The sequence below is a fragment of the Microcaecilia unicolor genome, chromosome 1, assembly GCF_901765095.1.
Source record: "Microcaecilia unicolor chromosome 1, aMicUni1.1, whole genome shotgun sequence".
Lineage (NCBI taxonomy): Eukaryota > Metazoa > Chordata > Amphibia > Gymnophiona > Siphonopidae > Microcaecilia > Microcaecilia unicolor.
Genome location: NC_044031.1, coordinates 13176704 through 13229472, shown reverse-complemented (window position 1 = coordinate 13229472; position 52769 = coordinate 13176704). Strand labels below are relative to the sequence as shown.

Below are 52769 nucleotides of genomic sequence, written 5' to 3'. Positions count from 1 at the left end.
TGACGCGGGGGCGGGACAGACAGGGAAGTCTCTACTGCGCATTTGCGAGTGAGTACGGTCACTCGCCGTTTATATGTTTGATAGTAAGTGACTAGATAAAGACCTGAATGGTTTTATGTATAATTATGTTTTACATATTATTTATTTTTGTGCATTTTTACCCAACATTTTCCCACAAGAGCAGGCACAATGTGTCTTACAGTAATACAAGAGGACACTATACAATGCATGAAGGACATAGTTACAGAGTGAGACAGGCTGGGATTGAAATAGGGGACTACACGGGATGAGAGAAAGGGGCAAAGCAACCGGCAGATAATCATATATAGGCAGCAAGGGTGAGGGTTTAAACAGAGGAGTTGCCTGGGGAATATGCTTTGGTGAATAAGAATGTTTTTAATGACTTTTTGAACAGTTGATGGTCAGTCGGTTCTTTCAGTTGTCTTGGCAGAACGTTCCAGAATTTTGGGCAGATGTAGGGGAATGGCAAAGCAAATAGGGTCTTGTATCTAACATTCCTGCAGCTGGGAAAATGGAGATTGAGTGTTGTGTCTGACACTAGCTCCTGGATCGTGAGCCCTTGAGCCCAGGCCAAAAACAGGAAGGGAATCTAGGGAAGGCCTGGGGTGGACCGAACCACCACTAACACCGTAACAGACTATAGGGTAGTTACCCCGGACTCCAGGCTCCCGAGAAGAGGTGCAGAAGCCCTCAAAGAATAGGGAACTTCAGGGCAAATAGGACCTGCACTCAACGACCAGGCTGCACCCAGCTACCGGATGCGGAGCCACAGGAACGGCTGGCCCCCACAGGAACTACACAGTTGATGCAGGAACACAGATACTAGAACAGCTTCGCCAGTCTTCACCTGCACTTGGCCACTGTCCCCCAGAAGTTGAGCCCCTGGGTTCAAGCGGCCGGCAGGACTTGGGGTTAGCAGCAGCAGCAGAAGTATCCAGCAAAGCTGCACCAGACTGACAGGTGGGACAGGACCCAGCCCAGCCGGCAAAGAGTCTTGAGCAAAGAAAGAGTACAAGCCAGCACACAGACTACTAAGCACAGAAACTCACATACAGCAGTCACAGAGACCGAGGGGTTAACACAGCCCACTAACCCCAGAGCAAGAGGTGAAACCTCAACAAACAGAACTAAAACAAACAAATTAACTAAACAAACAAACAAGTTGACATAACACAGAAGGCACGCACTAACCTCAACCAGAGAACACCGCTCAGCTGCAGGAGAAAGACAATTAACACCACGCTGAGACAACCACAAACAATGAACACAGAAGAAATGCCGACAGCCAGCACTTCAAGACACAGACGGCAAATCCTCGTTAGAGCCATTCCATACCGAATTCCATAACGAATCGGTACGGAAAGGCTATGCACGAAGGAAAGGAAATGCAAATGAGCTAAGAGAATAAGAGAGCTAAATCCAAAAAAACTTTTTTTTTGTTTGTTTTTAAGCTAATGAAAAAAGAAAAAACTCACGCGCGATCCCCTGGGCCGAAGGCAACAGCGAAGCAGAAAAAAACTCTGTGTTACCAGCGTCACGGAAAAAAAGCAACTGAGGGACTCACGCTCGTGTTGTGGGTGGGAAGCCGTTCGCGCATGCACGGTGCGCTCAGCCCGCGCGACCGAGCATTCGAGAGACTTCTTCGTTTGCTCTCAAGTTTTTGCCGGTCTCCTGGGCCGTCGCGGATGACGACCCAATGGTGAGAATAATCAGCCTGCTTGTCCTCGGAGAATATAGAATACCTGGGGGACATGAATACCTCAGCTTCCTCATATAATAATCCAGTCTGGCCATAGAAAAAATCAGATGGTAATTGGGTTATGAAAGTAGATTAGAGAGAATTGAACAAGTACACTCCTCCTTTGACTGCTACTGTACCAGATGTGATTACACTGATAGAACAAGTTCAAACACATGGTGGGAAACAGTATACGGTAAATGATTTAGGTAATGTGTTTTATACTGTACCGATTAAAGACAGAAATCATGACCAATTCGCTTTTAACTGGGGGGGGGGGGGGGGGAGACAATATACCTTTGCCATATTGCTACAGGGATATCTGCATAGTCCTACAATCTGCTACTGAAGTATGGCAGAACATTTAGATGAAGTATGTTTGCCTACCCACATTTTTAGGATAAATTGGAATGCTGTGGGTGCAAGAAATCACTCCAAAAGCAAAAAAACAAAATATTAGATTTTTCAATTCCTACCACCAAAAAGGAAGCACATAAACGAATTGGTCTGTTTGGGTTTTGGGGATCTGATATACCTCATTTGAGCCAAATTTAATTGGACAGAAAAACACACTCATGCTTTTGAGGAGGCTAAGTGGGCTATACAGACAGCCATGGATTTGTGGCCTATGGAGTCTGGTCCTGTGGAATTATAAGTGTAATCTACAGTTCTACATGCTAATTGGAGTTTATGGCAAAAACAGAAACACAGCAGGCTACTTTATGTTTAAACAATTTTATTAAGAACTCAACACAGTATACAAGCTCTTTTATCTCAATCAAACATATAAATGGCAAGTGACCGACTCACCTGCAAATGCGCAGTAGAGACTTCCCTCTTTGTCCCACCCTCGCGTCAAGACGTGATTTTAAAAAAAAAATTTTGTTACATTTGTACCCCGCGCTTTCCCACTCATGGCAGGCTCAATGCGGCTTACATGGGGCAATGGAGGGTTAAGTGACTTGCCCAGAGTCACAAGGAGCTGCCTGTGCCTGAAGTGGGAATCAAACTCAGTTCCTCAGTTCCCCAGGACCAAATTCCACCACCCTAACCACTAGGCCACTCCTCCACTGACGTCAGAACAGAGAGGGAAACGGAGTCGGACTGTCGGACGCCGCCACCTGGAAACGAACATTGCGCGCACCAACCTCCACCCTCCCCCCCATCCCCGACACCGCTCCTGCCCCCCTCCGTATCGGGCCCCCTGCACTGACCTGACAGCGCCTCTCACCTCCGTGTGGAAGCGCTGCAGGCAGCAGCAGATCGCTCTGCTGCTGCCTGCAGCGCTTTCACACGGAGGTGAGGGGCGCTGTCAGGTCAGTGCAGGGGGCCCGGAACGGAGGGGGGAGGGAGCGGCGGCGAGGAGGGTAGCTGGAAATCTCGCCCGTTTTAACGGGCTTAACGGATAGTATAAACATAACAGATATGTACCATGTAAAGCCATTTATAAATGTACATCCATTCTCAAATTTTGCATTTTCCTTACCAATTTGTTAACCCTCCCTTTACCCCCCTCCATATGAAAATCAACCCTGTTGACCCAAATTGTGTGGGTTACCTTAACTCTTAGACCCCCCCAGACCTTCCAAGAAATACCTACCCCCCTCTTCCCCCTCCCCTCCTTCCCAACTGAATGCAATGTCCCGCTCCGAACTTCCCCTAAACTCTACCTGCTCCACGGGAGCCCATTAAGAACCTGGCTGCACGCCCAGGGTGATATATTCAAATAAGCTTCCCAGATTGCAAGAAACCTCCGCTGCCTCCCAGGAGACATTCGTGCGCCCACTTGCTTCCCGATTCCTTAACTCGTGCAATTTATTCCTCCAATGCCAGAAGGAGGGAGGGCGATCCTGAGCCCAACAAAAAAGAATCCATTTCCGCCCCAATATACAAGATTTCGCAAAAAACAACTTCTCTCCCCTTGTCCCCTCTCACCACAAGCTTGGCACACTGAATATAGCCTTCTCAAACGAAAGCCCAAATGTTTTTCCTACCACTCTCTGAAGGAAGCGAGCTATTGCCGACCAGAACAATGAGATTGGCCTACACTGCCACATACCATGAAAAAACGTTGCCTCTTCTCTCTTACATTTATTACAACAAGGCGTTTCCAATACACCAGCATGAAAAGCCTGCCTTTGAGAAAAGTATGCCCTATGTATTGTCCTAAAATGACATTCTTGTAATTCCGCACTCTGTACCAAAAGAACACCACTCTGAAGAGATGACTGTAACAATTTCCGCGAAATCACCATTCCCACCTCTCTGCTCCACCTATCTGCCACCACCTGTAGATCCACACAGCAGGCTACTTTAAAGACAGAGTAAATTCTATACATGGTGCCTAGACTTGAATAATGAACCAATCTGTGCTGAATATTGGGTGGTGACAACCAATTAGCATGAATTGGCCCTAATTAGGATTTACATACATATTGGCACACATAATGATCTGTGCGGACATCCCAATGCGCATAACACTTTGGGGGTGTGACGAGCATTCTGTTGGGAAGGCTGGGAGCAGGCATGGGTACTTTGAATTCTATTGATGTGGCAGTTTTAGCTAATCGATTAAAATTAACTGGCCAAGATATTGCACAAATAATTAGTAAGCCCACTGGTTCTCTACAATTTGGGATAGTTAAAAACTAAATGTACGATAATTAGATAACTTTAAATGTCAATTTAATGTTACTCAGTGGAAGACTATTCAGATTGCTGAGAATGTTTTACAACTTTTTAATTGGACTGCTTTCTCCATAGAAAGGTTGTATGGAGACATGTAAAAATAAAGACTATGATTGGAGTTAATGACTCATGTATGACTCCATTTGTATTGTTCTACAAATAGATACCCAGTTTGGCATGGATATCCATTCAGGAACTGAATACCAAGTGTACTGAGTATTATTGTAAATGTTCTTTTGCTGTATATACGGTAAGGCAAACATTTGTTGTAATACCTATGATTTTTGGTATCCAACTGTGGAAACCTGAAATCATAGGTGCTAATGTATCTTTGAACAATTATACCTATCTTTTGCGAGATTATATCCCTACTGACCAAGGGAAGTCATGCCCTACCCAATCTCCTCAGTATGAACTTTGGTTTTTTTCACAACACCGCATTAACATATGCATACGTGCCAGCTCTGTGGGTGCTCTGGGTGCTTGAGCACCCCAATATTGAACAAACTCCTTGACTGTGTCCAGGAAGGGATCATTTCCATTGAGTTTAGTACCTCCAATCATTTAGAAAAGTTGGCTCCTATGAACCTATGTCAATGGAACATTTTGCCAAATGTTAATTACTCTTCATTTATTAAGATAGATAATCATGTGGTATGTTGTGATGGAAAATATTAAGAATTGCTTTTCAGTCTTACTTTGATCGATAATAAATTTTAAACTCTTCTGTATTTTACTTGCCTGGTATATCTCAAAGAACAGGCTGGAAGGAATGAGATAAGGCACCTCTCAAGAACAATGTATGTCCCTGAAGCTAGCTTGTGCAGAAGGGAGGTGTAGGAGATAAGGCACCTCTCAAGAACAATGTATGTCCCTGAAGCTAGCTTGTGCAGAAGGGAGGTGTAGGAGATAAGGCACCTCTCAAGAACAATGTATGTCCCTGAAGCCAGCTTGTGCAGAAGGGGGGTGGGTACTCTTGAGGTTCGGTAAATAAGTCACCTGGCCAGTGGTTTGTTTTCTTGAACCGAGAGAGTGTGACGGCATCCCCATGCACATTTCTGGATAAGTTTGAGCTTAAAAAGGGGGCTTGTTGCGGCAGAACTCTGGGGCTCATTCTGTGGGTGGACGCATCGTGCAGAAAAGACTTGTTCCTGGTTTGGATGCTTCAGGCTTTCACTGCCACGGGCCCATCAGCTGATGAGATAAGGGCCTGAATGATGTAATTCCTGACCAGTGTATATATATATATATATAAATATCTTTCTTATTTTACTTTTCTATAGCCTTCCTTTAGTAATGTACTCGATTAGAGTGTGTATTTCTTAATCATTGTGATGCAGTAACAATAATGACTTATACACTCTCCAATTAAAGTACAAATAAAGAGTTTCATCTACCCAATACGAATCTAAAAGAATCTGTAGTATTTTATTCTGTGAGCAATCTGTGGTGATCAAGTGAGCAGTCTGCAATACCGAACAATACATTAGTGTTGTGTTATGATTCTGCTAAACAGGCAGGGGAATGGCTTGAACCCGCTTTGCTAACAGGCAAGGGAATAGCTGGAACTCACCTCTCATTAGCCTGTCAGGATTTGAGATGACTTCTGTAGCTGCAGACGTCAGAAGCCAAGATCTGCTTAACCTTACCTTTCCCTACAACCTTTGCTTTAGCGTTGATTATCCCACGCATGTTTGAATTCCGTTACCGTTTTCGTTTCCACCACCTCCCGCGGGAGGGCATTCCAAGCATCCACCACTCTCTCCATGAAAAAATACTTCCTGACATTTTTCTTGAGTCTGCCCCCCTTCAATCTCATTTCATGTCCTCTAGTTCTACTGCCTTCCCCTCTCTGGAAAAGGTTCGTTTGCAGATTAATACCTTTCAAATATTTGAATGTCTGGATGGGCTGAAGATAGGACCCGAAGTGGTGAACTGGATTAGGAACTGGTTGACGGACAGACGCCAGAGGGTGGTGGTGAATGGAATTCGCTCGAAGGAGAGAAAGGTGAGTAGTGGAGTGCCTCAGGGATCGGTGATGGGGCTGATTCTTTTCAATATATTTGTGAGTGACATTGCCGTAGGGTTAGAAGGTAAAGTTTGCCTATTTGCGGATGATACTAAGATTTGCAACAGAGTGGACACCCGGGAGGGAGTAGAAAGCATGAAAAAGGATCTGAGGAAGCTAGAAGAATGGTCTAAGGTTTGGCAATTAAAATTCAATGCGAAGAAATGCAAAGTGATGCACTTAGGGAGTAGAACCCCAAGAGAGACTTATGTGTTAGGCGGTGAGAGTCTGATAGGTACTGAGGGGGAGAGAGATCTTGGTGTGATAGTATCCGAGGATCTGAAGGCGACGAAACAGTGTGACAAGGCGGTGGCTGTAGCGAGAAGGTTGCTAGGCTGTATAGAGAGAGGTGTGATCAGCAGAAGAAAGGAAGTGTTGATGCCCCTGTACAAGTCGTTGGTGAGGCCCCACCTGGAGTATTGTGTTCAGTTTTGGAGGCCGTACCTTGCGAAGGATGTTAAAAAAATGGAAGCAGTGCAAAGAAAAGCTACGAGAATGGTACGGGATTTGCGTTCCAAGACGTATGAGGAGAGACTTGCTGACCTGAACATGTATACCCTGGAGGAAAGGAGGAACAGGGGTGATATGATACAGACGTTCAAATATTTGAAAGGTATTAATCCGCAAACAAATCTTTTCCGGAGATGGGAAGGCTGTAGAACGAGAGGACATGAAATGAGGTTGAAGGGGGGGCAGCCTCAGGAAAGATGTCAGGAAGTATTTTTTCATAGAGAGGGTGGTGGATGCATGGAATGCCCTCCCGCAGGAGGTGGTGGTGATGAAAACGGTAACGGAATTCAAACATGCGTGGGATATGCATGAAGGAATCCTGTGCAGAAGGAATGGATCCTCAAAAACTTAGCCGAAATTGGGTGGCGAAGCAGGTGGGGGGGTTGGTGGTTGGGAGGCGAGGATAGTGGAGGGCAGACTTATACGGTCTGTGCCAGAGCCGGTGATGGGAGGCGGGACTGGTGGTTGGGAGGCGGGAAGTACTGCTGCGCACACTTGTATGGTCTGTGCCCTGAATAAGGCAGGTACAAATCAAGGTAAGGTTTACACATATGTTTGTCTTGTTGGGCAGACTGGATGGACCATGCAAGTCTTTTTCTGCTGTCATCTACTATGTTACTATGTTAACATTCTTGAAGCAACGGGGCTGTTTGTTCTTTCCAGTGACAAGGGATTCCAACTTCTCACGCCCATCCATATTGCAGCAAAGGAGGATCGTCAGTTGGTCCTTCAACGTTTTACCTCCAGTAGTTTCGGCATGTTTGAATGCAAGTGTTCCATCAGGAATCGCTCACCAGTAGAGATTGCACCTCGTGACATTTTCAATGCTGACGAAAACAAACTCGTTCAAGGTGGTAGGAAGAACTGAAACAACTCAATTTTCAGCACCAAAGTCATCAGCGTCTTGTTTCTCACCATGCTGTTACTTAAATTCTACGTTGTTCCTCTCCTTCCATCTTTCCAACCATCCAACAGTGGCTTTGAATTCAGTTAGTCCAAGACTTTCAGCTAGCTGGTTAGCTTTCTTCATAAGCAGTGGACCACTGACAGGAAACTGTCTGCTCCTGACTCGAAAAAAAACCACCAAAGAGCATCTTTATTTATTTATTATTACATTTGTATCCCGCACAATTCCCGCTCATCGCAAGCTCTATGCGGCTTACATAGTAACAAATCACAAAATCATGAAGTTAACAATGATTTAAAGTAGTATATAACAATAAAACATAATTAGACTAAGGTAGGTTGTAAGGAGAGGAGAGAGAGTGAGGCAGGGAAGAAAAGGGGAGAGAAGAGGGAGAAGGGGGAAGAAGGGAGGGGAGTGGGAAAGGGTGCAGGGAAGAAGAAAGGGAAAAGAAAAGTAGGGAAATGGTATGGAAGAGATCAAATGGCAAAGGATAAAGGGGACGTCAAAGGTAATTGTCTGTTAAGTGAGTGAATGTTTAAAGTAGAGAACTATTGAGTTGAATAAACTTTTTTAAATAAGTGGGTTTTCAATAATTTCCTGAAAGGAAGGTATTCACTTGTTGAGCGGATATGTTTGGGTAGAGCATTCCAAAGACATAGTAACATAGTAACATAGTAGATGACGGCAGATAAAGACCTGCATGGTCCATCCAGTCTGCCCATGACAAACTCATATGTGTATACCTTACCTTGAATTTGTACCTGTCCTTTTCAGGGCACAGACCATATAAGTCTGCCCAGCAGTATTTCTAGCCTCCCAACCACCAGTCCCGCCTCCCATCACCGGCTCTGGTACAGACCGTATAAGTCTGCCTTCCCCTATCCTCGCCTCCCAACCACCACCCCCTCTTCCCCCCAACTGCTCCGCCACCCAATTTCAGCTAAGCTTCTGAGGATCCATTCCTTCTGCACAGGATTCCTCTATGCATATCCCACGCATGTTTGAACTCCGTTACCGTTTTCATCTCCACCACCTCCCGCGGGAGGGCATTCCAAGCGTCCACCACCCTCTCCGTGAAAAAATACTTCCTGACATCTTTCCTGAGTCTGCCCCCCTTCAATCTCATTTCATGTCCTCTCGTTCTACCGCCTTCCCATCTCCGGAAAAGGTTCGTTTGCGGATTAATACCTTTCAAATATTTGAACGTCTGTATCATATCACCCCTGTTCCTCCTTTCCTCCAGGGTGTACATGTTCAGGTCAGCAAGCCTCTCTTCATACGTCTTGGAACGTAAATCCCATACCATCCTCGTAGCTTTTCTTTTTCCAAGATAGCTAGTTTGATGAATAGTAGGTTTTATACTTGATACCTCTGTATTTGGGAAGATGTAGATTAAGGTAAGTCCGTGAAGATGTAGACATATTTCTATTCGGAAGATTAATCAGATTGACCATATATGTTGGTGACTCTCCATAGATGATTTTATGGATCAAGGTAATAGCTTTAAAACTAATTCGTTCATCAATAGGGAGCCAATGAAGATTCATGCGGAGGGGTGTTGCACTCTCAAATCTAGACTTCCCAGATATAAGTCTAGCCGCAGTGTTCTGGGCAGTCTGAAGTTTCTTCATAATTTGGACCTTACATCCAATGAAGATGCTGTTACAATAATCAACATGGGCTAGAACCATGGATTGTACCAAATTACGAAAAGCGATCAAGGGAAGAAAAGGTTTAATACGTTTCAACATCCACATTATATTAAACATTTTCTTCGTTATGGATCTTGCATGGTCTTCAAGGGATAAGTGTTTGTCTAATATTACACCAAGGATTTTCAAATTGTCAGATAATGAAATTGAAACATCAGGTGTGATGAGATTAGTTGGATGGTAAGTGGAGTATTGGGAAGACAAAATTAGTCCTTGAGTTTTGTCTTTATTGAATTTCATTTTGAAAGCATTGGCCCATGGAGAAAGGATGTTTAGACCAGAGGATATTTTGTCTGAAATTTCTTTTAGGTTAGATTTAAAGGGAATATAAATGGTGACATCATCAGCATAAATAAAAGGGTTAAGTCCAAATTTGAATAGGGATTTGGCTAAAGAAATCATCATAATATTGAACAGAATTGGGGACAAAGGTGAACCCTGAGGAACCCCACATTTTGAAGACCAAGGAGATGATGTAGTTGTAGAAGACTTAACTTGATAGGATCTTGATGTAATGAATCCTTCAATCCAATTTATGACATTACCTCCAAACCCCAATTTGTCCAAGATTCTGGTAAGAATGGAATGGTCGACCATGTCAAATGCTCCCAACACATCAAACTGTAAGAGAAGAATTTTATTTCCTAGTGATTTCTTGCTTGAATGTAGAAATTAGGGTGATCAATACCGTCTCAGTGCTGTGGGCAGGGCGGAAACCCGACTGACTCGTGAAGAATGGAGAATTTCTTTATATATCTATTAACTTGTGATGCTACTCTATTTTCCATCAATTTAACTCCTCAGCTTTTCCCACCCGTTTTCGTTTCCGTTGTGGATTTGTATTGTTTTGCCAATCTTCCGGAAGCTGGTCTTTCTGCTTCAAGACACGTGAAATTTGACTGGGATTAACACCATATTCTTTAGCAATAGATGCTTGACTTTGTTTGTTTTCTAATTTTTTAAGAACTTCTATTCGTTCAGCCAGAGTTAAAGTCTTACAGTTCCGCCACGACGACCCCAGTGTACACTCTAACAACATTCTTTTGCTTATTCTGCCTGTGGCAGTTAAAGGGTCGGTAAATTTGAAATCTCGGTTGTCACGCGCCAATCGGCTTCCATATTCCGTGTGCATGCTTATGCGGAGTCTTTCCCTGCAGAGGAGCGGTCTTAACCATGCATATAAGCAAATCTTGCACTTATCCGTGGTGTGCTAAACCGAAGTTTGTCCCCATAGAAATTGATGGTGCCAATTGATGGTGATGGAGCGTTACAAGGGTGTTACAAGGGTTACAAGGGCGTTACAAGGGCATTATAGTATTTTCACTCTTATTCATCATCCATTCCTAATAATTCCTAGCATCCTGTTTGCTTTTTTGGCCGCTGCTGCACACTGAGCAGATTTCAGCGTATTCTCTACAATGACACACAGATCTATTTCTTGAGCAGTAAGCACTGAGCCCCAAGGGTGACCCTAGCATCAAGTAACTATGATTCGGCTTATTCTTTGCAATATGTATCACCTTGCATTTGTCCACATTAAATGTCATCTGCCATTTAGACGCCTAGTCTTCCAATTTCCTAAGGCCTTCCTGCAATATTTCACAGTGCGACATGTTTTAACAACCTTGAATAGTTTTGTATCATCTGCAAATTTGATCACCTCACTCATCTTTCCAATTTCCATATCATTTATAAATATGTTAAATAGTACTGGTCCCAGTACAGATCCCTGCGGCACTCCACTGTTCACCCTCCTCCATTGAGAGAAATGACCATTTAACTATACCCTCTGTTTTCTGTTCAATAACCAATTCCTAATCCACACCAGAACCTCGCCTCCTATCCCATCACTCTTTAATTTTCCCAGGAACATTATCAAAAGCTTTCTGAAAATCTAGATGCACTACATTAACCGGCTCACCTTTATCCACATGTTTATTTACACCTTCAAAGAAATGAAGCAAATTGGTGAGGCAAGACTTCCCTCGGCTGAACCCATGCTGATTCTGTCCCATTAAACCATGTTTGTCTACGTTGTGACAAACACAGGACTGCCCTACCCTGAGGAGGCCACCAGAGGGCGCTCTCCTAGAGAAAAGATTGAAAAATGCCATAATATGGTCCCTAGAGGAAGCTCCAATGGGACACCAGGGCAAATGACCTGAAGGGGCCACTAGAGGGAGCTCCAGCCAAGGCCTGAACAGGGGGACCAGGGAGGACCCGTAGCAGAGGATTCCCCTTTAAGAGAAGGCACAGGACTCTTCCAGAACTAGGAGGGGCCCAGAAAGGGTGTGGTAGGCTATTAGCAGCCCTATATAAAGAGCACCTCCAGTGGCACTAGGAGAGAGAGAGGAATTGGAGGGGGGGAGGAGGGAGAGAGGAGAGAGAGAAATAGAGGCTGGAACATGGAACAGATGACGCCTGAAGGGAGAGGCCTGCTGAAGAAGATCCTCTGGACGCTGAGAGAGAAGGATCCCTCTAAAACCAAGAAGGTACTTATCTGGCTATGGATGTGGTACTAAAGTATTATTTGAAGTAGTCTAACAGCTGTGGGGTGGAGGACAGGACTGTAAAGTTAAAGTGAGTGATGAAAGTCCTGTCCTGGGAAGGAGGCTGTTTTAAACTGAGACCCAGGTCTCCCAAATAAGTAGGCTCAGTTGAGGAAAGCCAGAGGAACTGTTGCTGGAAAGACGTCGTTCCCCACAAGACTGGAGCAGAGTGCTAATAAAGTGGATTTGCATCTGATGAAACTAATTTGCATATTTGTGAAAGCTGAGAAACCAGGGTTATAGTCCCAAGAAAAGTGACAGGGTGTGCATCAGGTGTACCAGCAAGGTGATCTGTTACCTGAGGATACATCAGAGAAGGATTCTAAGAAATGATGATGAATAAGGAACAGTCACCCTGAGTGGAAAGAGGAGCCCAAACACTGAGACTAGGATTACAGGTTGCCATACAGGAGACTTGTCTTTGAGCCTTTCCCAGAAGTAAAGTACTTGTGAGCCCTGGCTGAGGGTTTGTGATGTTAAACAGAAACCACAAGAGGGTCCTCAGCATGTACGAGTACTCCTGGGGAATTATGTGTTCTGTAATTTTATTTTTTATAATAGTTTTCACTATTTTGCTAGACACTGACATCAGGCTTACCGGTCTATAATTTCCCAGATAATCCCTAGAGCTTTTTTTAAAAATAGGTGTCACATTGGCCACTCTCCAATCTTAAGTTACTATTGATGATTTTAACAACAGGTTACATATTACTAACAGCAGATCAGCAATTTCATACTTGAGTTCTTTGAGTACCCTTGGATGTAGGCCATCTGGTCCAGGTGATTTACTACTGTTTGTCATTTTGGCTCAGTACATCTTCTGGATTCATGGAGATTTCTTTCAGTTTCTCCGCATCATCACCCTTGAAAACCATTACCAGTACAGCCATATCTCTTAAATCTTCTTCCGTAAAGACAGAAGCAAAGAATTCATTCAGTTTCTCCGCTATGGCCTTGTCCTCCTTGAGCACGCCTTTTGCTCCGTCATGATCCAACGGTCCCACGGATTCCCTTACAGGCTTTCTGCTTCTGATGTACCTGCAGAGTTTGTTACTATGAGTTTTAGCCTTTGTGGCAAGTTTCTCTTCATATTCTGTTTTTGCCTTCTTTATTAATACTTTGTATCTGAGTTGCCTGTGCTTATGTTGCTTTTTATTTACTTCATTTGGGTCCTTTTTCCATTCTTTTAAGGACAATCTTTTGGCTGTAATGGCCTATTTTAGTTCACATTTTAACCATGCTGGCTGACGTTTTCTTTTCTTGCCACCTTTGTAAATACGTGAAATGCATCTGGACTGGGCTTCCAAGATGGTATTTTTGAACAATGTCCACGCCTGATGCAAAGGGGCATAATCAAACGGGGCGCCCAAGTTTTTCTGAGGACATCATCGCAGGGCGTCCCCGCAAAGGGGCGGGGAAACCCATATTATCGAAACAAGATGGGCGTCCATCTTTCGTTTCGATAATACGGTTATGGACACCCAAATCTCAACATTTAGGCCGACTTTAGAGATGGTCGTCCCCAATTTTCGGCGATAATGGAAACTGAGGACGCCCATCTCAGAAACGACCAAATTCAAGCCATTTGGTCATGGGAGGAGCCAGCATTCGTAGTGCACTGGTCCCCCTCACATGCCAGGACACCAACCGGGCACCCTAGGGGGCAATGCAGTGCACTTCAGAAATTGCTCCCAGGTGCATATATCCCTTACCTTGGGTGCTGAACCCCCCAACCCCACTCCCCATAACTGTACACCACTACCATAGTCCTAAGGGGTGAAGGGGGGCACCTACATGTTGGTACAGTGGGTTTGGTTAGGTTTTGAAGGGCTCACATTTACCACCACAAGTGTAACAGGTAGGGGGGGTGGACCTGGGTCCGCCTGCCTGAAGTGCACTGCACCCACTAAAACTGCTCCAGGGACCTGCATACTGCTGTCAGAGAGTTCGGTATGACGTTTGAGGCTGGCATAGAGGCTGGCAAAAAATATTTAAAAAGGTTTTTTTTTTAGGGTGGGAGGGGGGTTAGTGACCACTGGGTGAGTAAGGGGAAGCCATCCCTGATTCCCTCCAGTGGTCATCTGGTCATTTAGAGCACATTTTTGTGGCTTGGTCGTAAAAAACAAAAAAAGGACCAAGTAGGCTTTTACCTACAAGTAACCTACTAGTAACCACTTGTAACCACTCGCCTCCACCTACCCTCCTCTCCTCCTTCCTGTACACATTAATTGATTTGATTTGCTTACTTTATTTCTTGTCTATTAGATTGTAAGCTCTTTGAGCAGGGACTGTCTTTCTTCTATGTTTGTGCAGCGTTGCGTACGCCTTGTAGCGCTATAGAAATGCTAAATAGTAGTAGTAGTAGGCTAAGTGTTCGTCAGGGACGCCCTTCTTTTTTCCATTATCGGCCGAGGACGGCCATGTGTTAAGCACGCCCCAGTCCCGCCTTCGCTATGCTTCCGACACACCCCCGTGAACTTTGGTTGTCCCCGTGACGGAAAGCAGTTGAGGATGCCCAAAATCGGCTTTCGATTATGCCGATTTGGGCGACCCTGGGAGAAGGACACCCATCTCCTGATTTGTGTTGAAAGATGGGCGCCCTTCTCTTTCGAAAATAAGTCTGTTTTTGTACTACACCAGATGTACAGTGTGCCAGATGAGAGTGTATACTCTGACCTCCAGGATGATATCTCAGGAGGGATGTAAGAAAAGTTCTACTCAGCTCATGATAAGTACCGAGTAAGTTTGGTATGTTGAGTACACCTCAGCTATACCATTAGTTTATAGTGCAGCAGCATTGTCCAAATCATGCCTCAAATTTTGTATGGCTCCGGAAGTTTCAGCATCACCTGTGTAGTACGGACGTTCTAGTGCACACTACACTGCATGAGAGACTAATATAACACTACATGTTTTGACCCTGTGTATTATTGCATTTCCTGAATGAAGACATGCATTTTTAGATTGAGTACTTCGGTACAGACATAAATTAAGAGGTGCTCGGCATCATAGTTGCATAGTTAACATAGTAGATGACGGCAAATAAAGACCTGTACAGTCCATCCAGTCTGCCCAACAAGATATACATATAAAGTAGCACATATGAGTTTACCTGACCTTGATTTATCCTTTTCTTTAACAGGCAGTATCGTCAAATTTCTTTGCTAGGACCCTCTTGTCAAAATGATCTACACTTTAACAGGTCCAGATCTACTCCACACGTTAACCACACATATATATATATATAGCAAAATGCTTTCAGAAATAATTAACTCCTCTTGCCTCAGTAGTGCATAATTGTCCCACACTGATTTCTTAGGGCAATCCCTATAGCACTAAATTCTTCATCCTGCTTGCTTACTTATTTCATTTATAAATAAATGTTAAGTACTTATCTTCAAAAAACTTTTCGGACTGGGGGCATTATGCTGTCCAACACGCATGTTTCGCCATTAGCCTTTATCAAGGACTTCCCCCATACGCCGTTCTAGCGCCAGCTCAACCAATATGTCAAGGGAGTTATGCGTGTCGGACAGCGTAATGCCCCCAAGTCCGTAGAAGTCTGCCCAGTACTTGCCCCACCTCCCAACCACCAGTGCTGCCACCCAATCTCCGCTAAGCTTCTGAGGATCCATTCCTTCTGAACAGGATTCCTTTATGTTTATCCCAAGCATTTTTGAATTCTGTTATTGCTTTCATCTCCACCACCAACGGGGGAGGGCATTCCAAATATCCACCACTCTCTCTGTGAAAAAATACTTCCTCACATTTTTCTTGACTCTGCCCCACTTCAACCTCATTTCATGTTATCTAGTTCTACTGCCTTCCTGTCTCCGGAAAAGGTTTGTTTGCGGATTACTACCTTTCAAACATTTGAACGTCTGTATCATATCACCCCTGCTTCTCCTTTTCTCCAGGGTATACATGTTCAGGTCAGCAAGTCTCTCTTCATATGTCACCAATATTTTCCTTTATATTATTTGCTTCAGGATGAGCAGCATTTCCTGATATTCAGTATTTTTAGATTTAGGGCCCTGTTTACTAAGCCTCGCTACAGGCTCGCTAGCGTTTTTAGCGCACGCTAATGCTAGAGATGCCGAAAGGAATATATGGGCGTCTCTAGCGTTTAGCGCATGCTAATTTTAGCATCAGCGTGCACAGGAGCAAGAAGAAAGAGCAGGGGGTAGGCAGCGAACGCGGCTGTGCCGGAGACCGCTGAGCGTCAGCGTGCACAAGAGGAGCAAGAAGAAAGAGCAGGGGGCAGGCAGTGAATGCGGCTGCACCGGAGAACGCTGAGCATCAGCGTGCACAAGAGGAGCAAGAAGAAAGAAGAGCAGGGGGGCAGGCAGCGAATGCGGCTGCGCCGGAGACTGCTGAGCGTCAGCGTGCACAAGAGGAGCAAGAAGAAAGAAGATCAGGGGGCAGGCAGTGAACACGGCATCGAGGAGGAGTCCTAAAATTATAATAGCAGATAGACGTCATAGCATATCCTGAATGGAGTCATGCTATTTGACATCGAGAACTTCGGTGCCGACAGATTTTAAGAGGTGCACAGCATCAAACAGCAATCCTGAAGTTATAAAAGTATACACACATCCTTAATGGAGCCGTGCTACTTGACATCAAGAGCTTGAGTTGAGAGTATAGCTATGGTGGGAATCGAACCCACACCCCCAGGATCAAAGTCTGCCGCACCGACCACCAGGCTACTCCCCCACTCCACTCGGCACGAAGGATGACCTTTGAAATTCTTCATGGTGAAGAAAAAGATGTAATATGGTGGATAGGAACGCTGACTGTTGAGTTGAAGTGAATGGCTCCATCTCCAGTAAAGTCTGTGCTGCTTCAAAAACAGACGCCTGGTCCCCGGGCACTGAGGCAAACGGGAGAGTAGGTACTGGAGAAACCTGATCCCCGGGCACTGAGGCAAGGGGGAGAGGAAGTACTGAAGAAACCTGATCACTGTTTTCAGGCTGCTTGTATCACCTCCTAAATTAGTACTCACCAACCACCCGCAATTTAGAGAGAGATAAAAGACTATGAGGGCCAGCATATGAGAAAAGCAATTCTTTAATTTCTTTACCAAGAGAATTTTACAATTACAAAATACTAGTTTCTCATGTGGAGAGGAGGGGACACAAACATGTGGTCTGCCTCTTCCTTTATGCATATCCCACGCATGTTTGAATTCCGTTACCGTTTTCATCTCCCGCGGGAGGTGGTAGAGATGAAAACGGTAACGGAATTCAAACATGCGTGGGATATGCATAAAGGAATCCTGTGCAGCAGGAATGGATCCTCAGAAGCTTAGCTGAAATTGAGTGGCGGAGCAGGTGGGGGGAAGAGGGGTTGGTGATTGGGAGGCTAGGATAGGGGAGGGCAGACTTATACGGTCTGTACCAGAGCCGGTGATGGGAGACGGGACTGGTGGTTGGGAGGCGGGAAATACTGCTGGGCAGACTTATACGGTCTGTGCCCTGAAAAAGACAGGTACAAATTCAAGATATGAGTTTATCTTGGGCAGACTAGATGGACCATGCAGGTCTTTTTCTGCTGTCATCTACTATGTTACTACGTTACCTCTTCCAACTAATTCTCTGGTTCAATTGTTTATATACCTCTTGTGTTAAGCAAGGCATCAGCATTTATCTTCCTGAGAGATCATTCTGTTCTCATCATCTACCTTCCTTCAGGTTGCTACATCCACATTCTCTTGTTTATACTAGTTTCTTTTCCCAAGGCCTGCTTGGACGTAAGGGTATCATAACAGACCATACATTCCTGAATTTACACAAGCTCACGTTCTTTAATAAATTACAAGCTTCTCAAGCTCTGATAAATTCCAGAGTGGCTTCTGCACTTTTTGACCTGTGTTGGGGTGCTGACCTGTGCTCCTAGTTCTACATCCCCGGGCACTGCGGCAAGGGGGAGAGCAGGTATCATTTGGTCCCTCCTCGAATATAAAGTTGATGCTGTAATGGAGCATTTTTAAATATCCGAACGGAAAATCTCTTTTGAAACTGAAAACAACTAAAGTAGATATAGAAAAATAATTTGAAATAAAATTCGTCAGAATTGTGAATAAAAACTGATAAAATAATTATGTAAAAATAAGTGAAAAACAAAAACAGCTCGGGTCGATCCGAACTGTGGGAAAAGAAAAACCAACTAAGGCGGGCGGCTGCTGATTTTGAGCATTCACTATAATGGCGGGAAGACAAGGACATGCGCAGAGAGCGACCGGGTCGGTGACGTCACTGGGGCGACGCTTCAACTGTGTGGCTAGATGATCGAGGAGGTCCATGGAGAAGAACCAGCCATTCTCTTTCGAAAATCCCTCTCGCTCCCAGCACAGCCCCCCCCCCCCCCCCCAGCTCAGTGGCGGGAAGGCAGGGAGCTGCGCACGCAGACAGCGACCGTTGGAGTTTTCTGAGAGAAGAAGGAGCGGGTCGGTGACGTCACTGGGGCGACGCTTCAATTGTGTGGCTAGATGATCGATGTTGTCCATGGAAGCCAGACCTCTGAAATACGTCACCGTGACGTATTTCAGAGGTGTGTGCGGCTAGAACCTTGCCATTGCAGCAGCGAGACGAGAGCGAGCACGTGAACTACGGCCGAGTACGGAAGTAGCGTAGTTCGCTTGCAGTGTGTTGCGCGGGTGCCCCTGACCCCACCCTCAGATGACAGCAGCCCGTTGGGGAAGCTCCGGCAGCCACTCTTGAGCGATTCCCAGCACAGCCCCCTGGAACTGGTGGTGTGGAGAATGGCTGCGGGGGTTCTTTTTGCTCAGTCAGAGGTGGGCATCAGGGATTCCTTAGGAGGGAGACAGCTGGGCTTATGTATTGGTGAGGTTCACAAAATAGCTGTGGGCAGGGGGTGGGAGGATGACGTAATGCTCTGAGAAGCGGGGTTGACATCAGGGGCGGGGTTTATGACGCCAGAGGTGTCATTGGGGGCGGGGAAATGACGTCAGGGGGCGGGGTCGATGACGTTGGAGGCGGGGTTTGGCATTGGGCGGGTTTTGGGCTGGTTTAAGGCTGATTTTGGGTTGGGAAAATTTTTCCCATCTGGCAACCTTGGGTGGGACTGAGCAAGACAGGGGTTTTAGAAAGAGACCTAGTGTATGCAGTGGGGTACACATGAGAGAGCTCTGGGTGGTGGGGGAGGTGGGCTTCCTGGAATGAGTCAAAAAGAAAGGTTGGGGGAAGAAAAAACTGCTGGAAAAGGGGGGGGGGGTCACACTAGTTACATACATAGTAACATAGTAGATGACGGCAGAAAAAGACCTGCACGGTCCATCCAGTTGGAGTCTGAGAATGCTGGGGGGGGAAATTGAGCTTAACCTGAGAGACAGTTTAAGTGGAGTCAGGCCTGGAGCACGGAAGACCCAGGCGTTCATGCCAAGGAAATTCTACACAAAACATACAGCTAAAACAGAATAAAAAAAAAATGTTCTCAACATACAACTCCAAAACAAAGACATGAGGGAATATGTCAGGAGCTGGAATCTAATTCATTCTGAGCACCTCCCCGTGTCCCTGAATGTATTTCTGAAAGAAGGGATCCCCAGAAGCTTAGCCGGCGTTGGGAGGTGGGATAGTGCTGGGCAGACTTATACAGTCTGTGCCCTGAAAAAAACAGGTACAAATCAAGGTAAGGTATACACAAAAAATGACACGTGAGTTTATCTTCTTGGGCAGACTGGGTGGACCGTGCAGGTCTTTTTCTGCCGTCATTTACTATGTTACTATGTGTTGCAGATGCGGGTGACGTTGGAGGACATCACTGTCTCTTTCTCCCAGGAGGAGTGGGAGTATTTAGATGAAGGGCAGAAGGAGCTTTACAGGGAGGTGATGAAGGAGAATTATGAGACCCTGATGTCTCTAGGTAAGGATTTCCTCTTTATTTCCCCTGTTAAAATCCCACAGTGGGTGAGTCTCAGTGCAGGAAGCCTGAGTGACTGATAAGTGATGACGAGATGATCCTCTCTATATACTACACAAGCAAGCAAGAGGGAATCAGAAACGTAAACTAAACAACATAACAGAAGCTGTCTAGGGGACCATGGATGAAGCAAAACATAATATATGGGGGGCCCTTAAACTAAGAGAAGCCCATTTTATGTCCGTGGACGCTTCTTAGCAGTTAGTATGTGCTAAACAATTTTTTCTTTTTTGAAAATCAACTTTATTACAGTTATTTGACATTACAATAATATGAAATCATATAGAGATGATATATAATCATTATTAACAAGCTATGTATGCATATATCAAGGAACAATACACTTCAAACATGAAACATAAAACAAGATAAGAAATGAGCAGATGAGAGGAAACAATTGTATGGTACACTGGAGATTGCTGAGTGTTTAGATAAATAATGATCAAACTTAAGCCATGTACACTATGGATTTTTCTTCCAGGAACGTGTCCAAACCTTTTTAAAACCCAGATAAGCTAACTGCTGTTACTGCATCCTCTGGCAGAGTTTATTTATTTTATTTATTTATGGCATTTATACCCCGCTCAACAGCAGGTTCCGTGCGGCTTACAAGGTATGGTACAAAGTATCACAGAGATAACATGAAGTGTTGTACAAAGAATCAAGAGATGATCCAGGTATAAAGAGTAGGGCAGTAGGGAGAGATGTGGGGGAGAGAATTAGAATATGAGTAGTGAAAGTTGTGTATTAAGTTTGGGAATTAAGTTGGGTTGTTTGGGTAGGCTTGTTTGAAGAGGTAAGTTTTCAGCAGCTTTCGGAAGGGAAGGTGTTCATTGGTTGTTCGGATATGTCGAGGTATTGCGTTCCAGAGTTGGCTGCCTATAATGGAGAAGTTGGATGCATAGTAGGTTTTGTATTTGAGGCCTTTGCAATTGGGAAGATGAAGAGTGAGATATGTACGAGAAGATTTGGACCTGTTCCTGGCTGGAAGATCGATCAGTTTGGACATGTAGCTTGAAGATTCGCCATGGAGGATCTTGTGGATCATTGTGGGTTTCTGCCCGGTACTTGTGACCTGGCTTGGTCACTGTTGAAAACAGAATACTGGGCTAGATGGACAATTGGTCTGGCCCAGTATGGCTACTCTTATGTTCTTTTATAAAAGATAGCCACAAAGAGAGAGGAAATAAAATAGACCGAAAATACTAACAGTAGTAACTACGCTCAGTGCTCTGTCTCTAAGCAGACTTCCTCCCCAAACATCCACCGAAACAGCCAAGCCTTCAGATTTGCTTTTAATGTTTTGATCGAAAGGTCACTACAGACAGATACGGGGAGATTATTCCAGATGTGGGGTGTGAGGAAAAAGAAAGTTAGTTGAGCAAACTTGGGACTTGGCAAGACTAAGCGGTGGTCATTGAGCGATTGAAGGACCCTTGCAGGTGAGCAGGAAATGGGTAAGACGGGAGAGATAATCCGGGACACCTATTCTGAAAGCTATTAAGGTCAGCAGTGCAACTTCGTAAGTAATCCAATTCTCAACAGGTAGCCAGTGATGAAATTATAGTAATGGAGCTTTGTGATCAGTGCGACAAGCCTGACGGAGCAATTGTATAGTTGTAAAGGTTAGGGCTTTAAATCAGGCATGGGAGTCTCATATCACATGACCATGCCAACCACAAGTTAGATTAAGAAAATAATGTTTAAGAAAGGAGTCTCATATCACAGGATTAAATCATCCACAGGTTAGATAATAAAAATAATATGCTCAAAAGATCAGGACCTTAAATCAAGCATGGGCGTTGTTTAAAAATACCATCTTGGAAGCACAGACCAGTTGTATTCCACGTGTTTACAAAGGTGGAAAGAAAAGAAAACAGCCAGTATGGCTAAAAGGTGAAGTGAAAGAGGCTGTTACAGCCAAAAGAACATGCTCCAAAGAACGGAAAAAGGACTCAAATGAAGAAAATATGAAGCACAAACAAAAAGGGAAAGAGTCCACACACTTCGCAGTACAATTCGACAAAACACAAGGGGTTCATTGTTGCAGTTATCCAGGTCTTGCTGTGTCTGGGAAGTAGAACTGACATTTCAGCCGTCTTGAAGAAAGCCCCAATACGTTGGCTGAAACGTGGGTTCCACTTGCTCAGATGCGGCAAGACCCGGACAACCACATCATCATAACGCCAGCTGCAGAAGCCTAAGAGAATATAGAAAGGGAGAAAATTTATAAACTATTTCTACAAATTTATTATTGAACTCGTTAAACTAAAGTAATATACAATGCTCTTTTTTATTTATTTAGAAAAGGATGACTCTAAGAACAGTAATGCAGAGACACATGACTGGAAGCTCATTGAGAAGCCTGAAGACGAACAGATGTTCTCAGAAAGAGAGAAAGAAGAGACTTCTCCCTGTTCTGACTGGGGAAAAAAGGGACAAAATAAAAATAAACAAAGACAGTCAACGGGAGACTCAGCTCTGTGTGATGAAAGTACCAGTAACATCACACAAACAGTGGATGAGCAGACAAACCAGATGAGAGCTCAGAGATGTTTGTGTGATGCATATGAGATATTTCTCAATGATCGTTTAACTCTGAAATCACAGAGATCTGATACTCAAGCGAGACCATATACATGTACGGACTGTGGGAAAACCAGTCAAAAGAGAGAACTACAGCAACAGCAGAAAACATGCATAAAAGAGACACACTGTATATGTTCTGAGTGTGGGAAAGATTTAAGTAGGAAGAAAGAGAAACATGAGAAAAATAATAAAGAAACTAGAGTGTGTACAACTACAGTATATGGGAAAACCTTTATCAATCAAGGAAATATTACAAAATACCAGAAAAATGACACTGAGAGATTATCTTCATGTCCTAGTTGTGACAAAAGCTTCAATCAGGAAGAAAATGTCATAAACGCAAATTTCCGCCCAGAAGAGATGCTAGTTTCAAGTGCTGAATGTAAGAAAAAATTCAGCCATGGAGAAGCATTCACAGATCATAAAAAAACTCAGGCTGTTGAAGAATCAATGACTACTACTAAACCTGAAAAAGTCTTTTGCAGAAAATCAAACCTCTCAAAATACCAGAAAGTTCAGAAAAATGAGAGATTGTGTACTTCTGCTGACAGTGGTACAAATTGCGGGAAAAGAAACCTCCCAATGGACAAAAGAATCCACAAACGAATGAAACCATTTATCTGTTCGGAGTGTAATAAAAGCTTTAGTTGGAAAAAAAACCTCACCGAACACCAGAGAATCCACACAGGAGTAAAACCATTCATCTGCACTGAGTGTAATAAAAGCTTTACTCAGAAGGTATGCCTCACAAAACACCAGAGAATTCACACAGGAGTGAAGCCATTTAGGTGTTCTGAGTGTGATAAATCTTTCACTGACAAGGGGAAACTCACAAGGCATCATAGAATTCACACAGGAGTGAAGCCATTTGTATGTACTGAGTGTGGTAAGAGCTTCACTGACAAGGAAGCACTCACTGTGCACCAGAGTATTCATTCAGGAGTAAAACCATTTCCATGTACTGAGTGTGGCAAATTCTTCAGGTTGAAGAAATACATTACACTACACCAGAGAATCCACACAGGAGTGAAGCCATTTAAATGTTCTGAGTGTGGTAAAAGCTTCACAGAGAAGGCAAAACTGATAAGGCACCATAGCATTCACATGAGAGTGAAGTCATTTGCATGTAGTGAGTGTGGTAAGAGCTTCACTGACAATGAAACACTCACCATGCACCAGAATATCCATTCAGGAGTAAAACCATTTCCATGTACTGAGTGTGGCAAATGCTTTAGGTTGAAGAAATACATTACTGTACACCAGAGAATCCACACAGGAGTAAAGCCATTTAAATGTTCTGAGTGTGGTAAAAGCTTCACAGAGAAGGCAAAACTGACAAGGCACCACAGCATTCACATGAGAGTGAAGTCATTTACATGTAGTGAGTGTGGTAAGAGCTTCAATGACAGTGAAACACTCGCCATTCACAAGAGAATCCATTCAGGAGGAAAACTATTTCTATGCACTGACTGTGGCAAAAGCTTCACAAAGAAATACATGACAGTACACCAGAGAATCCACAGAGGAGTGAAGCCTTTTGCATGTACTGAGTGTGGTAAAAGCTTTACTGCGAAAGGAACACTCAATCGACACTGGAGAATCCACAGAGGAGGAAAACCATTTATCTGTACTGAAGTTGAAGAAATACATCATAATGCACCAGAGAATCCACAGAGGAGTGAAACTATTTAGATGTTCTGAGTGTGGTAAAAGCTTCACAGAAGTGAACAATCAAAAGACATTGGAGAATCCACACTGAAATGAAATGTTTACCTGCATTGAGTGTAGTAAAACCTTCAATCAGAAGATACACCTTACAAAAAAGACATTTGTAAATATGTAGGAGTGGTGGAAGAAACACCTTGCCCATAAGGTCTTCTATACTCAGACTGTACAAAGTAAAGCTTCAAAAATGGTACGAGATTTGTGTTGCAAATTGTACGCGGAGAGACTTGCTGACCTGAATATGTATACCTTGGAGGAAAGGAGAAACAGGGGTGACATACAGACGTTCAAATATTTGAAAAGTGTTAATCCGCAAACAAACCTTTTTCCAGAGACGGGAAGGTGGTAGAACTAGAGGACATGGTTGAAGAGGGGCAGTCTCAGGAGTAATGTCAGGAAGTATATTTCTCCTTCCTCTCTCCCTGTCACTTTCTGCTTCCTGACATCTCTTTATATTCTCCTTCTGCTCTCCCTTTCCCTCTGACTGTCACTTTCTGCTTCCTATTGAAAGGGAAATGGGACTTGATATACCGCCTTTCTGAGGTTTTTGCAACTACATTCAAAGCGGTTTACATATATGCAGGTACTTATTTTGTAAACAAAAACAGCGAAGATGACGCACAATAACAATAAAGTAAAAAAATGGAAAGGAAGATGAAAACAGGAAAAAACAAAAAAAATGGACAAAGAAACAAAAAAAATTAAAAATTGAAAATTGCAAAAATATGCAAATAAAAAGAAAAGAAGAAAAAAAAAGGAAGAAAACCCAAAATATGTGTATGGGCAAAATCAAAAATCATTCATTTTTTGCATCATTCTTGTGTCGTCTTTTTCTGATTTTTGATTTTGCCCATACACATATTTTGGGTTTTCTTCCTTTTTTTTTTTTTTTCTTCTTTTCTTTTTATTTGCATATTTTTGCAATTTTCAATTTTTAATTTTTTTTGTTTCTTTGTCCATTTTTTTTGTTTTTTCCTGTTTTCATCTTCCTTTCCATTTTTTTACTTTATTGTTATTGTGCGTCATCTTCGCTGTTTTTGTTTACTGTTGTTTTTGCGAAGACAGGTTTCTTCTGTATTTGTTACGGTACTTATTTTGTACCAGGGGCAATGGAGGGTTAAGTGACTTGCTCAGAGTCACAAGGAGCTGCAGTGGGAATTGAACTCAGTTCCCCAGGATCAAAGTCCACTGCATTAGCCACTAGGCTACTCCTCCACTCAAAAATGGTGTCTACTAAGATATGTTATAGAAAATGCTGACCTTTTAACCTGGAAGTGAATTAAATAAATGCATGCCATTCAATCTTGAGTATTTAGACCATAAGGTTCAATGGTTTGTAATCTATTTATCCATTGTTGTTCTAATTAGTGTAATGTTCGACCGCCTGACCCCTCCTCTTTTATCAGCCTTAACTTGGTCAATAACAAAGTATTTCAAATCATTTATGCGGTGTTGTAATGTAATACAATGTGTTACCAGTGGAGCTTAATTTTTTTGACATTTCAAACAAGATCTATGTTCAATTATTCTGGTCTTAACAGTTCTTATTGTTTTACCTGATTCATTTCTTTAATTCACTGATCTGACATTGTTTTGGGGATGTTTCTTGAATTGTGTTACATTTCTTTCCTCTGGTTCTACAACAGTACTTTTCTGAGTATCATAACGTTGGAGTGCAGGAAAGGAATTATACAGGAGCTAAGGTTGGGAGGGTCACATGTAGTCATCTACCTGAGCCTATTATAGTAAATGATGGCAGAGAAAGACCTGTACGGTCCATCCAGTCTGCCCATCAAGATAAACTCATTTTACATGGTATGTGGTACTTTATATGTATACCCGAGTTTGATTCGTCCTTTCTATTCTCAGGGCACAGACTGTAGACGTCTGCTCAGCACTGTTCTTGTACTAAAGTTTCTGAAGCGAACGTTGAAGCCCCTTAAAATTTACACTCCAGCTCATCCATATCTGTTCACTTGCGATCATGGCGTAGACAGTAGACATCTGCCCAGCACTGGTTTTGCTTCCCAATTACCCCGGTGTTGCCACCCAATCCCTGCTAAGATTCCGTAGATCCATTCCTTCTAAACAGGATTCCTTTATGTTTATCCCACACATGTTTGAATTCCATTACCGTTTTCATCTCCACCACCTCCTGCAGGAGGGCATTCCACGTATCTACCACCCTTTCCGTGAAAAAATACTTCCAGACATTACTCCTGAGTCTGCCCCCCTTCAACCTCAATTAATGTTCTCTGGTTCTACTGCCTTCCCATCTCCGGAAAAGGTTTGTTTGTGGATTAATACCTTTCAAATATTTGACCCATTATTATGACCCATCTATTCCTTTGTTGCTTCATTCTCTGTGGCAGTTCTGATGGTAAATGGGCTGGGAATTGGATAATCCTGGATGCTTCCTTAATTGTAGCCAATTCCTTCTTCAGGTTGTTGATCTCATCTTTCATAGCTGATAATTGGAGACAGATGGGGCAAGCTTTACGATTCCGGATGGTTTGCCTTAGGATTAAAGCACAACATGTATTGCATTGAATGAAGGTCATAGTGTGATTCACAAGTATGAAAATGTGAACTGTGTTAAGGGATATGAATGAGTAGGATTGACTAATAGGGTTTATTGAAGATGCTTGGCTCTTGAGTTGCCTGTATAGGAAGAGTTAACCCAGAGGTGGGTGGGAAGGACTATAAAGTCAGTATGAAGGTACAAAACACAGCTCTGATAAAGGCACCTTTAAACAATTTCAGCATAAAATATAAAGAAACTCGGCAAAAGAGCAATTATGTTATAAGTAGTAAACTGGGATGAAGACTGATTTAGAAACTTTTCAGAGGCCAGAATCTCTGCAAGTGAAAAGAAAGAGGGTTTTTTTTTTATTGTTTTGTTTTTATTTCTCCTCCTTTCACACATCAGCTGCTATTCCTACTTTAGCTCTCACTTTCTGCTTCCTGGCATCTCTTTACATTCTCCTTCCGCTCTCCCTCTGACTGTCACTTTCTGTTTCCTGACATCTCTTTACATTCCGACAACAACAAAAAGATCTATTACACCAATAAATAAACTCCCGTTTGTAGTGAAAACAATACAAGACCACCTAAACTTCAGGAAATCATTGAAAACCCACCTCTTCAAAAAAGCTTATCCCACCAATCCAACATAAATCCCCGCACCCAGCAACACAACATAATCAGAGATCGTACTGGACAATTTACTTCATCTTCCCCCTCGACCCCATGACGCCTGATATACTTCTACCTCATGTGACCACAACACAATCTTGTATTTGTTATCAACCGCAATGGCAAACGCCTTTACAATACTTATAGGCATATTTTCAAAGCACTTTTAGGGAGGCTAAGTTCCATAGATTTCTATGGAACTTTGGGAGGCTAAGTGCTTTGAAAATATGCCTCTTTGTAAGCCACATTGAGCCTGCAAAAAGGTGGGAAAATGTGGGGTATAAATGTAATAAATAAAAGGTAGAAAATATCTAAGATATACATTGGTGTATTGGTATAAAAATACAGGAAATATACAAAATCATATCGAAAATAAGACGGAAAAGACCTCATAACGACCATTGTCATCAATACTGAGGCTCAAGTTTAAATGTAACCACTTAACATTGTACTCGGTCAGAACATAATCATAAATCTAAAAACCTCCGAAATTTGTTTGATAGCTTCAAAAATACCAAAACTTTAATTTTCATTTATAAAGACTACCAAAGATATAATATATCAAAAAGTGACAATCACACTTACAGTAACTTTGGATGCTGAGTTTACTGTGTGTGAGGCTAGCAACGCCATCCAATCTTCAAACAATAATACCAATTGTGCTCACTATGCTCATATGTAGTATTCTGTTTCCCAAGAATTGACTAAGGTCCCAACGGGGACCCGTTTCACAGGTAACTTCTTCTGGAGACCTTTGTACTAGGCTGCGTATTTTGATTTGCTATTCGCTAAAACAACTTATGAAATTTTATAAAATATTATAGAAAAAATTGTACAGGAATTAAAGAGAATTAAAAGTCTTTAATTACTCACCCACCATCACAGCATCTGACATCAGTTGTAAAGTTATAACAAAACTTACAAAATCTAACATCAGTACCTCTGGTAATTATAAGTAATTAGACTAATTATATAAAGAAGAGAAAAAGAAGGAAGAGGAGTTTGTTCCTCATACAAAGGTCGCAGAACAGAGAGAAAGCAGAGAAAGAAAGAATGAATGAAAGAAAGATTCTTAGATATAGAGAATTAGTTTCTACGAAGGGGGGAAAGCAAACCCCTTCAGGAAAAACCATAGGCCGTTGGACGGATCTGAAACTCTCTCTCCAAGCCAAGTTTTTCAGAGTTCCTTTGCAGCGTGATTTTATAGGCTGTGGTGAGCATCCACCTCTCCTCTACCCTGGACCAATCATAGGTGCTGCATATGGGCTGGAGATTTGTAACTGGGACTTTCATATGTGCTGGAAGCTTGCAATTGGTCCTTGCCACACCTCATTCCAGTAAATCACTTTTGTAACAGGATATTCCAGGTATCTGAGTTGCCTTAGCAACATTTTCACCATCAGAGCATGTGACCAGCCAGAAATTCCTTCATAGGAACAAAGAGATGGGGGATGGGAAGTAAGGCAGTATACCTGAAGTAAAACTTTATAGCTTATAGCTAAAATTATAGACACCTTGCCAAAATTTAACTAGTATTGTCAACCAGTTTGAATCAACATCAACATTTTAACCTTGTTGGATCCCCCCCCCCTCAACAAGCATAATGCAGCAACATATCAATCCAAACATTTTAATCTAACAACCCCCCACGTCCGCTTATTTTCCCCAACCCCTCAGGATGTGAAACTCTAGTACAGAGGAGCGCGGTTACCCCATCTGAATTTGACTAATTACTTGCAGAGTATTCAAGAGCAGACTACACCCCGGTGTGATAATGTCTTATGAGATTTGGGGGGTTTTCCAAAGAGCAAGTTTTATATACAACAAAGAAAATGTTCCACTCAATGTGGAAACTCAAACGAGTGAAACCTATTTTCTCGAGGGATATATTTCGCAACTTGGTACAATCCATGGTACTAAGCCATCTAGACTACTGCAATGGAATATACTCGGGATGCAAAGAACAAATCATTAAGAAACTCCAAACTGCTCAAAACACAGCTGCCAGGCTTGTATTTGGAAAAACGAGATTTGAAAGCGCCAAACCCCTACGAGAAAAACTGCACTGGCTGCCAATCAAAGAACGCATCGCATTCAAAATCTGCACCCTGATTCATAAAATCATCTACGGAGATGCCCCGGGATATGTGACAGACCTCATAGACCTACCAACAAGAAGCACATCAAGATCAGCACGAAATTACCTAAATCTCCACTACCCAAGCTGCAAAGGACTCAAATACAAATCAACCTATGCATCAAGCTTTTCCTATATAGTCACACAAATATGGAATGCACTGCCAAATATCGTGAAAACAACAACCAACCACTTAAACTCACCTGTTCAAAAAGGCATACCCCAACGATCCAACTTAAACACCTTAACCATACAACACAACGGAACCAAAACACGTACTGGACTTCAACCTAACTCTGCCCCCTCACGTTTCCCAAATGTGTTTGTCACACATGATATGTACTCTACCACAAAATCATTCTGTATTTGTTCACATCGTACTGGCGATCGCCTCTGCGATACTATGGAAGCCACATTGAGCCTGCAAATAGGTGGGAAAATGCAGGTTACAAATGTAACAAATAAATATTCACATCCACGGGCTTGTCTTTGGGTTAATGGAGTATTGTCTGAGGCAGGGGTGCCCCTTATCTCCCCTGTTGTTTGAGTTAACTTTGGATCCGGTTATTCCGGAGTTAGGAGCTAATCCTGAGATTCAGGGCTTCACTTTAGGGGATGATGCATTTAAGTTGACCACCTTTGCTGATGACTTATTAGTTCATGTGACCACGTAGTTCGGTTCCGGTCTTGTTAGAAAGTTACCAAGAACACATTGATTTTTCCGGTTTTGAACTGAATATCAACAAATCACAGAGGCCTTGGTGAGCTCATCAACCCAGAGAAAAGAGTGGGGGGATAGCTTCCCTTTGAAGTGGGCTGAGGGAGGCATTCGATATCTTAGCGTTCGGATGTTATACCGATTAAACATCAATCAATTGTTGTGGGAGACCCAGTGCAGAAGATTTATAGAAGGTTTTTTGGGGGGGACAGAAAAAAATCTAAGACGTCATTGGTTTATTTGTATGGAACATGGCGTATGGGGTGGTTTGTGAGTTCTCTATCTTAAATGCTATAATCAGGCCTGCCTGTTGCATCACTTTTACACCAATGGGTTGGGAATCAGCCTCTTGCCCCCCGTGGAATTTTAATTCTTTGCGTCATGCCTGCGCTAGCAGTGTACCTCCCAGGATGTGTCGTAGTGTTCTTTTACAACCATTGAGATTCTTATGGAAAGACCCGTTAGCTTTTTGCAACGCAGTTAAACTTTTTTCAGGGAGAGAGAGGTGGATACTTGGAATGCCCTCCCGTGGGAGGTGGTGGAGATGAAAACAATAACGGAATTCAAACATGTGTGGGATAAACATAAAGGAATCCTGTTCAGAAGGAATGGATCCTCAGAAGCTTAACCGAGATTGGGTGGCAGAGCCGGTGGTGGGAGGTGGGGCAGACTTCTACGGTCTGTGCCCTGAAAATGGCAGATACAAATCAAGGTAAGGTATACACAAAAAGTAGCACATATGAGTTTATCTTGTTGGGCAGACTGGATGGACCGTGCAGGTCTTTTTCTGCCGTCATCTACTATGCTACTATGTTAGTGACTTGTTGCCTTTGGTGGAACATTTCTTTGGAGATGAGGGCAGTGTGTTATCTTTTGAGGAGCTTTGACACTGGTTGGTGATTGATGGCAGAGGGAACTTTTATGCTTATGTCCAATTGAAGCATTATTTGCAGGGGTTGGACCCACATGGGGTTATCTTCTCACTTGGGAACTCAGCTATGTGATTTGTTGCTTGGTCAGCAAGGTCTCTTTGTCTGGTCTGCATCAGATTTTGAGTTCCCTTTTGCCTTCCAGTGATTATGGTGTGTTGAAGGAGGCCTGGTCCAAAGATGTGGGGTATAGGGTGAGCAAAGTAGATTTTCATAAATTGATTATGTTTTTCGGAGCGGACTTACAGGAATGTCAATATCGCACGTTACATAGGGCATGCAGGTCTCAGAAGCAGGTTTATAGGGCAGGCTGGACCACTTCGGCTTTGTGTTCTAAGTGTCATAGTGCTGACAATATTTTTATCCATGCCATGTGTAGCTGTGTTTTGGGGATGCGTTCATAACTCTTTGGGGAAGGTCTTCAATTGCCATATTCGGTTTACTTAGAAAGGAGTCATGCGCAACAAGACAGAGGCCTATGGAATCCAGTGTGGGGGGGGGGCAAAACATTTCTTGGTGGTAAAAAATGTATTCTCAGTTTGGTTGCTGGCAGAGGCGCCTTCCTTCTGGTATTGGCGCAATAAATTTCATACTTTAATGCTTTGGGAGTCCCCAAGTGTGCAATGGACAATAAAGCGTCAAAGAGTATGTCTGTTTGTATGGAGTAGTTATTTTTCTATCCTGTCGCCTAGAGCTCACAGTTTAGTATTAAATAGGTATGGGGATCAGCCTTTAGGTTTTCTTGGATACGGGGAGAGGAGGGGTGGGTATTCTATTCGAATTGAATTTACAGTGGGAGTTGGCAGGGATTATAGGGTCTGGGCGCATAGGCGTAGTTTGACTGTTTCATTTGGGGGGGCAAAGAATGGGCGGAGCATATTAGCATATCATTTGCATATATAAATATGCAAATGAATATGCTAATATGGAGGAAGGAAATGAAATTTACAGGCAAAGTATCACAGATGCATATTTCAAAAAGCTGACACATTTCAATTAATAAATTATGAATAAAATACTTTTATTTACCTTTGTTGTCTGATCATTTAGTTTTTCTATTCGCTTTGATCCCAGTGTCTTCTGTTTTATGCAGTGTCTTCTTTCCAGTAGGCTTCCCTCTGCTCCCCACCCTCCCAGTCCCATCCATCTCTTGCTCCTTCCCTCTGCTCCCCAACCCTCCCAGTTCCATCCATCTTCTGTTCCTTCCCTCTGCTCACCATCCCTCCGTCCCATCCATCTTCTGCTCCTTCCCTCTGCTGTGCCTGACCTCTCCCAATCCCATCCATCTCCTGGTCCATCCCTCTGCTCCCCACCCCTCGCAGTCCCATCCATCTCTTGCTCCTTCCCTCTGCTTCCCACCCCTCCCAGTCCCATTCATCTCCTGCTCCTTCCCTCTGCTTCCCACCCCACCCAGTCCCATCCATCTCCTGCTCCTTCCCTCTGCTTCCCACCCCTCCCAGTCCCATTCATCTCCTGCTCCTTCCCTCTGCTTCCCACCCCACCCAATCCCATCCATCTCCTGCTCCTTCCCTCTGCTTCCCACCCCACCCAGTCCCATCCATCTCCTGCTCCTTCCCTCTGCTTCCCACCCCTCCCAGTCCCATTCATCTCCTGCTCCTTCCCTCTGTTTCCCACCCCTCCCAATCCCATTCATCTCCTGCTCCTTCCCTCTGCTCCCCACCCCTCCCAGTCCCATTCATCTCCTGCTCCTTCCCACCCCTCCCAGTCCCATCCATCTCCTGCTCCTTCCCTCTGCTTCCCACCCCTCCCAGTCCCATCCATCTCTTGCTCCTTCCCTCTGCTTCCCACCCCTCCCAGTCCCATTCATCTCCTGCTCCTTCCCTCTGCTTCCCACCCCTCCCAGTCCCATCCATCTCTTGCTCCTACCCTCTGCTTCCCACCCCTCCCAGTCCCATTCATTTCCTGCTCCTTCCCTCTGCTTCCCACCCCTCCCAGTCCCATCCATCTCTTGCTCCTTCCCTCTGCTTCCCACCCCTCCCAGTCCCATTCATCTCCTGCTCCTTCCCTCTGCTTCCCACCCCTCCCAGTCCCATCCCTCCCAGTCCCATCCATCTCTTGCTCCTTCCCTCTGCTTCCCACCCCTCCCAGTCCCATTCATCTCCTGCTCCTTCCCTCTGCTTCCCACCCCTCCCAGTCCCATTCATTTCTTGCTCCTTCCCTCTGCTTCCCACCCCTCCCAGTCCCATCCATCTCTTGCTCCTTCCCTCTGCTTCCCACCCCTCCCAGTCCCATTCATCTCCTGCTCCTTCCCTCTGCTTCCCACCCCTCCCAGTCCCATCCATCTCTTGCTCCTACCCTCTGCTTCCCACCCCTCCCAGTCCCATTCATCTCCTGCTCCTTCCCTCTGCTTCCCACCCCTCCCAGTCCCATCCATCTCTTGCTCCTACCCTCTGCTTCCCACCCCTCCCAGTCCCATTCATTTCCTGCTCCTTCCCTCTGCTTCCCACCCCTCCCAGTCCCATCCATCTCTTGCTCCTTCCCTCTGCTTCCCACCCCTCCCAGTCCCATTCATCTCCTGCTCCTTCCCTCTGCTTCCCACCCCTCCCAGTCCCATCCCTCCCAGTCCCATCCATCTCTTGCTCCTTCCCTCTGCTTCCCACCCCTCCCAGTCCCATTCATCTCCTGCTCCTTCCCTCTGCTTCCCACCCCTCCCAGTCCCATTCATTTCTTGCTCCTTCCCTCTGCTTCCCACCCCTCCCCGTCCCATCCATCTTCTACTGCCCCCCCCCCCCCGCGAGGTCCAAGATCGTGACTCCGTTTACCCCCTCTCTTCCTCCCTCCCTCCCTCCCTCCGGCGCAGGCAACAGTCTTCAGCTTTTTCAGCGTTCCTGGCAGCGGTAGCGATGTACACGCTGCCTTCGGTCTGCCCCGGAAGCCTTCAAGTTCCTGTTCCCACCTATGCGGGAACAGGAACTTGAAGAGAAGGCTTTGGGGCAGAGCCGAAGGCAGCGTGTACAACGCTACCGCTGCCAGGAACGCTGGAAGACTGCTGCCTGCGCCGGAGGGAGGGAGGAAGAGAGAGGGGTAGACGGACACGCTCCTCTCGGTCCGCTTGGCTTCCCTGCCCTCTCTGTCTGCGTCCCGCCCGAAAGGAAATGACGTCAGAGGAAGGCGGGACGCAGATAGAGAGGGCAGGGAAGCCAAGTGGACCGAGAGGAGCGCGTGCCTGCCTGCATGTGGTTTTTTTTTTTTTTTTTTAAACTAATGGCGCGGCGGCGCCTCGCGTCGTTTGGGGGGGGCATTGCCCCCCCTCGCCCCCCCCCAGTCTACGCCTATGTCTGGGCGGGAGGTCATTTATTTTATTTATTTATTTATTAGGATTTATTTACTGCCTTTTTGAAGGAATTCACTCAAGGTGGTGTACAGTAAGAATAGATCAAACATGAGCATGAGGCAATTAGAGCAGTAAAAATATTCGAACAACAATACAAAGTATGGCATGGTATACTACTTGCAATGACAACACAATATGTACTAGAACATTATAATTGGTAGTGAAGGGTAAGGCAAAGTTGTAGCATATAGATGAGTAAGAAAGTAGGAAGAATTAGAAAGTAAGGTGATTGATTTGAAGAAAGTTGCACGTGAGGTCAGAAAGATGGTTAAATATTATCTCAGCTAGGGTAGGAGTGGATAAACATGTCCCGCTGCAGTATGTGCAGCCCGAGTCAATCCTTGTGTGTGTGAGACTATATTTGTCTTTTCATTTATCCTTGTCTGGTTATTGGTTCTCAGTGAAGGGGGTGGGGAGTGGGTAGGGCGATGTAGGGTTTAGTTTTGGGTTGACTCTTGTCTGAGTGCCTGATGTTTTCTGATGTGGTGTTAGAAGATCTGTTTGTACATTATTTGGCATTACCTGGATACTCTTCCAATGTTACGCTTCATATAAGCAAGAGGTGCTCAGTGAATACAACTTTGCTTGGGAATTAATGTAGGGGTTTTATTTAGGTCGAATTAATAGGTACACAAATTAATTAACAAATGTAATTAAGGTCTGATTAAAGAAATATGTAGAGACTTACAATCTCGGTGTTTCAAGAACTTGTAATGTTTAATGTTTCCACATTGACTCCCTGTTTGGTGAATGGACTTAGGCTTTTGTTAGCTGTGGTCAGGCTAGTACTGTTCAAACAGTCTGATTGGTAGCAGCATTTCTGATGTTTGCTCTATCTGAATAGGAATGTCTCATTATTTCCAAGGGAGAGATCCTTGCTCCCCCCTTCAGAGAGACATTTTATTTATTTATTTATTTATTTATTTATTCATTCATTCATGCCATTTATACCCCACATTAGCCCAAAATAGACTGAAGTTCAGTGTGGCTTGCAAACAAACTATAAAGTGAATAACACACCTTTCAGTCCCTCTGCTGGGCTGGAGTCCACCATTTTTCACAAACTCACATTCACTCACTTACTCTTTCATGCTGTGTCACACTAATTCATAACCAAGAAATCTCACATTGTATAGGATTTGTTCCATAGCCATTTATAGTATGTCCTGTCATTGGCTGTTGAGGGGCTAACGTGGAAGTAATGGAGCTTCGCAATTCATGATTGGTCCGGTTTAATGAAGATGGGAATTGTTCCTATGCTACAAAGGCCTATTCAGCTTAAGCATACTACTACTACTACTTATCATTTCTATAGCGCTACTAGACGTACGCAGCGCTGTACACTTGAACATGAAGAGACAGTCCCTGCTCGACAGAGCTTACAATCTAATTAGGACAGACAAACAGGACAAACAAGGGAATATTAAAGAGAGGATGATAAAATAAGGGTTCTGAACAAGTGAATAAGGGTTAGGAGTTAAAAGCAGCATCAAAAAGGTGGGCTTTTAGCTTAGATTTGAACACAGCCAAAGATGGAGCTTGACGTACCGGCTCAGGAAGTCTATTCCAGGCATATGGTGCAGCAAGATAAAATCCATTCTTGGATAGGCCCAACAAAGAGGAGTCTCTGCAGACCCTACCCTCTGACCACCTTTGTGGGTGGGCCAGGGCCGTAGCCAGACCTCGGCGGGAAAGGGGTCCAGAGCCCAAGGTTGGGGGGGGCACATTTTAGCCCGCCCCCCCCCCCCCCCCGCCGCCACAAGGTACCTTTGCTAGCGGGGGTCCCCAACCCCCGCCAGCTGAATTCTTCAGCGCCGGTCTCCGGGACGTTCGCTGATCTGTGCTGTGCTGCTGTCTTCTTGAGTCCCGACGTCCTGCATGTTCCTTTAAGTGAAACTGAGCATGCTCAATTTCACTTAAAGGAATGTGCAGGACGTCAGTACTCAAGAAGACAGCAGCACAGATCAGCGAACGCGCCGGAGACCGGCGCTGAAGAATTCTTCAGCTGGCGGGAGGTTAGGGACCCCTGCCAGCAAAACCAGGGGCCAGGACTAAATCTGTGGCGGCCCATGCCCCCGTGGCCCCACATAGCTAAGCCCCTGGGGCAGGCATAATTGTAACCCTACTGACCTTGCACCCGGTTCTTCTGTCCCATGATCTCACCTAGAGTAAACAGTCCAGCTCCACGTTGCAGTGCTCTTTGGCCCACCAACCTGAATCAATAATGCTGCAGCTTAATTCTAAAAGTACAGTTAACACCTGGTCTGGACAGCTAGGAATTAAAGCCTAATTTAACCTCACTTCCCTATAGCCTAAAGGCCCCAAACTACCCCAAAACAAACTATAACACCTGGGGTGAGGCCTGTTTCTAAGATTGTTCTGTTTTCATTGGAGTACTGTTTAGATTCCTGTCCAGATATTCTGTAAACACTTCAGCAACTATGACTGCTATTCTTTGGGTATCCTATACTTTATTTTTCACAATTGCTTACTCCTTCGGAGAGGGAAGGGGGGTTTTCATGTTATTATGTAGGGGGGCTATCAGAATCAAAGCTAGTAGCTTTCTTGGTTTATGAACAGTTAGTTGCATTGTCCATTTGTTTTCTCTGCCTTTATTGTTGTCATTGTTTTCTGTGCATAATTCAGTAAAAAGACAGTATGAAAACAAGAGGACACGCCGTGCAGTTAGAGAGCATCAAATTGAAAACAAATCATTGCAAGGTTTACTGTTGCAGTTATCCAGGTCTTGCCGCATCTGAGTAAATAGATTGAGATTTCAGCCATTGTGAAGAAAGCCACAGCACATTGGCTGAAACACCGGTTCCACTTAAACGCAGCAAGACCCAGACAACCATCTCCTGTATAATAATTTGTCAATCTGCGTCCCTGGAGGCTGGTTGGGTTTGTAATTGTATGGAAATGAGCTACTACGTAATCAGCTCGCCTCCAGCCTTCCCTTCCCTCTCAGTGTCCCACCCTTGCGGAAAGGGGAAATTACATCAGAGGAGGGTGGGACACTGAGAGGGAAGGAAAGGGAATGCTCGAGCTGAGCCCGCCGCTTTCACTGACGCCACTGCAACTTGAGGTAAAGTACAAGTTTTAAAGGAAGGGCGGCAGGAAAGAAAGGAGGGCTGTTGTTGGAGAACAGGGCAGGCAGGTGAGGGCTGGGGTTGAACTGGAACTCCGGAGCTTAAAAAGGGGGCAGGTGAGAATCACTGGACATGGATGGGAGGGGAGAGCAGGGCAGGGGAGAATCACTGGACATAGAGGGGAGGGCAGGGGAGAAAGGAGAAATTGCTTAGATGATAGCCTTCCTAGGGCCCGTTTCATTTTTTGCGAAATGGGCTTTTTTGCCGCAGAAGCCTAAGAAAACGTAGAAATGGGGAAAATTTACAATTTATACAGATTTATTATTCAACTTGTTAAACTAAAGTAATATTACAGTGCTTTTATTTATTTATTTAGAAAAAGATGACCCTAAGAACAATAATACAGAGACATATAAATGGAATCTTGGTGAGAAGCCTGAAGAGGAAAAGATGTTCTCAGAAAGAGAGAAAGAGTCTCCATCCTGTTCTGACTGGGGCGAAAAGGGAAAAAATCAAGATAAACAAAAACAGTCAACAGGAGTCTCAGCTCAATGTGAACAAAGTATCAGTGATATCACAAAAATAGCGGAAGAGCAGACACTCACCATGCAGCAGAGTATCCATTTGGGAGTAAAATCATTTCCATGTACTGAGTGTGATAAATGTTGTACTGTGAAAGGAACACTTAGTCGACACTGGAGACTCCACCCAGCAATAAAACCATTTATCTGCACTGAGTGTAATAAAAGCTTCAGTCAGAAAATAAACCTCACAAAACACCAGAGAATTCACACAGGAGTGAACCTATTTAGGTGTTCTGAGTGTGGTAAATCTTTCACTGACAAGGGCAAACTCACAAGGCACCATAGAATTCACACAGGAGTGAAGCCATTTGTATGTACTGAGTGTGGTAGGAGCTTCATTGACAAGGAAACACTCACCATGCACCAGAGTATCCATTTGGGAGTAAAACCATTTCCATGCACTGAGTGTGGCAAATGCTTCAGGTTGAAAAAATACATGACAATGCACCAGAGAATCCACGTAGGAGTGAAGCCATTTAAATGTTCTGAGTGTGGTAAAAGCTTCACTGAGAAGCGAAAACTGACAAGGCACCATAGCATCCACATGAGAGGGAATTCATTTACATGTAGTGAGTGTGGCAAGAGCTTTATTGATAGTGAAAGGTTTGCCATACACCAGAGAATCCATTCAGGAGGAAAACTAGTTCTATGCATGGATTGTGGCAAAAGCTTCACAAAGAAATACATGATAATACACCACAGAATCCACAGAGGAGTGAAGCCTTTTACATGTACTGAGTGTGATAAAAGCTTTACTGCGAAAGGAACACTCAGTCAACACTGGAGAATCCACACAGGAATAAAACCATTTGTATGCATTGAGTGTAATAAAAGCTTCAGTCAGAAAACAAACCTTACAAAACACCAGAGAATTCACACAGGAGTGAAGCCATTTATATGTACTGAGTGTGGTAAGAGCTTCATTGACAAGCAAACACTCACCATACACCAGAGTATCCACTCAGGAGTAAAACCATTTCCTTGCACTGACTGTGGCAAATGCTTCAGGTTGAAGAAATACATGATAATGCACCAGAAAATCCACAAAGGACTGAAACCATTTATCTGCAATGAGTGTAATAAAAGCTTCTGTCAGAAGGTAAACCTCACAAAGCACCAGAGAATTCACACAGGAGTGAAGCTATTTAGGTGTTCTGAGTGTGGTAAATCCTTCACTGACAAGGGAAAACTCACAAGGCATCATAGAATTCACACAAGTGTGAAGCCATTTACATATACTGACTGTGGTAAAAGCTTTACTGCGAAAGGAACACTTGTAACACACTGGAGAATCCACACAGGAACAAAACCATTTATCTGCACTGAGTGTAATAAAAGCTTCAGTCGAAAGGAATACCTCACAAAACACCAGAAAATTCACACAGGAGTGAAACCATTTAGATGTTCTGAGTGTAGTAAGACCTTTACTTACAAGGGGGATCTTAGAAAACATCATAGGATTCACACAGGAGTGAAGCCATTTACATGTACTGAGTGTGGTAAGAACTTCATTGACAAGCCAACACTCAACATGCACCAGAGTATCCATTCAGGAATAAAACCATTTCCATGCACTGACTGTGGCAAATGCTTTAGGCTGAAGAAATATATGATAATGCACCAGAAAATCCACACAGGACTGAAGCCATTTAGATGTTCTGAGTGTGGTAAAACCTTCACTGACAATAAGAAACTGAGAAGGCACCATAGAAGTCACACAGGAGTGAAGTGAACTACACGTACTGCATGTGGGTAAAAACTTCAGAAAACAAGACTTACACTATAACAGATAATCCACATAGGAGGGGATTTAATATCAAGTACTGAAAGAAATGATACAACATCCAGTTTCTCCTACATAAGCAAGCAACTGTGGAACGCACTACCAAACGCTGTGAAAACAATGTACAACCACCTAAACTTCCGGAAGTCACTAAAAACCAACCTGTTCAAAAAGGCATACCCCATCGACCCAACTTAAGTGCTTAAACCCTGCAACACAACAATACCAAAGCTTGTTATAGACTATACATAACTCTTCCTCTCTATGATTCCCAATGTGTCTCTAACACATGAACCTTATCCAACCACATTAACTCCTTGTATTTGTTTCTCTATCAGAGATGGTGAACGCCTCTACGGTACAATGTAAGCCACATTGAGCCTGCAAATAGGTGGGAAAATGTGAGATACAAATGTAACAAATAAAATAAATCATTGTACTGGAAAAGCATTGGGATCATGACCCTAGGAGAACTGTGGAAAACCCAAGAGGAGTGGCCTAATGGTTAGTGCAACAGGCTTTGATCCTGTCAACCTGGGTTTGATTCCCACTTCAGCTGTTTGTGACCTTGGGCAAGTCACTTAACCCTCCATTGCCCCAGTACAAACTTTGATTGTGAGCCCTCTAGGGACAGAGAAAGTACCTGCATGTAATGTGTACAGCGCTGTGTACGTCTAGTGGCGCTATAGAAATGATTAGTAATGGTAGTAGTAGGTTATGACAATCTGGGGCATCCTTATTCTGATGAATGATAAATTGGATGCAAAGAAACTGGGCATAATGGTGTAATGGTAATATTCTAGGCTGTTGTCCATTGCCCTCTGGCCTACACTATGTAAACAGGTCAGCTGACTCTTAAAACATCTACTGTCCTTTAATCCTAGTATCTCTCCCATGCTCTGTTGTTTTATATTATATTATATAAGTTGTTTTGTCAGATCATGCAGTATACACATGATCACTGTATGCTCACTAAGAGGAAAAACCATGAAGGAATTAAGGAAGATATGCTTGTATGGGTCTTTGCCAGCTGACCCAGACAGATAGGATGTGATTCTGGAAGACACACTATTATTTAACTAGGCTGCAGAGATGTGGAAGCCAAAGTCTCATGCTCCAGGGCTGACAAATCACCAGGCCTGCTGCAATATCACTCCTGACTTCACCTGCTGGTTGGAAGGACTTCCCCAGCCTGAGCTGAATAAAATGACTGAGACAGGATGTTGTGATTTATTGTGTATTGTTATTAGCTGTAAATATATATGTTGAATTTGCTTTAAATATATACATTGCATTTGCTTTTAAAAAGCTTAGGGTTAGCTATACATAAACTGCATTTTGTCTTTTGAAACATTTGTTCTTTCCTGGGCATTGTTCCAAGTCAAAACATCTGGCGTCATGGACAGGATACAATGTTTAAGAATGGAAAACCACAAGCCACTGAAATGCCTCCTAAGGGGGGGTGGAAGTTTAAAAAAATTGTATTTCAGGGTTGAACGTAGAATTATTTATAGAATTAGCTACAACATGGGCTGAAAATGATGGGTTGTGTGAAGACTGGAAAGATACTGTAGAATACGGGGAAACGATACGTGTGTCTCAATGTTAAAAAAAATTCCAGCTTTAAGAAAGGTAGGGGACAGAAGAGGGGAACAACTTAAGCAAGTTGAGGAACTAGAAAATCAGTTATGTGAACTTGAATACTGGAAATTATGAATGTTATCAACCACAGCTTCCAAATTATGCATTCTTGGGCGAATGCCTTTCAGTTAAAACTTAACGCTGAAAAAACACAGTGTCTTATACTTACATCACAATATAACACAAGCAAATTCACCTCCATAACCACTCCAAACTTTTCCCTTCCTGTCTCAGACACGTTGAAGATTCTTGGAGTAACCATTGACTGTAATCTCACACTTGAATGCCATGTTAAGAATACAACTAGGAAGATGTTTCAGTCAATGTGGAAGCTTAGAAGACTAAAACCTTTCTTCCCAAGAGGCATTTTTCTCAACCCGGTACAATCAATGGTGTTGAGTCATCTAGATTATTGCAATGCGCTGTATACTGGCTGTAAAGAGTATATCATCAAGAAACTTCAGACAGCCCAAAACACCGCAGCTAGACTCATTTTTGGAAAATTAAAATACGAAAGTGCTAAACCCCTAAGAGAGAAGCTCCATTGGCTCCCAGTTAAGGAACGTTCTGTGTTCAAAGATTGCACTCTGGTTCATAAAATCATTCATGGAAATGCTCTGGCATACATGTCAGACCTTATTGATTTACCACCCAGGAACACTAAAAGATCAGCACGCACATTCTTGGGACTTCACTTCCCTAGCTGCAAAGGTCTAAAGTACAGACTAATACATGCGTCTTGTTTTTCTTACATTGGCACGCAGCTGTGGAATGCATTACCACTGGATCTGAAAAATATTCACGACCTTATCAACTTTCGAAAACCTTTAAAGACTTTCCTTTTTAATAAGATTTGCCATAATAATCAATAATAGGAATTCCAACACATCACTAATTACTTGATAATCTGTATGCTTTATTGAATTGATTATGTCCATTTTGTTACACTTGTTCTTCATGTAACTAATTGTTTATCTACTCTTGATTGGCACTTGTCATGATGTATTATTGTAAGCCACATTGAGTCTGCAAATAGGTGGAAAAATATGGGATACAAATGCAACAAATAAATAAATAAATAACCAATTAGTATTATTATAATGTCAGAATATGTTGCTTTTTGATAAATGATATGTATCAGCAGAAACAGCTGCTTTCAGGGTGGCTCAATATAAATATCGAAGGTGAGGAAAAGGTTTGAATATGTGGAAATCCTCAGAAATTTAAAGGGCATAAGGTGCCTATAAGTGGTTTGGGGGAAAAGGTAACACCAGCAGTTCCCACTAAACTGCTTATTCAGATTGGCCAATTGCCTATGAGGGAATATTCTGTTTTACTTAATTGACATTGTGAAGGGGCTGGTTTTAAATTTAAGGGATGGGATTTATTTGGGAGACCATTACATATACTTGCTTGACCCATAATAGTGGGTACATTACAAATGCCTCCAGCTCGGCTGCCAAACTTACAGTGGTGGAAATAAGTATTTGATCCCTTGCTGATTTTGTAAGTTTGCCCACTGACAAAGACATGAGCAGCCCATAATTGAAGGGTAGGTTATTGGTAACAGTGAGAGATAGCACATCACAAATTAAATCCGGAAAATCACATTGTGGAAAGTATATGAATTTATTTGCATTCTGCAGAGGGAAATAAGTATTTGATCCCCCACCAACCAGTAAGAGATCTGGCCCCTACAGACCAGGTAGATGCTCCAAATCAACTCGTTACCTGCATGACAGACAGCTGTCGGCAATGGTCACCTGTATGAAAGACACCTGTCCACAGACTCAGTGAATCAGTCAGACTCTAACCTCTACAAAATGGCCAAGAGCAAGGAGCTGTCTAAGGATGTCAGGGACAAGATCATACACCTGCACAAGGCTGGAATGGGCTACAAAACCATCAGTAAGACGCTGGGCGAGAAGGAGACAACTGTTGGTGCCATAGTAAGAAAATGGAAGAAGTACAAATGACTGTCAATCGACAAAGATCTGGGGCTCCACGCAAAATCTCACCTCGTGGGGTATCCTTGATCATGAGGAAGGTTAGAAATCAGCCTACAACTACAAGGGGGGAACTTGTCAATGATCTCAAGGCAGCTGGGACCACTGTCACCACGAAAACCATTGGTAACACATTACGACATAACGGATTGCAATCCTGCAGTGCCCGCAAGGTCCCCCTGCTCCGGAAGGCACATGTGACGGCCCGTCTGAAGTTTGCCAGTGAACACCTGGATGATGCCGAGAGTGATTGTGAGAAGGTGCTGTGGTCAGATGAGACAAAAATTGAGCTCTTTGGCATGAACTCAACTCGCCATGTTTGGAGGAAGAGAAATGCTGCCTATGACCCAAAGAACACCGTCCCCACTGTCAAGCATGGAGGTGGAAATGTTATGTTTTGGGGGTGTTTCTCTGCTAAGGGCACAGGACTACTTCACCGCATCAATGGGAGAATGGATGGGGCCATGTACCGTACAATTCTGAGTGACAACCTCCTTCCCTCCGCCAGGGCCTTAAAAATGGGTCGTGGCTGGGTCTTCCAGCACGACAATGACCCAAAACATACAGCCAAGGCAACAAAGGAGTGGCTCAGGAAGAAGCACATTAGGGTCATGGAGTGGCCTAGCCAGTCACCAGACCTTAATCCCATTGAAAACTTATGGAGGGAGCTGAAGCTGCGAGTTGCCAAGCGACAGCCCAGAACTCTTAATGATTTAGAGATGATCTGCAAAGAGGAGTGGACCAAAATTCCTCCTGACATGTGTGCAAACCTCATCATCAACTACAGAAGACGTCTGACCGCTGTGCTTGCCAACAAGGGTTTTGCCACCAAGTATTAGGTCTTGTTTGCCAGAGGGATTAAATACTTATTTCCCTCTGCAGAATGCAAATAAATTCATATACTTTCCACAATGTGATTTTCCGGATTTAATTTGTGATGTGCTATCTCTCACTGTTACCAATAACCTACCCTTCAATTATGGGCTGCTCATGTCTTTGTCAGTGGGCAAACTTACAAAATCAGCAAGGGATCAAATACTTATTTCCACCACTGTATTTGGATGAAACAATATAGAACTCCTGGGGGATATGATAAAATACAGAATACTATTTGAGATTTGTTGGAAGCTTCCCCATATAATAATCCAGTCTTGTCAGTAAAAAAAAAAGTCAGTTGGAAGTTAGCATATGACAGTAGAGTATAGAGAACTGAACAAGTACAATCCCTCTTTGACTGCTGCTGTACCAGATGTGATTACACTGATAGAACGAATTCAAACACATGGTGGAAAATGATATGCGGTAACCGATTTAGCTAATGCATTTTTACCATACCGTTTAAAGATGAAAATCAGGACCAATTAAATTTCTCTATGGGGGTGAGGGGTGGGAGAAACAATATCTTTTTTTACCAGGTTACCACAGGGATATCTACATAGTCCTACAATCTGCCACCAAATTGTGGCAGAACATTTAGATGAAGTGTGTTTGCCTGCCCACATGCAAATATCTTATAATATAGGTGATATGATTTAGGGAGAGAATGAAGAAGTTCAAAGGGATTTAGAAAAAAGTGAGTGAAATAATGAGGAGTGGCCTAGTGGTTAGGGTGGTGGACTTTGGTCCTGGGGAACTGAGGAACTCAGTTTGATTCCCGGCACAGGCAGCTCCTTGTGACTCTGGCCAAGTCACTTAACCCTCCATTGCCCCATGTAAGCCGCATTGAGCCTGCCATGAGTGGGAAAGCGCAGGGTACAAATGTAACAAAAATAAAATAGATACTATTGGAGATTCTACATGGAATGTTGCTACTATTGGAGATTCTATATGGAAGTTGGAGATTCTACATGGAATGTTGCTACTATTGGAGATTCTACATGGAATGTTGCTATTCCACTAGCAACATTCCATGTAGAAGGCTGCGCAGGCTTCTGTTTCTGTACGTGCAGGACGTCAAACTCACAGAGGTAGAAGTCTGCGCGGCCACATTGGTGATCTGCAAGGGCCGACTTCTACATGGAATAGCAACATAGAATCTCCAATAGTAGCAACAGTGGAGGAGTGGCCTAGTGGTTAGGGTGGTGGACTTTGGTCCTGGGGAACTGAGGAACTGAGTTGGATTCCCACTTCAGGCACAGGCAGCTCCTTGTGACTCTGGGCAAGTCACTTAACCCTCCATTGCCCCATGTAAGCCGCATTGAGCCTGCCATGAGTGGGAAAGCGCAGAGTACAAATGTAACAAATATAAAATAGATACTATTGGAGATTCTACATGGAATGTTGCTACTATTGGAGATTCTATATGGAAGTTGGAGATTCTACATGGAATGTTGCTACTATTGGAGATTCTACATGGAATGTTGCTATTCCACTAGCAACATTCCATGTAGAAGGCTGCGCAGGCTTCTGTTTCTGTACGTGCAGGACTTCAAACTCACAGAGGTAGAAGTCTGCGTGGCCACATTGGTGATCTGCAAGGGCCGACTTCTACATGGAATAGCAACATAGAATCTCCAATAGTAGCAACAGTGGAGGAGTGGCCTAGTGGTTAGGGTGGTGGACTTTGGTCCTGGGGAACTGAGGAACTGAGTTGGATTCCCACTTCAGGCACAGGCAGCTCCTTGTGACTCTGGGCAAGTCACTTAACCCTCCATTGCCCCATGTAAGCCGCATTGAGCCTGCCATGAGTGGGAAAGCGCAGAGTACAAATGTAACAAAAATAAAATAGATACTATTGGAGATTCTACATGGAATGTTGCTACTATTGGAAATTCTATATGGAAGTTGGAGATTCTAGATGGAATGTTGCTATTGGAGATTCTACATGGAATGTTGCTATTCCACTAGCAACATTCCATGTAGAAGGCTGCGCAGGCTTCTGTTTCTGTACGTGCAGGACGTCAAACTCACAGAGGTAGAAGTCTGCGCGGCCACATTGGTGATCTGCAAGGGCCGACTTCTAGTGGAATAGCAAAATTCCATGTAGAATCTCAAATAGTAGCAACAGTGGAGGAGTGGCCTAGTGGTTAGGGTGATGGACTTTGGTCCTGAGGAACTGAGTTTGATTCCCACTTCAGGCACAGGCAGCTCCTTGTGACTCTGGGCAAGTCACTTAACCCTCCATTGCCCCATGTAAGCCGCATTGAGCCTGCCATGAGTGGGAAAGCGCAGGGTACAAATGTAACAAAAATAAAATAGATACTATTGGAGATTCTACATGGAATGTTGCTACGATTGGAGATTCTGCATGGAATGTTGCTACTATTGGAGATTCTACATGGAATGTTGCTATTCCACTAGCAACATTCCATGTAGAAGGCTGCGCAGGCTTCTGTTTCTGTGAGTCTGACGTCCTGCACGTCAGACTCACAGAAGCAGAAGCCTGCGCAGCCACATTGATGATCTGCAAGGGCCAACTTCTAGTGGAATAGCAACATTCCATGTAGAATCTCCAATAGTATCTATTTTATTTTTGTTACATTTGTACCCTGCGCTTTCCCACTCATGGCAGGCTCAATGCGGCTTACATGGGGCAATGGAGGGTTAAGTGACTTGCCCAGAGTCACAAGGAGCTGCCTGTGCCTGAAGTGGGAATCCAACTCAGTTCCTCAGTTCCCCAGGACCAAAGTCCACCACCCTAACCACTAGGCCACTCCTCCACTGTTGCTACTATTGGAGATTCTATGTTGCTATTCCATGTAGAAGTCGGCCCTTGCAGATCACCAATGTGGCCGCGCAGACTTCTACCTCTGTGAGTTTGACGTCCTGCATGTACAGAAACAGAAGCCTGCGCAGCCTTCTACATGGAATGTTGCTAGTGGAATAGCAACATTCCATGTAGAATCTCCAATAGTAGCAACATTCCATGTAGAATCTCCAATAGTATCTATTTTATTTTTGTTACATTTGTACCCTGCGCTTTCCCACTCATGGCAGGCTCAATGCGGCTTACATGGGGCAATGGAGGGTTAAGTGACTTGCCCAGAGTCACAAGGAGCTGCCTGTGCCTGAAGTGGGAATCAAACTCAGTTCCTCAGGACCAAAGTCCATCACCCTAACCACTAGGCCACTCCTCCACTGTTGCTACTATTGGAGATTCTACATGGAATGTTGCTACTATTGGAGATTCTACATGGAATGTTGCTATTCCACTAGCAACATTCCATGTAGAAGGCTGCGCAGGCTTCTGTTTCTGTGAGTCTGACGTCCTGCACGTCAGACTCACAGAAGCAGAAGCCTGCGCGGCCACATTGATGATCTGCAAGGGCCGACTTCTAGTGGAATAGCAACATTCCATGTAGAATCTCAAATAGTAGCAACAGTGGAGGAGTGGCCTAGTGGTTAGGGTGGTGGACTTTGGTCCTGGGGAACTGAGTTGGATTCCCACTTCAGGCACAGACAGCTCCTTGTGACTCTGGGCAAGTCACTTAACCCTCCATTGCCCCATGTAAGCCGCATTGAGCCTGCCATGAGTGGGAAAGCGCGGGGTACAAATGTAACTAAAATAAAAATAAAAAACATGGTTGAGAAATTAACCCTGATAAAATACAAGGACCAGGTTAAACAGTGGAATTTTTAGGAATAAATGGTAATGCTGGGGTGCAAGAAATCACTCCAAGAGCAAAAAAGGAAAATATTAGATTTTTCAATTCCTACCACCAAAAAGGGAACACATAAATTTACTGGTCTGTTTGGGTTTTGAAGATCTCGTATACCTCATTTGAGCCAAATTCTATTCAGTAACTAGGAAAACGTTTGAATTTAATTGAACAGAAAAACACTCAAGCTTTTGAGACTTGTTAGTGGGCTAAACAGATGGCCATGGATTTGTAGACTATGGAGCCTGGTCCTGTGTATCTGTAAATGATGATTATGCTCCCTGGTGGGGAACAGAATACCCCATTTGAAAGCAGTTATTGGCTTGTTACTGGGCAATTAATCCTCCATGTGCCCATGCATTCCTATTATGAGTTGGGCAATTGAGTTCTCCTTGCATCAGCACAGGAAGCAAGTGTGGTTATATGGAAGTGGTATATTCAGGAGTGAGCCAAACAGGGACCATTGGAGTGGCCCCTTTGCATAAGCAAGTGGCCGAATTGGATGCCCTGGATACAGGGCCTTATCCAGAATCCCTACAGGAGGAATCACTTGCTAAATGGGGAGTAGCATATGAAGAACTCTCCCCTGAGGACAGGAAACATGTCTGGTTCGCTGATGGCTCAGCTAAATACATAGGGGGGAAAAGCAGTATCATATGACCCCAGTACCACTCAATTGTTAACCACCACTGGTGAGGGCCAGAGCAGTTTTCCAGGCCCTAAAACATGAGGGGCAGGGGCAATTTATAGAGATTCCTGGGTGGTAGCAAATGGTTTACCCGTTTGGATGCCAACATGGCATAAAAATGATTGGGGGGGGGGGAAGAATTATGGGAACAAATTAGGGATATGACATCTACTATGAGGACTACAGTCCATCATGTAGATGCACATACAAATGAAACTGGTTTAGAAACTTTGTATAAATTCCCTTTCAGACCAATTTTCAAAAATGACCAAATTCGATATGGAAACATCTGAAGATGAACCATGAGCGATGGGGCTGGCAGTGTGAGTGCATCAGAAAAGTGGACACCTGGGAGAGAAAGCCACTCTTACCGTGCATAATGAACCAATCAGCGCTGATGATTGGATGATAACCATTAGCAAGCATAATGATCTGTGTAGAAATCCCAATGTGCATAACACTTTGAGGACGTGACTAGGGGTGTTTCTTTTTTTTTTTGGGGGGGGGGGGGCATTTAGAATCATGCCTAATTGTAGGTGCATACAACTAGGCCTGCTCACGACAGGCCTAAGTACAGGCACCTACAATTACATATAGTTCAGCACTAAGCACGATTTTATAAAGAATGCATACCCCATATAGAATCACGCTAAGTGTATTTTTCTTGGCCTCATATATAGAATTTGGGCCATTTTGTCACACCCCTCTCCAGTTTCTTGAAGTCTCCTATAGTCCAGCAGCCTCCTGTGTCTGAGGAACCTTTATTGCTTCCTGGAACTTGGCACTTTCTTTTTATAGCTCTGCAATGAGCTGCTGCATGATGATATCACATCCTGCCTAGGTATATAAGGATGTTCCCTATACGCAACCAGTGCCTCAGCAACATGCTTCCTGGTGTTCTGCTGACTTCAGTGTTTCTGCTTGCCTATTCCTGCCTTGCCTTGTTTCAGTGTTTATGCCTGTCTGTTTCTGGCTTGCTTGTGGCGTGCTGATCTCTGGCCTGTTCCTGACCTTGTTCCCCCAGCTGTTGGGCTTGGCCGTTGTCACTTCTAGCTTGGTTCTGCTACTGTGTCCTGAACTTTGTCAAGCGTCTGCGTCAGCAGCTGTCAGGGAGGACAGCGCTGCACAGGTGGAGCCAATCTCGCTACAGCTCAAGGGCTCACTTTCCTCATACTGGAGTGGTAGCTTTCTATGTTAAGGAGGGCTTTGAATAAAATAGATTGAAAATTCTGCAGGAAACAAAACACATCTTGGAAACCCTATGGAATTAAATTCCACGTGTAAAGGGGAAAAAGATAGGAGTGTATTACCTTCCACAGATGGATGTAGAAATGTTATCAGACATTAGGGAGGCTAACAAACTGGGCAACACAATAATCATGGGTGATTTCAACTACCACGATATTGACTGGGTAAATGTAACATCAGTGCATGCTAGGGAGGTAAAATTCCTTGACAAAATCAAGGACTGCTTTATGGAGCAGCTGCTACAGGAGCCAACAAGAGAAGGAAAAATTCTAGACCTAGTCTTTAGTGGAGCACATGATCTGATGCAGGAAGTAATGGTGCTAGGGCCACTTGATAACACTGATCAAGTTGGATATTGGCTTTGCAGTAAGTACACACAGGAAATCCAATATGTTAGCATTTAACTTTCAAAAAGGAGACTATGATCCTATATAATAATTCTCACCTGGAACATTCTGAAGCTCACTCTGTGGGAGGGAAACACTGAAGGCTAGGCTGTCAGCAACACTCACTCTCACTCATGCACCACTCACTGTCACTCAGGACCCGCCCTCAGCAACCCCAACGTTCTAAATGAAGCCTCAAAACCGGAACTGTGAGGCGCCAGAGATATCCTGTTTGCCCATGCCTGGAAACCGGAAGTCAGAACTGTGACATCTCCCCCTGCCCCAAAACCTTGCAGTTTTGCCTGTAGACGTAATCGAACAAGAGGCAGAGAACAGCAGCACAAGAATTTCTAGAGGAACCCCCCCCCCCCCCCCCCCGTTTTGTTTGCCTACTACAAAGGGAACGTTTCAGCTCTTCGTTTGCCAACACACAGCAGAGGAAAAGAGTCTCAGCAATCCGCTCACAAACACAAGAAGACTTTGACACCGTCAACACTTGGACAACATAAAAAGCAAAACGGCAAAGGGACCTTTTCTTTCACATTCATACATTTGCTTTTCCTGTATGTGCCACATTGCAGCTGCAGGACATCGCCATACATTCACATCTGGGGCTGGGTTTTACTTTTCTTAGGAGACAGGGGCAAAACGACCCTGAAAATGGGAGGGAGGAAGGGAGAGATGGGGGGGCAACGACCCTGGGAGGGGGGGCTGACCCTGGAACTTGGAGGGGGGCATGCATACGGACCCTGCAACTGGGAGGGAGGGGTAGAGGGCAGACCCTGGAACTGGCAGGGAGTGGGGCGGGGCACTCTCATTCTCACACTAACACTCTCGCACCCACTCTCACTCTCTGTCACACACACACACACACACATTCACTCTCTCTCTATCACACACTCACTCTCACACACACTCTGTTAAACACACACACTCCGAGGAAAACCTTGCTAGCGCCCGTTTCATTTCTGTCAGAAATGGGCCTTTTTCACTAGTAAAATAAGAAGAACAGTGAAAAAAAAACTTAGAGGAGCAGCTGCGAAGGTCAAAAATTTACATCAGGTGTGGATGCTGTTCAAAAATACTATCCTGGAAGCCCAGGCCAAATATATTCCGTGTATTCAAAAAGGAGGAAGGAAGACCAAATGACAGCCGGCATGGTTAAAAAGTGAGGTGAAGGAAGCTATTAGAGCTAAAAGAAAATCCTTCAGAAATGGAAGAAGGAACCGACTGAAAATAATAAGAAACAGCATAAGGAATGGCAAGTCAAATGCAAAGCTCTGATAAGGAAGGCAAATAGGGACTTTGAAAAAAAATTGCATTGGAAGCAAAAACATAGTAAATTTATATTAAAAGCAAGAAGCCGGCAAAAGAATCAGTTGAACCGCTAGATGACCGAGGGGTAACAGGGGCGATCAGGAAACACAAAGCCATAGTGGAGAGATTAAATGAATTCTTTGCTTCGGTCTTCACAGAGGAAGATTTGGGAGAGATACTGGTGCCAGAAATAGTTTTCAAAGCTGACGAGTCAGAGAAACTTAATGAAATCTCCATAAACCTTGGTGCAATTTGAGAAATTAAAAAATAGCAAATCTCCTAGCCCCAGACCTGTCAAGTCTCCGACATTCAGCGGGAGACTCCCACTTTGGTGGGTCATCTCCCACACTCCCGCCAAAGCGGGAAAGTCTCCTGCTGAGACATGGCGTCGGCAACTCCCCCTTCCACCCGGTATTCATTTCCTAGCCACTGCTGCTTCCCCTCTTCAGCAGCAGTGGCCGCGACCAAAAAAAAAATTTAAAAAGGCAAGCACGGGGCCGCAGCAGCCTTCAAGCATGGGCTGTCGGCTCTACAGCCGCTCCTCTCTTCTCTCTCTCTACCCCCGGAGGAGCAGGAAATTGACATCGACTTCCTGCTTCGCTGCTGGGACGGAGAGAGGAGCGGCTGCAGCGCCGACAGCCCAT

The 52769-nt window shown here is 44.0% G+C and overlaps 2 protein-coding genes across 2 annotated transcripts; both read left to right on the top strand.

Moving 5' to 3' along the window:
* The first annotated feature begins 18788 nt into the window (after positions 1-18788).
* Positions 18789-40294, top strand: LOC115464681 (gastrula zinc finger protein XlCGF26.1-like). The gene is made up of 3 exons (XM_030195363.1): positions 18789-18989; positions 38251-39522; positions 39562-40294. The coding sequence occupies exons 2-3, from the start codon at positions 38325-38327 to the stop codon at positions 40188-40190; spliced, it is 1827 nt and encodes a 608-aa protein (XP_030051223.1). The 5' UTR covers positions 18789-18989; positions 38251-38324; the 3' UTR covers positions 40191-40294.
* Positions 20056-24717, top strand: LOC115463036 (gastrula zinc finger protein XlCGF26.1-like). Its single transcript, XM_030193222.1, has 2 exons — positions 20056-20080; positions 22443-24717. The coding sequence occupies exons 1-2, from the start codon at positions 20071-20073 to the stop codon at positions 24416-24418; spliced, it is 1986 nt and encodes a 661-aa protein (XP_030049082.1). The 5' UTR covers positions 20056-20070; the 3' UTR covers positions 24419-24717.
* Positions 40295-52769: the final 12475 nt, after the last annotated feature.

What these genes read in the sequence shown, in the direction of transcription:
- LOC115464681 (XM_030195363.1), top strand. Translation starts at nt 38,325, where the DNA reads ATGTTCTCAGAAAGAGAGAAAGAGTCTCCATCCTGTTCTGACTGGGGC. An exon ending in CAAAGGACTGAAACCATTTA is followed by an intron (nt 39,523 to 39,561) that starts TCTGCAATGAGT and finishes GTCAGAAGGTAA; the next exon opens with ACCTCACAAAGCACCAGAGA.